The sequence below is a fragment of the Cajanus cajan genome, chromosome 2 (assembly GCF_000230855.2).
Source record: "Cajanus cajan strain Asha chromosome 2, NIPB_CcT2T_4, whole genome shotgun sequence".
Classification (NCBI taxonomy): domain Eukaryota; kingdom Viridiplantae; phylum Streptophyta; class Magnoliopsida; order Fabales; family Fabaceae; genus Cajanus; species Cajanus cajan.
The window spans coordinates 56,495,782-56,567,870 of record NC_138518.1 but is presented as its reverse complement, the minus strand read 5'-3'; the positions used below and the strand labels follow the sequence as shown (position 1 = coordinate 56,567,870).

At 35.6% G+C, this 72,089-nt stretch overlaps 2 protein-coding genes and 2 long non-coding RNA genes across 7 annotated transcripts; 1 reads left to right on the top strand and 3 right to left on the bottom strand.

Annotated features, from left to right (window-relative positions):
- The first annotated feature begins 2,794 nt into the window (after positions 1-2,794).
- Positions 2,795-10,086, top strand: LOC109791377 (uncharacterized). Its single transcript, XM_020350670.3, has 2 exons — positions 2,795-3,228; positions 7,432-10,086. The coding sequence occupies exons 1-2, from the start codon at positions 2,851-2,853 to the stop codon at positions 9,835-9,837; spliced, it is 2,784 nt and encodes a 927-aa protein (XP_020206259.1). The 5' UTR covers positions 2,795-2,850; the 3' UTR covers positions 9,838-10,086.
- An 18,674-nt stretch (positions 10,087-28,760) lies between these two features.
- LOC145949241 (uncharacterized) lies at positions 28,761-33,626 on the bottom strand. 3 transcript variants are annotated; one of them, XR_014431592.1, is made up of 9 exons: positions 31,056-33,626; positions 30,878-30,955; positions 30,604-30,683; positions 30,454-30,518; positions 30,332-30,363; positions 30,093-30,246; positions 29,946-30,016; positions 29,528-29,711; positions 28,761-29,084 (listed from the first exon to the last, which is right to left on the bottom strand). It is a non-coding gene; the product is annotated as an uncharacterized LOC145949241 (long non-coding RNA). The 3 variants fall into 3 exon arrangements; XR_014431591.1 differs by lacking the exon at positions 29,946-30,016 and having other exon boundaries at positions 28,789-29,084; positions 31,056-31,706; XR_014431593.1 differs by lacking the exon at positions 29,946-30,016 and having other exon boundaries at positions 28,789-29,084; positions 30,604-30,638; positions 31,056-31,648.
- Positions 33,627-33,905: 279 nt separating this feature from the next.
- LOC109791376 (uncharacterized) lies at positions 33,906-47,707 on the bottom strand. The gene is made up of 4 exons (XM_083068475.1): positions 47,355-47,707; positions 46,256-46,492; positions 36,188-36,532; positions 33,906-35,848 (listed from the first exon to the last, which is right to left on the bottom strand). The coding sequence occupies exons 1-4, from the start codon at positions 47,632-47,634 to the stop codon at positions 34,089-34,091; spliced, it is 2,622 nt and encodes an 873-aa protein (XP_082924601.1). The 5' UTR covers positions 47,635-47,707; the 3' UTR covers positions 33,906-34,088.
- Positions 47,708-50,566: 2,859 nt separating this feature from the next.
- On the bottom strand, positions 50,567-54,485 carry LOC145955311 (uncharacterized). 2 transcript variants are annotated; one of them, XR_014431938.1, is made up of 5 exons: positions 53,690-54,485; positions 53,439-53,569; positions 52,536-52,616; positions 51,142-51,285; positions 50,567-51,058 (listed from the first exon to the last, which is right to left on the bottom strand). It is a non-coding gene; the product is annotated as an uncharacterized LOC145955311 (long non-coding RNA). The 2 variants fall into 2 exon arrangements; XR_014431937.1 differs by having other exon boundaries at positions 51,142-52,616.
- Positions 54,486-72,089: the final 17,604 nt, after the last annotated feature.

The following is a 72,089-nucleotide window of genomic DNA, read 5'->3' as shown; positions in this document are numbered from 1 at the left end:
GAAAAGATGATCGTTGCAACAATGTCTAAGTTTAAACGTTCAATTTTTTTCACAAGTTGCTTCATTTTTCTTCCTTGTTGATTTTAAAGAGTACTGTTGATGCATAAATGCTCATTAGAGATGCATGTACTCTTATCGAATCTAAGCAACTACTTATCATAATTTCCTTCTACTTTTGAATGTAGCAGAAAGTGTCAACATAAAGCAGTTGGGACTAGTGCAAAGTAGTCTTTTTCAGTCCCTTTTCTGTGATATCCGAGATTGTGCTTTTTGGCTTTTCATGGAGATTTTATCTTTTTCCTCTTAAATACACTTCGAGACTTTTGAAGCTCCTTTTTGTTCAATCTGCTAAGAAATAACACATTAAATGAAATGCAATGTCAGTCTCATATAACAATGTTCATTTAATGTCGTTAGAAGGACTGTGTGCTTCATCTGATTTCTTTCATCTTACATATGATATGTATTTTCTTCACATTTCATCTGATTTGTTTTATCTTTGAAGAAAACTTTCATTTGCTTGAAGAAAATCTTTTTGTTTGTCAGCATTAAAACTTAAAGAATTGTTTGTTGTCTTAAAACAAGAATTTTGATTTAACAAACATATGCAAAGACTTTAATACTTAAGTCAACATTTTACTTAAGTGTTTACAATGGTTGGTTTATAATAGTTGCAACAATAAAATAAAATGATTCTTTTTATTCATAGACTTCAAAGTTTAAATTTTAGCAACTTTTAGTACTAACTAGACTTCCTCCCAATGAAAAATAAATAAATAAAATACAATTGCTTTAAAATAAGGAACCTATAAATAACTAGAGTTGAAAATGCACTAAAGCATATGAGTTATGCTATATATGTTATGCAACATATTCTAAAATAAGGAAGAGAATATAATATTAATATTTATTAATAAAAGAAAATTTATTTTATTTTAAAATAAAATCTATTAATATTTCATAAAATTTAGAACTTACAATAAAATATCTTGAAATTTAGTTTGTCTGTAGCTCGGGAAATTAATATATATATATATATATATATATATAATATTTTTAATTGTTATTAATGAAAGTGATATAATATATTATCTAAAATTCAATTGGTTTATTAATTAAGAAAACACCTCTAATTATTTACGCAAATATAGTGATATTCCAGACTTCTGGAATTTTTATACTTTTTTTCTCATACTTTTATCCTCTTTTTTAAACTATTTTCTCTTTTTCGCTGTATAATATGAAATTTTAAATTTATATTTTTTCACATCCAATTTTTTGTCATATATTTTTTTTCATAGATTTGAAATATTTTAATATTTCATAAAATAATTTGATTTCAGTATCTTATCAAATACTTAAAATATGTATTGATGTTAGATATGGACACCAAAAACATTACATTTTAAGAACTCAAACTGAATTTCAAAATATTAAGAACTAAAAATAATTTTATCCTAAAATTTAACGATAAGAAAAGTTCTATATTGACCAAGTTAACCGTAATAGGCAAGCTAGCCAGTGAGAGATTTTATTTGTATCTAAATTTTGTGTTATTAATATTATCATCGCTAATATTTCAATTCATAAGACGAATTAGATTTTCCAAAAAAATAAAATAAAATTGAAGTTTTCTTGAAAGATAACAATTAAGTTACGAACGCACAAAGTCATGTTCGTCTATTGTGCTTTCGCTGCCTGCTTTGATGTAACTTGTCTGCTGCCAAAGCAAAAAGAGAAGCATTTCCCTAACGAAGCAAGGGAACAATAAAGAGCAAAGCAAAAGAAACAAAGCAGGGAACAAACATATATAGTTTTCTCCATTCCTGGTTAATAGCCAACTTCATCATAAGGATAGAGAATGGAACGGAAGAGTATATAAGAGTTTTTTACCTTCAACTTTTGTCTCTTTATGATGAAGGAAGATCTACACTCTACATAACAACCACTCCAAGACTGAACTGTAGTTAAAAGGAAAAGCAATGAAGAATTTGTCAGCAAAAGCAAATTAAAGAGAAACTGGCACTCTTTTGTGCATGGCCTCCATGAATCTTTCTTTAAGAAAAGAAAAGCTACAACCAATTAACTTGTTGAATTGTAGGCTACGTAATGTGAAGAATGTTTGTGATATATATGGATCTACAATTTGTATGTTAATTAACTATTATAAGTTAAATAAGATTTAGATGTATTAATTATTTATTCTCTAAAATACACTTATTTAACTAATAATTCATTTAGATAAAAATTAATAAATATTTGAAATTAATTATAAAAATTTATTTCTTATTAGAATTTGAGAAGATAACCAGACGCATACATATTTTTAATACATTAATTAATTAAGTAGAAAATGATTAAGTAAAAAAAGAGAATGCTAATTTAAAAAAATGTTAAAGATAATTTTAAAAAGTAGTTTAAATTATTAACAAATTTAATAGACATAATTAAATTAACAAATCTTTTTCAAGGATGTAATTTAGTTAAAAAGTTCTTATAATTAGCAACAGATGTAGTAAATAGATGAAATAAAATATCAATTTTATAAAATTAATCTTATATGTCTAGTTTTTTTTATATTATAAATAATACAATATAATAATCACTTTTTAAGGAATATTATGAGAAATATAAGTGAAAAATATACATAACTCCTATTTTACGACTTATTTTTTCTGAGTATAACACTTATTAAGAGAGAGTGTGTATTTCCCTTTAAAAAAAAGAGAGAGAGAGAGAGAGAGTGTATTTATTACGTAAAATGAACATATCCTCCTATTTAAAGTGTTGAAACAAGTAGCATAGTAAAAGAAAGATATCTGGTTGGAGAGAGAAGAAAGAGAAGGGGAAATGGTTAACCCAATTCCAAAATTTGCAAAGAATGTATGGTCCAAGTGGAACATCAGGGGTGTTGTCCTCGTTAGTCTCTCCTTGCAGATAATTCTCATCGTACTAGCACCTTTCAGAAAACGTTCTAGAAAAAACATATTGGTTTTGCTGCTATGGTCAACGTACCTTCTTGCAGATTTTACTGCCAGCTTCTGTGTTGGACTCATCTCCAACAAATATGGCGATGAAGACACACCCATTTCCAGTGTCAATGACTTCTTGCTCGCCTTCTGGACACCCTTTCTGCTGCTTCACTTAGGTGGCCCTGACCCCATCACTGCTTTTGCTCTTGAGGACAATGAACTTTGGCTAAGGCACATGCTTGGACTCATTGTTCAGGTTTGCATAATAATCTCCTTATATAGTTAAATTTCTTTGAATTTTAATTTTCACTTTGTATATAATGTAGGTTTTGTCATTCTACTTCACTTTCTTTATCTGCTGATATTTTTCATGTTACACTTCTCCTGATTTTAAGGAAGTCAAATTTACATGGATAATGATATTTTCACAGCCCTAATTTTGTATGAAATCACCAAATTAATTTATCCATTCACAAGAGGAGAGGACTTCGAGGGAGAATAATAATTTTTAGATATCTCATTATTTTAACACTCATCAGCACCTCTTATTTCTCTTTATTTTTCGACTTCCTATCATATATATATATATCATGATTACTTAATTATTAAATCTAAATTTTTCTCTTTCTCTCTCGTTATGTGTTAAATAGGATCTGCATGTGGTCTCTAAATTTCATTTTTACAAGAAAGAGAGGAAAAAACAATATAAGAGTATGTGAGGATATATATATATAAGTGTACAAGTCTTTTTTTTTTTTTTTTTTTTTTTTTTTTTTTTTTAAGAATAACTCTTTATTTTCATTAGAAAAACTCTTTAAAAAATTTGTAAATTTGTAAACAAATATACAGAAAGTATTAGAAAGGAAGACTTTGCGATATTATAATAGCAATATATATATAAGTAGTGAATAAGCCAGGAAGAAGCTGAAAATTAAGTCTACTGGATAACACACTACTAATTAAATTTGTTTTACGATGCATATTTATTGTTAAATTTTGATAAAAATAAAAAGAACGATATATTAAAAATATCACATTATCAAATGACTAGTAAAAGAATGTTACACCCTCTATTCTACATTTCATAAGACATAAATAATAAAATAAACCGAATAATATGATCTTCACACATTAATCAAATGTGTTTAGGTAGAAAGTATCACATGTTTAACTTAACCAAATAATATAATCAATGAAATTGTAAGGAAATAAAACTAATATTTTTCAAAATAATTCAACAAAATAATATCCTAATCTAGTTTTAACTACGCTCCAATGTTATATGTCTTATTAGAGAAAAATCTAACGTTGAAACCTCAATCTCATCACCAACATCTTCAACATTATGCTGATGATTACTTACATATAATAACCTAGGAGAACAACACATAGTAAAGGGAGTAAGAAACATATCACTCTAGCTCATGTTACAAGAATGCAAACCATATATCCAAACACTAATCAGGAATATAAGATATAGCATACACAAATATACATTATAACCACAGCCATTTAGTCATAGATAACAAACAATAACAATTGCATTATTAATACAATGGACATGTACTACATGTTATCATGCATGTGATATCAATAAAATATCACGTACCATACTTGTGCATTGTTTGTCAACAATACACATAGAGTTTAGGAGTACATACAAGGTCACATCTTTTACGCACTCTCATTAGAAGGACATACTATCAGAGTCTGATCAGGATACTAAGCCGCACAAGAAGCATTCCATACTCATGAGAAAAAAACTAGGACTTTTAAATCAAAATATCTCCAAAGTTGGTTCTCAAACTTTTACATAAGGGGCCTTCCCTGATGGTGTATTTCATACACTACTAGAAAAATTAAAATTAGAGAGGGAACAAATCCGTCACTAAATTTGATAAAATCCTTCACAAATCAATTAGTGACGGAATTTGTGACGGAAATGATTCCGTCACAAAATTTGGCGTCACAAAATATTTAGTGACGGATTATTTTCTCCGTCACAAAATCCGTCAAAAATATTTTTTTTTTGATTCAGTGACGAAATTTGTGACAGATTTTTAGAGACGGAATATATTTCGTCACAAAATCCGTCACAAAAGTCAATAAAATCTTGTCCGTCACAAAACTTAAAATTCCCTCACAAAATGCGTCACTATTAGCGATGCTATTTTTTCCGTCACAAAATTCATCACAAATATTAATTTTTCTAGTAGTAATAGCATATCCTTTAAAAAATAACTTTTTATGCACAAGATGCATGTTAAATAGATTCAATACAATAACATACACATGATCTCACTTCACATATCATATGTTCCTCATATCACCTTGTATATCTCATGTGCATTCTCAAACACATCAACTAATCATTAATTAGTAAAAAGGTAGTATCAAGATCATAAGGATAAAATAAACATCTAATAGTCGTCGAGCGAGCTAAGCTCCCTAGAGCCCCTCCTTGAGCAAATAACATCTAACTAAGCCACCAACATCTGGCTGAGCCACCAATGTTTAGTTGAGCAACCAACATCTAGCTTAGAGAGTTAGGACTTCTTGTTAAGCGACCAACATCTAGTTGAGCGAGTTGAGTCCCTTAAGGCTTCTCGTTGAGTGACCAATATCTAGCTGAGATAGCTAAGATCCCTAGAGCTTCTCGCTAAGCAACCTTGTAGGTCTTGTTGAGTGAGAACGTGATCTTCCTTTGTGGAAATCACGTCTCCTCAACAACTACAAGTTATCCACATCAATTTCATCGCATAAACACATATATATAATCGATAAAATTGTTCTATAACGTGCAATTAATATTTCAAATCACTCAATTTACACATATCAATTAATAGTTTCACTAACTATTACAACAAGTTTGCTTAAGGTTTCCCAAAGGAACCCATAATTACCTCAGATCATACAATAACAATCCAAAACATACAATTGATCATACATTCTGACAATTCATGTCATTAATTATGAGTTAGAAGAAAAAAGTGCAAAATAGAAGCATTAGGGAAAATCCTTCATACATAGGCATACATCATACATAAGATTGGGGTCAATCTCACTACCTAGTATACAAACTTACACATAGAGCGAGGTTTCTCACTTTCTGCTCCCTATCTTATTGAACAGAAAAAGATGGATGATTGACTTCGGGGTGATTTTCATCTTGCTCTTAATCTCTGACCTTTAAGCATAAAAAAAAGAGAGTACAAGATAGGAAAATGCGTAAAAATTGATCAAAACTCTCCTTTCAAAAATTTAACCTTCCCTTAACCCCTCCTATAGTTAAAACACCAAACCTTAATTTCTAATTCTCTTCCCTATTAATTAATTAAAATAAAATATTTAATTAAAACCTTTAATAAAACACCTTATATTATATGTTAAAACATATCAAATAATTAAAATAAATATTAAACAACTCTTATTAAAAAAATAAAAATCAAAAATCAAAATAATTAATAAAATATTTCTATCATATTTTATGAAAAATGAAGTGTTACAAAGAATACTATGTATAATATAATAGAAGATGCTTTCTTTGTTAATTTAGCATGAATATTTTATTTTATTATATAATATTAACGAGATAATACTTCTGAAATTTAAAAATAATTAATCTGAATCAACTATTGAAATTATATGATAGGATACATTAACGGATGTAATATATATAGACATTTTTATCTTCACAATTGAATAAGTTAAAATTAATTCAATTAAAATAATTTCACTAAAAAAAATAAAATAAATAAAATATTAGATGCTAGCATGTTATTTATTGAGAAAGAAGTCTGAATTAGTTTTAAAAATGAAAATTAAATAAACTATAATACTATATATTTGTAAATAAAAATAAAATTATATATAATTTTTAGAAGGAATATTTGTTAAGAGTGGACTCAAGGACCTGGGGCCAGCTATCCCACCCTTTGAGGTGCCTCTAACGTAGCGAGGAGATTAGTCACTGCTATCGGCGGTGGATACTCCAGGGACGAACAAAAAAAAAAACTCAAGGACCTGGGCCACCTTACCTCTCACGTTTGAGTTCGTGACGATGACAAAATATTAAGGTGGGAATATTCTTTTTATCACACCCGTATTTTGATTTTTTTTAACATTACCCATAACATTATGGTAAAAAAGAAAAAAGAAAAAGAAGTAAAACGAGAAAAAAAAAAAAAAAAAGTCGGTTTAATATCTTCCTTTATTACACCGTAAGTAAAAGAAGAGTGGTCTGGATATTCCTTCGTTTAACTGTAAAAGTGTAAACGAGAAGTTTGTGGAAATATTGTAGGTGTAGTTTGATGAAATAATAGTTTTATTTTGATGTTTTTGTACTCTTCTTAGTTAAGTTGAATGTGCAGTTAGTAGATGTATTGTTATATGTACGAACATAGTTGAGTTTTGATATGTATTCTAACTAGTGATACCGAATATTTGAGTTTGAATGCAGGTATGTCTAACTGGTTACGTGTTCCTCTTGACACTTCCCGAAAACACGTTATGGCTCCCTACATCCCTTGTTTTCATGGCAGGGGTAATCAAGTTTGCAGAAAGAACTCGGTCTCTTCAGCGTGCAAGCGTTAGCAACTTCCGCCAATCTATGGTTCGGCAACCAGATCCAGGTCCCAATTACGCAAAGCTCATGGAGGAATTCAACTTTAGACGGGAAGCTGGACTTCCCACCAAAATAGATAAGATGCCAGAAATTTCTGATCTACCTGATGACATCAATGAGCTAGAACACACCACTTCCAACGCAGAAACGAAACCAGCTGAGATTGCTGAAGAGAATGATGATGGTCCTCCCCCAAATACTTCAACACCTAACATTGGCACCCCAGTAACGAACGTTGATGATGATCTATCCGATGTGCAGGTGGTGATAGAGGCTTATCGCTACTTCAATATATTCAAAGGGCTCGTTGTTGACATGATCTTCAGCTTCCATGAACGTAGTGAGAGTCGAAATTTCTTCATCAACCTAACAGCAGTAGATGCTTTGAGGATCATAGAGGTTGAACTCAACTTCATCTACCAAGCGTTCTACACCAAGGCAGAAGTCATATGCAGTATGGTAGGGTTCTTCTTTCGGTTTGTCTCTGTGGCTTCGGTCGTGGCAGCCCTAGTTATTTTTGTTTATGACCAAAAGCGTGGTTGCCACAAGTTTGATGTTAGGGTCACCTACACGTTGTTGTATGGTGCTGTGGCCTTGGATGGAGTATCATTGTTGATGCTCATTTTCTCTGACCATTCATTTGCATTACTCAACTCTCTTACCTCTCAGAAGGATGATTCTGAATCTGATGCTGGCACTGGAACACTCAAAAACTCTAGTGTTGTTAGAGGTTTCCTCAAGCTTAAGAGGTTTTGTATAGAACATACGCTTAAGAGCGAATCTTTTAGCAGTTTCCTCAAGCTTAAGAGACCGCTTTGGACAAAAGAAAAAGAGATTAGGAGACCAGCTTGGTTTAAAAGGAGGCGATATAGCAAATTGTGTAGGCGACTATTATTTCGAAGATGGTCTGAATCCATTTCGGGGTTCAATTTGGTAAGATATTGCCAACACAAGAGGAAAAATTGGGTGGATGATGTGATCAAATACATTGGAGCCAAAGAGGTGGTGGACCAATGGAAATATGAGGAGAAACAGCCATTGCTTCAAAAGCTTTGGATTTTTATATTTGAGGAGCTGGAAAGAAAATCTGGGGATGCAGAAGATGTTGAAACTATACAAAGAATGTGCTCTTCTAGGGGTGAGTGGGTTATCCAAGAAGGTGAATTAGAGAGAGATGATTTAAACAAATTGATGCCTTATGTTGAGCGCAACAATGTTACCTTTGATCAATGTCTCATTCTGTGGCACATTGCCACTGACCTCTTGTTCTATGAAGCTGAAGATGAAAGGAAAAATGAAAAGGAAAAAGAAAAAAAAGAAAAGGAAAAAAAAAAAGAAAAAGAAAAAGAAAAAGATCTAGATCTTGAGAAAGGAAATGATGGCATTGACAATAGAGATGGTGTCCAAGATGTTAGGCAAAAAAAGAATGGAAGTCATCCAGACCAAGAGAAAGGAAGTGGTGATGGCATTGAGATTGATGGTAAGGGGAAAAAGAATGGAAATGATCCAGATCGCAAGAAAGGAAGTGATCAATATAATGATGATGAGCTTCAGGATTTTAGTAAGCTTTTGTCTGATTACATGTTGTACCTTTTAATCATGCAACCTACCATGATGTCTGCTGTGAGGGGAATTGGGCAGATAAGGTTCCAAGACACGTGTGCTGAGGCCACTAACTTCTTTAGCAAGAGGGAAGGGATAGAAAATATTATTGCTAAACAAAGAACCATTAGACGCACACTAGATGCGATTATCGCTCTGGGAAACAAGATGCGCAACAAACTTGTTGATTTCATTAAGAAGTTGGCTAAGTTCACTACAAAATGTGAAGATCCAACAGAAAATGGTGAAGAACAGAAAGAAAGTGATGAACAAAAGGCGTGCAAGAAACTCAGAGATGTGAATGTTGAACACGATCCCTCTGATGTGAAGGGAGATAGGAGCAAATCTTTGTTGTTCGATGCTTGTAAACTGGCCTATGTTATAAATAATTTAAAAGGGTCGAGGAACAAATGGAAAGTCATAGCACAAGTATGGGTGGAGTTATTATCATATGCAGCTGCTAATTGCATACCCATTACCCATGTCCAACAACTTAGCAAAGGTGGAGAATTCCTTTCCCTTGTTTGGTTATTGATGACCCATTTAGGCCTTGCCAAGCAGTTTCAAATCAAGGAAGGCCATGCAAGGGCAAAATTGATCGTGGGTGAATTCGAAGAAAATCAGAACCAAGGTAGCTAAACACAATAACTTGTAATTTGTTATTAATATTCTTTAATTTTGTTGTTCTATAAGACTAGATGTAAAACTCCTTTTGTATTTTATACATGTATGTGACATCATAAATCGGTGTGTGTTTGCTGTTAGTAGGAAATATAGAGGTTACTCGTTTGTGGTTTTGCGCATGCATTTGATTTTTAGTTTCAACAAACAGATGTATATGATTTTCTATCAAGAAAATATATTAATATTAAAGGAGTTTTAAATGTATCTCTATCCATGTATAAATTAAGTAACCTTTGACAAATTATGTAATATATTGATGGAATCATGCTTTGGAGTGCAAGAGGTGACATACTCAAAGAACTAAGAGGAGTTGGCTAGACATGAAGATTTGGGCCAGTTAGGGCCCAATGGGCCTGATGGGCCTGGGAAGGCCCAAGTTGAACTTTTCATGGGCCATATTTTGTTATAGCTATTTTCATATGTTTTGTATACATCATGTTAGTATAGGTATCATATATTTTGGTCATGTATTTTGGATCACATAGAGTAGCATTTTAGGTTTTAGGCTAGTTATGCCTAGTTTTGGGCTTCATGAGCCTTTGGGCTTTTGGTACCCAATATTGGGCTCATTTTCATTCTTGTAATTTTTCCTTTCCATTGTATTTGTTTGACCATTGTATTTAGGTCATTAGATTAGGAAAATACAAGAAATACTAAAGTAGGTTAACTAGGTTAAATTAGGTTTAATTTGGAAGCCATTTAAGTTATATTTGAGTCACATGTTTTGCACCAATTGGTGGCTGAACATGTGACACTCAAATTAACCCTAAATGACTCTCAAATCAGACCTAGATGCACATTAGGTACCTAAACTCACGGCCACACCCATGTGCACCAAAATTTGAATTCAAATTTCCAATTTGAATTCAAATTTTAGGCGCCAACTTGTGTAGCTTAGTCTAGGCGCCAAAACCGTCCCTACTTAAGTGTTTCTCCTACACATTGTAATCACTTTTGATTATATGAGAATTTCTGAACAATTACTTCAGCTAATTCCCTCAAGAGTCACCGAAAATTCCAAGAGAGAAAACCTAAGAGAATGCCTTCAAAATCCCTAGGAAAACCTAGTTTTCCTTCCCTTTGAAGTGTGCAATCCTTTGAGTTCATGAGCTTGGATACTTCCTTCTTCCATTTCCGCAGATTGTTCTTCATCTTCACGAGTTCTTCAAGTGTGTTTTTATCTCCATTGAAGAAGATCCGAGCCTAGGAGGAGTTTAGGAAGAGTTTGAGCTTCACTCCTACTACTCACCTCCATCATATATTGACAAGATCATGGACACCATAGCTAATTACAAGTTTAAGAGGATCTTTTATCGTTGTCTTAATTTATGTGGACGATGTCATTATCACGGAAACATATTCAACTCGTATTAGTTAATTTCTTCAAACAAAATTTGGATAATAAATATCACATTGAAAGTGTTAGAAAAATTAAAATATTTTTTCGGCATTGAAGTTGCACGATTACCTATTGGCATTGCCTTAAGCCAATGGAACAATGTGTGGGCATTTAAAATAAAGTGGCATGATGGGTTGTAAATCAGCTTCATTCTTTTTGGACAAAAACATCACTTGACAGCAGGAGCTGGTCCAACTTGAGCATATCTAAGACAAGATCGGTGTCTTGTAGGTCACTTGATTTATCTTAATATCATTTAACCTGACATTAGCTATGTGGTGCTATCTTAATATCTTAATATCATTGAAAAAGTGTAACATCCTGATTTTTATAAAATATAATATAAATATATTATTAATAATTTTAGCATTTTTATTTTATTGATATTGGAACCGATTAATTAATTGTGTAACAGATTTTAGAATATATTATATGATATTTTATTAAAAGATATTATAATATTTATTAAATAAGATAAGAGATTTTTTAGATAATTGTGGTTAATATATTTTAACTAAAGGGTTAAAGGAAAGTTATGATTTTAAAAGAGGACACTAGTGCAAAATGTGGAATCTACGTCAGCCTTTTCTCGTCGGACATACAAATATCCAATGTAAAAAAAACGCGATTATAATTTTGAAAATAAAGTAAAAGTTTTTTACGTCGGGCTACACTTGGGCCAACGTAAAATACTTTTTTATTCCCCCCAGACACTTCATCTTCTTCGTGCGTGGCATTCGTTCACAACACAGCAAGCTCTTTAATCGTGGTGCGATTTTTGGCGTAGCTTCATCGACTCCATTTGGGCATTTCCGGCCACTATACTCTCTGGCGAACGGCTTCGCGACATCTGTGGTGTGTTTTCGACATTGTGACTGATTGCATTGGGCATTTGAGGTTAGTATATATATTTGAGGCTTTTGAATGAGCCATTTGTAGTTGCTTTTGTTTTGAGGATTTTGAACGAGTCATTTGTGGTTGCCTTTGTTTTGAGGGTTTTGAACGACCCATTTCTAGATGCCTTTGTTTTGAAGGTTTTGAACGACCCATTTCTAGTTGCCTTTGTTTTTCTTGATGCATTCGTCATCCACATGCTATATTCCTCATGCATTAAGTTTGTTGTTGTATATTTGGACTGTGCAAAACGTGAGGTTGTTTCGTGCGCGTAGAGGGCCAGGAGGATGACCTTGAAGCCGGCCTGAGGTTTCTAGTCGACGATGCCGGAGAGGTGGAAATCATTTTATGTCGGACATGGTGGATCTGACGTAAATTTACGTCTCCTGCATTAACGTCAGACTTATTTACGACGGAAAAACCCCAAAATAACCGACGTAAAATACCTCTTTTGCACTAGTGGGAGTTTTCTAATGAAACCCCTTTTACATCTCCATTTTCATGTACACACTTTAGAGTTCAAAGAATAGGAGTAGAAAGGAAATCTCACTAGAGTTTTATACTTGTCATCTAGAGTTTATCTAGGTATGGGGGGAGTGAGTAGTCTCGCTCTAGACGTGAGATATATGTTAGGTAGTGGGATTGATTCTCAATCCCTTCTTTGTTGCCTCTATTGTATGAAGGGGGTTCTCCTAATTAATTACTTAATGTGTTTTTTTTTTTTGCTTTCTATATGATTCTTTGTTATTCTATTTGATGTTGTATAGTTGTATATGTCTCCAACTTCATGATTGTACTTGTAATTGTGAAGTTTGGATAGCCTGTAGGCTCTTGCGTAAACCTTAAATGGTTGTTGTGTGAGTAGTTAAAAGGAATATGTAATTAGAATGTGAAATTGATGTTTGATTTGAATAATTGATGATATAATAAAGTAGTATTAAGTTTTAGTCATGATTTTTACCGATTGGATTGAAAAAGAGAGTTTGAATGTAAGTTATGTTAGATTTTGAAAATTTTAATATGAACATACCTTAGTATTTATCTGACTTTTCTATGTATGATTAATGAAATTGAGTTACAATTGTTAGGTTAGTAAGTAGACATTTATCGATATAATTTTGACTTAAGAATCACATAAGAACATTAAGGAATGACTGAATTATCAGTTAAAAGATAAATCTCATATTCTATGTGCGAAATGTAATATGTGTATGTTGTAAGCCTTTATATTAGACTTAAATGATAGAATTAGGTTTTGTAATCTTCATAGAAGTTGTACTCCTGGATGTTATCTTTCAAATATCGTTGAAATCACTTAAAAATGAGATCTAGAACTCAAGTTATGATCAAATTGGTGAGCAAAGGTTAAGCTGTCAGGTTTAGGATGAAACATTGCAATTTTGTATTTCTAAAAATAGTAGATGGCATAATTAGTTCTTAAGGTCAACACAAAAATTGGATATAATTATCTTATATTTCTAATAAAATTAAGATCAATTTGATATCATATATATAGCTTTAGATAGGCATTTTGAATCACATGGTGTCTTAGAAGGTTAATTTGTGGAAATGTAATTTGTGAATAAAGATGATGAATAGTTTTACCTTTAAGAGTTTGACCTTATGAATGGTTTAAGGTACTTATATTAATGTTTAGGAAGGATGAATTCTGGTAGAAAACAATTTTTAATAGGTTATGATGTAAGTTGATTGTTAATGACTTGATATATTTTAATGATAGCGATGTCTAAGAACTTCATATGTGATAGTGATAAAGTTGCTAGACTAGTTAAGCTATTGATTTAAATTCTTAGTGATAATGATATTAGTGATTATATGGTTGAGGTGCTAACATGTGATTAAATGATTTCATAATAATTCTTACTTGAGATGCAATGAATGATGTTATGTAATCATTGTATTACTTAATAATTGGTTGTAGTGTGTGAGTATGCCATTGATATGACATATTGCGTGCTATGTATGAGTTGATTGATGTGCTTTGACATTGATGTATTTGCTGTGTATGAATCCTGTAAGGGTCATACGATGAGAAGTCTAAGCGTGGCTTAGCCATATGATATGATATGATAAGATGTGTAATGTGTTATGGTATAAGACCATGTGAATATAATGCATAGAGTCTATTTGACATGCATCATATGTATAAAATATTTTTAAAGCTTAGGAACCAAACTTGGGGATAACTCAGTTTGGAAGTTTCAATCCTGCCTTCATAAGCATGTGATGTATCTTGAACAACTTATCTATTCTGAGTAAACACTGGTAGTATATCCTTCCAATGAGATTGCTCAAAGGGTGTGACTCGACATATAATTCTATACTACTTTACGTGTATTGATAGTAGTAATGCTCAAGTATGACATGTGATGTTTTTACTGGCACCACATGAATGTTAACATGTAATATGTGTGCATTGCATAATTCATCTTAATGTTATGTGGTATTTAGTTGTTATATTGTCAATGAATGGAATATGATATATATGATCAATATGTTTATGTTATGTTGATATAAGTTTTGTTTGTGTTTGCCTACCCAACTGCATTTTAGTCATGAGCTAGAGTGAGATGTTCATCACTTATCTTATTTTATATTGTTCTTCTTAGATGTTGTTGCAAGTGATCTTCAACAGGATGTTAAGGATGCTGGTGATAAGGCTTAGTCCTCATAAAAAGGTTATTCTTTGATAGGACATGTGACACCAAAAAGTTAGTTAGGATTTCATTTGTGTTATTTAATTTGAGTAGTTTAATTTTAATTCCTTTGTAATTTAATATTTTCACTAAGTCTAGTTTATGTTAAAATGTGATTCTCTCTACCTATATGATTTTGAGTTTATGTATTATATTTGAGGTTATTCAAATTCTCAATATATAATGTGTCATGACATGCGGGATAGAGGGTATCACAAAAAGTGCATCAGGTTAAGGTATATTACAAGGATTCAATAACTCACTCACCCATTATGCCTATAATGATGTTGATTGAGCAAGATGCCCCTTCACTCAACAATCCACCACTGGTTATATGGTGTTCTTTGGATCCTCACCCATTTCTTGAAAGACTAAGAAGAAAACTATGCCTTTCACTCTTAAACAAAAGTTGAGTATAGGATTATGACTACAATCATTTGTTAAGTATTTTGGTTGACCCAACTTTGTATCCTTAATTTTGCTATTTTGTGACAACCAAGCAACCATCTATATTGTTTCCAATCTAACATTTCAAGAATGTACAAAACACTTTAAAATAGATAGTCACTTTATTCGACATTATATAAGCCGAGGTCGAGTTCGAACCTCGATACAATTTATTCTATCCTAAGTCAAGGTCGAATTCGAACCTTGGTACCAATCGCTTCACTCTAAACTAAGGTCGAGTCCGAACCTCAGTACAACTTATTTAAATCTAAGTCAAGGTCGAATTCGAACCTTGGTGCGAATAGCTTTACTCTATGCTGAGGTCGAGTCTGAACCTTAGTGCAATTTATTTAACTCTAAGACGAGGTCAAATTCGAACCATGCCACGATTCATTAAGGCGAGGTCGAGTTCGAACCTGGGTATGAATCGCCCTATCCTACCCAAGGTCAAGATCGAACCACAGTGCGAATTATCATATCCTATGACGAGGTCGAATTCGAACCCCACTTCGCGCGCAAAAACAGAAGGTCAAAATAAAACCATCCACAAGCGCAAAGGTGAAAAATACAAGAAAATCGTATATACACATATAATGTTTACAGGATGAATCCAAAGGGAAAGCAGAATAAACTAAGCTATTACAAAATCAACCTACTCAGAGGCATTCTCACTTGAGCTGTCCTGGAGGTCGTCCTCTTTCATCAGCTTCCCAAAATGCACCTCCTTCTCCACGTGCATAGCGGAGAGGTCGACCCCCGGTGCAAGTAGCCTCGCCTGACGAGCTGCCTTCAGGAATCCCCTCTTGTGCTCGAACAGGACAGCTTGCTCAATTCCCTCAAGCTTCTTCTCCAACTCCGCCTTCTCCGCCGCATCTTCGCGAGGTCCACCCTAAGTGCGGTGACCTCCTCTTCTTTCCCACCGAGAAGCACCTCGTCACAAAGATGCTTCTCGTTCGCCGTCACCAGATCAGCCTTTAGGGAGGTCACCTCGTCTTTTAATGAGCGCACCCGACCTCAGGAAGTATTAGCAAGCTCCTACAGCTCACTCACCTGGGCAGCATGAGTCTCATTAGACCTCAAAGCAATCTCTAAAGACTTCTGAACTCTCTCCAGCTCCCTCATGGTGGCTTGAAGCTCAGCCTCATTCTACAGCTTGGCATCACCGATGGCGCCGACGTTGCAGGAGTAGACGTTAGGACTTCTGAGCTCGGCCCCTTTTCGCGGATCACGGCGGAGGCAGAAGCAGGCACCTCCTGCTCAGCAACAGGGGCGCCTACCCCTGGTGCCTCCGAGCTCGGAGGCACCAGGACCTCAGCAACATTCCCTGCCTGCAAAAGACAACTTTCTTCCTAAGACAAAGGTCAAGAAAAAGAGAGTATAAAAGAAAAATCAAAAAGCAAGGCACTCACCTTGGTGGCCTGGGCAGCCTGCTCAATAGCCTGAGCTCCTTCCTCAGCGGCCATTTGGGGAGCTCTCTCAGGCGGAGAACTCCCAGTAAGGTCGACCGCATCGATATCAGCAGCCTTTTGAGGTCACCTCTTCAGCACTTCGAGGGGCAAAGGTCCCCCCGACCTCCTTCTCTCTCCTCTTTCTTTTTCTTCGGGTCTCCAGGAGGGCCACCTCCTCCTCCTGAGGCTCGGGGACCTCAATCTCGACGACGTTGTAGCGCGACTTCAACTCGCGCCACTTGCTTTTGCCCATTATGCATGCAAATACAAGAAAAAGATACTTCAATAAAAGAAGTTTACGAACCCTAGCGACTAAAAAGGATAAGATACTCACTCTCTAGACCCCTCTCCTTGTACACCGAGTTTGAAAGCGACAAAACGAGCTTGCAGTCCAAGGGACGAGGGAGCGCCTCTAGGTCGGCAATGGTAGCAACCTCCGAGGCCATCAACTGAAGGTTGGTCGACCCGTGAAACTTGGCTAGAGCTTGCCGCCAGTAAAGGGGGAACCTCGGCAACCCACCGAAGTAAAATACCCCATCTTCCAGCGGGTTGACATCCACGAGCCGAACCCGGAAAAACTCTTGCTTGAAATTTTTATATGACTGGGAATAAAGGGAAAATAATCCCCCAGCCTTACTACTGTTCAAAGAAGCTCAACCGTAAGGGGGCACACCCACCTTTAGTTGGTAAAAATGAGGAAAGACAGGGAGAGTTACCTCTATCCCTAAGGTTGAACATAGAACCTGAAAGGCCCTCAAAAAACCCCAGCTATTGGGGTGCAACTGGCAAGGGGCCGAGTTGACAAAATTCAAAAAATCACATTCAAATTGGAAAAAAGGAAGACACACGCCCAGATCCCTAAAAAAGCACTGGTACATGTAGAAGAAAGGAGGGTTAGAGGGACCCCCCCATATAGACACGCTCACCAGGCTGACACAGTTCTAGCCGGATAAGCCGGGAAATGGAAGGGTCACAGATTCTAAGCGATTTCCGAATCGCATTTATCTCCATGAAAGACCTAACGACACTTTGGAATTCCCCTACCTCACTCCTGACCCATTCATAACCAGGGATGCCGGAAGGGGGTTCCTTGGGTTGGTTCCCCCCCTCTTCTTTTCGGCAACGGCCACCTCGACGGCCGCCGCCTTACCGCGTGCCTTGCCTTTGCCTTTGGCCAGCGCGGAAGATGCGGCGCCACTCTCTCCAGCCATCAAGAAAGCAAAAAGACTCGAAGAGGGAAAGATTGGAGAAGAAAGAGAGAACAGGGAAATCGAAGTACCTGGTACCCCTTTGACAAATGAAAGAGCAATAAAGAAGGAGGAGAACCCAGTTGCCAGAAGCGGCGACGGAAACAGAGAAGACGAAGATGGGAAGTGAACAGAAGCGAAGAAAATCGGCGTGCTCAAGAAGCCAGAGAGGAAAGAGAATGCAAAGAGTAAAGTGGAAGGAGAAGAGGCGCAAGAGAGAGAAAAAGGACTCTCCAAAATTCAAACAGCCACAACACGTGTCGGCTGGGGGACATACCTGACGACACATTTAATAAGGCCCATTATGATGAGGCACAATCATCATTGCATAATCATCACTCCCATTAACATGCCGCCTGCACATTCTCGAGAACGAGGCAACAGTTGCTACACATGGCATCTTGACAGGCAGGCGTACGCGAAAGGTCACGGCCCCTTGACGAGCTCGGTCTTAACTCCTCGACCTATGATCTTCGGAGCTCGGGAGGCTAGTGTACTATCTGTACCGCTATGCCGAGCTCGAGCTCGGCATCACAGCACAGGACGACCTCGGACACGCACTGAGAGACCTCGGCCGAGACGAGGTCTGTTATCTAATTAGGTCATAACCGATCTCTGGCCCAAAGCCCAACAAAACCTTAATCCACACAAAGGTACGTGCATTACTTATACGAGACTGATACTCCCACAAACACTAATTTTGGCATCGGAGTCTCTTTTGCAGGTACCACCCCCATCTTGGAGCAACAAGCTTACCAATGAAGAAGGCTCGCCGATCTTACCCAGCAGATCATCCCCTACGACCGATCTCCGGTAAGAACAATAATATTTTCACATCAAATTTAAAACCAGATATTAGTTATACAAAAATATTAAGATCATATAGTAAATTGTCAATAAGATTTTAGTTAAATAATTTAAAATAATTAATGTTTCAATTATATTGTTAATTATCAAATAATTTATTTCAAAGCTAATTAATTTTTTTTGTATTAATTATTAGTAAAATTTAATAACTTTAAATTTAACAATTGGATCGATGAAATTCAACAAACGTCATGAGTTATTTAGCATAATAACTTTACCAAGAGTTATTTCTTAAATTATTTGATTTCTCCACTCTCTCTTTCTCTCTCTCTTAGAGAGAGAGAGGAGAGTTATACTAACACCGGTATAACTTTTACTAAGTATTACACACCGCTCAATATTTATATTAAATGTCAATTTTGTAAATTCAATCGTTAGATTACTATAAAAATATAATCTATAACATTATATAAAGGGGATACAAACGTTTATAGCTACCATTTGGTCTCCACTTTTACTATGACCTTTTTACCCTTAGAAATATTACATATTAAATAATTAATACAAGTAATTATGTCATTTTATTTAAGTAACTACTCACTCTTATTTCTTTTAACCGCATATTATCGATCTAAGTAATTGCATTCATTGTTCGCACTTTCATATTCCTATCTTTCTTGCTTCCTCTTTTTTTTGTTAAAGTGACTTCATATCCATGCAAAATATATCCTCCATTTCATGGTACATCCTTTCTCATTGCAGTCGAGATTCGAGAGAACGGAAAATTTTCCTCCCCCACCAGCCACTTTATTTCATTATTTTCTTCTCGCAACAAACCCCTCACACACCTTTCTTCTTCTTCTTATTCTCTCTATCATATCCTGTTATCGTTTTTGTCCCCTTAAGCTCATTTCCTTCAAACCTTTCTACTTTTTTTTTCATTTTTCAATCCACTTAAATTGCTCACAATAAACATCTCATCAATTGTATACATTATGACCATCATTTTTCGTTAGTTTTGACGTAGAATGAGAACGAATAGATGGACTAACAACATGGGAAGGATTTCAAGGATTGGCAATTTCGCAATTGCTTCTAACGATTGAGAGTTTCTCACTTCCGCTTAGATTCCTCAGCCACGTTTTTTCTGGTTGATTCCCTTTTCTCAATTATATTTTCTCACGCTCATTAAAAAAGATTCTACATTAAATTATGTAAATTTAGTCATTTTTTACCATGATTTTTTTTTTGCATTATTTTTCCAGTAAATTTAAATTTATTCAACTTTTTAAAAATTCAAATTTAAGATATCTCTATTTTCCAAATTCATTTTTTTCCTTTTAAATTATAAAAATTCATTTTTAAACTTATTATCTTAATAGATTTAAAATTTTAAATATATAATCATATTTTATTAAAAATTCAAATTTAAAATATGCCTAATTTTGAATTTTGAATTTTATTTACTTTTTAATAGTTTTAAAATTACAAAAAAAAAATTAAAACTTATAAATATTTGGTGTCCACTTTCTTTTATCCAATTTTACCCCTTATTATTATTGACATTAATGGTTCCTTTCTTTCAAAATAATAATCGTAAGGTGGTTACTTTCTTTCAAAATAATAATCTTACGGTCGTTACTTTCTTTCAAAATAATAATCACACAAATAGCCGTAGTTAAGTATGTTATTTTCAAAAAAATTATAAACCAAATCCATTCTCACTCTATTATGAGTCCCAAATCCAACATTTTGTAAGATAGTGTTTTTTTTTCTCTCACCAAAATTTTCATTCAAAGCTATCACCAAATCACACAATTATTGTATTTAACTGGGTTGCACATGATTCTTCTGACAACATCACTCCCTACACTTTCAAGCAAGAAACAAAACATATTTTTTCTCCTAAAAAAAGTCAAAACGCGTTGTTGAAATTGACTTACCCGCTTGAATCCTAGTTCCATGACTCATTTCCAATGATATACATGTCTTCCATATATTGTGTTTTGATCGATGAAGGCCATTAGTACCTTTGATCTTATGCTTTCCCATTCATAGTTTCCAGGTTAGTATTCTCTTATAACTTCTATCTATAACTTCTATAACTTAAGATTTTACCCTTATTGATGATTACTTTCTTTTAAAATAATAACTACACAATATATCTATAATTTTATCCATTTTTATCTTCTCGCTCTTAAAAATTTTCTCTACCTCCTTAGTATAATCATTCTCCCTCTCTACATTTTTCTCATCCTAATCAATTCTCAACTTCTGCTTTATTCCAAACTCATCGCCACTCTATCCTGGTATGAATCACATTTGCAAGAAAGTTGTATTATATTTTAAGTCATCTTCTTTAATGTTGGATATAGTGACACACGGTGTTGAAGAATAATACTCTAATCCCGATAAGGACACCATTAAGAAGCATGGTTGTGGTTATGACGATTAGTACACCCTTGATGATCATGACTTATATGAGGATGAAGAAATGACTTAAGACTCACAAGTCCATCAAACAAAAAGTATGTTCTGTTTTTTTTAACATCATCTACAATTAGATATGCTAAAAATTAGAATAAAAGGAGTGTAATTTTGTTTTTCTTTTCTCAATGATGACATCGCATCAATGTTATTAGTTATACAAAAATGACATGTAACAGGTCTACAAGTTATTCGATTTAAAAGTAATAGTAATTGTTTTTCTTTTCTCAATGATGACATCACATCAATGTTATTAGTTATACAAAAATGACATGTAACAGGTCTACAAGTTATTCGATTTAAAAGTAATAGTAAAAATTACTTTTAAAAGTTTTAAAATTTACAAAGACATAAATAAATTTAACTATATTTAGGGGACATCCTTTGCATTGAATTCATTTCAAGTTTAGTCAATAGTAAATTTAAAAGTATTTTTCTTTCATTTTATGTCTAATCAATTTTTTAAATGTCCATATTTAAAATATGTTTGTTTCATATTTTGATTTTTATTTTCTAAGTTATAGATTTAATATTTTAAAATTTTATTTGAAAACTTATTATTTTAATATATTTAAAAATTAAAATATATTTATAAATATCTAATATAATTTCAGTAGATATTATAAATTAAAAAATGTTACAATTCAACCATGAAACATAAAATTTGATTTATGTTACCCAAATTGTGACACCCTTATTACCCCAACACATACATAAATAAATCTTGTAATTAACTAAAGAATAAAATATTCAACAATGGTAAAAAAGGTTCACATAAAACTTTCATAAATAACCAAAATAATTAAAAATGAAATTTAGAAAGTAAAACTTGAGAGTTTACAAATTATTTTCAAAATAGAAGGTATAACTCTAAATACATATAAAAATTTATCCTAGAATCCTCTGCCCCGATGTCACAATATCAGAGCACACCCATAACTCAATGGTTGGCATTCTAGATGCCACTCAAAGCCGGATCTTCCTCACTTAAAACATGCACAAATTATATGGTGAGAAAAGAAAACATCTATATGGAAAGCACACAAGGAAAAACATAACATAATCCATCATAACTCCTTACTGAATGAAATATTCACAAGCATTTATATATATCATAATTTAACAATCATTCATCATCTTCACATCTCAATTACATCAATCCATCACAATCTACATAAATCTTACAATTAACACTATGCCAAGGCCACGCCACATCTGACACAAGTGATACGGGTTAATTGCCTCACTCATCCCACACCATGTCAGGGGCACGCTCGTCCTTGTAGCATCACTTACTCAAGGTTCGTCTCATCCCTGGTCATTAGTGTGAGGAACCACAATCACATTACAATCCACACAATCTCTTGCAATTAACCCTATGTCAGGGCTGCCATATGTGACATAAGTGATGCGTGTTAATTGACTCACTCATCCCACACCATGCCAGGGGCACGCTTGTCCTTGAAGCATCACTACTCAAGGTTCGTCTCATCCCTGGTCATTAGTGTGAGCTACCACAATCACAATCATAATCATATCCACACAACATCTCATCTCATATTTCAATTCCATATTACATGCACAACAGATAAGTCGAACAAAATAAGGGTTTACACACCCCTCAAGCAATTCACATCTAGATCATCAATTCTTATCAATTAATATAACAATAACATTCATAAATTAATAAAATAATCAATAGAATTATCAATTTAATATAATTTTAACATAAACGGTAAAACCCCCAATTATTCCAAAACCTAGCTCATAGGCACTTTTCTACAATTTCGTTCTCTCTCCCAGATCATCATTCTTACAAATTAATTATATATTTCTAATCCTCAACACATACAGAATCTAATGGGATCATCAAAATAATCCAATTTTTCCAAAACCTAACTTACAGGCACTTTTCTATAATTTCGTTCTCTTTCCCAGAGGATCATTTTTACAAATAAAATATATATTCATAATCCTAAATTCATACAGAATCACATAAAACCAATAATTCTCCAAACAGAAATAATTATAAAATTACTCATAATCTTAAGGGCTCTTCCTCTACCCAATTCCCTCATGTAGCTCTACATATAAATAATTCCCTTTTCCCCCGTACCTGGATAAACAGCAGTTGAAACCAAAACAGAGATCTCTTGGTCTCCTCCTCTAAGTGTCCCTTAACCTGGATAAACAGCAGTTGAAACCAAAACAGAGATCTCTTGGTCTCCTCCTCTAAGTGCCCCTCAATCTTTAGAGAGTGTAGAAGGGAAAGAAGAGAATGTAGAAGAAAGAAGTCAGAACTAAAAGAAGTCAGAACTGAAAAATATGATTTTAGGAGTGCCAGAGCACTCAATTTATAGGCATCAGGATTCGCGGAACGGCCCGTTTCAAATCCGGAACGGCCCGTTCTAAAATCTCATGTCATGTGTAAAATTCATATACAGAACGGCCTGTTCTCAAACCAGAACGGCCCGTTCTGGGGTTTGCATTAAAACTCTCAACGGTCATATTTTGGAACGGCCCGTTCCGAAACCAGAACGACCCGTTCTCAAATAAGATTCAAAGGTCATTTCTGAAATCTGGAACGGCCCGTTCCAGCTAGGAACGTCCCATTCCTAACTAAGAATCATAGACAAATTTTATGGTTTGGAACGACCCGTTCCAAATCCAGAACGGCCCGTTCCGGGATCCCAAAAGTAGGTCTATTTAGTAATTTGGAACGGCCTGTTCCGGGCTACTAAACCACCTTAATTGGGCTCTTGGCCCAGTGAAAATTGGGTTGTTACACAAATAATATAATCAGTATGCTTGATTGAACTTAAATGTCTATCTTAAATTTATTCTATTTTTTTTCAATAAAATTGGGTTTACTAAATTAAATATGTTTCTCAACTTTAATCATTTTTTTCATGAAATTATGTTAGTTTCAAAAGTTATATTTTTAATATCACATATTTATTTTGTAGTGTTTAACTCTTTTGTATTAACTAAAATTTGGAAAATGGTGAAAAAATAATTGTTATCTAAAAAATTAGAAAGGTAATATAATAATATGGTTGTGAAAATATTTTATATGTGTCAATTTAATAGATATAAAAATATAATTTTAACATTTCTTCATTTAAATCAATTCTAACTCATATTTTTCTCAATATTAAGACACTTGAAAATGCAAGATTGAGTAATACATGTTATATTGACAACTTTCTTGCAAAATAAAATATCTCTATTTTTTAGGTTATGGTTATTTCTTTCATAAAATAAAATAAATTACATGAAATTTTAAATATCTCATATTGATACATGACATGTATTATTTATTTTTGTAGCTTTTTAAAGTCAAAGAATTTATGAATGATGTATTATATAAAGAATTGAAATTTATTATTGAAAGGTATGACATTATTTAATTTAATTATTTATTAATTCTGATATATGTTTTAGTTATGTTAATGTTAACTAAAAGTAATAGCAGAATGATATTTAATTTTTATCATAAATTGCAAGGAACCTAAAAGTCGTCCTGAAGTAGAATCTTTATTTGGTTTTCATATTAAGAAAATTTTATGATAGTAAAACATTATATTGTGTAAAATTATTTATATAATTATATGCCAACAAATGAATTCATTCCATATATGAGTTATTTTAAATTTTAAGATAATACACATATAGAGGCATGAAGTCCCTCGACCTCACTAGTAATATATAATAATTGTATTATGAATAATAATAATAATATATTTAATTAATCTTTATTTATATATACTTACTTTTATAAATAACAATATACTTCTTTCTATTTAAAATTATAGTTTAAATTATTTATTTTTATAATTTATAATGATAATATAATTTATAAAATTATAAATATTTATTTATTACATACTTTTAAATTAAATTTTAACATTTTAAATAAATTATTAAATAATTTAATTTATTTATTTATCTTAAATCAAAGATATAAATTTCAAAAAATGTATTTATCCTTGTTTTATTTTTTAATTATCAACCATTAATATAATACAAACTTAAAATCTTATCTAATTATATCATAATATTTTCACATCAAATTTAAAATTAGATATTAGTTATACAAAAATATTAAGATCATATAGTAAATTGTCAATAAGATTTTAGTTTAATAGTTTAAAATAATTAATGTTTCAATTATATTTTTAATTAGAAAATAATTTATTCCAAAGCTAATTAATTTTTTCTATATTAATTATTAGTAAAATTTAATAAATTTTAATTTAAAAATTAGATCGATAAAATTTAACATACACCATGAGTTATTGAGCAGAATAATTTTACCAAGAATTATTTTGTAAGTTATTTGATTCCTCCACTCTCTCTCTCTCTCTATATATATATATATGTATATATATATATATATGTATATATATATATATGTATATATATATATATGTATATATATATATATATGTATATATATATACATGTATATATATATATATATGTATATATATATATATAGAGAGAGAGAGAGATAGAGAGAGGAGGGTTATACTAATACCGGTGTAACTTTTACTAAGTATTACACATCGCTCAATAAATTTATATTAAATGTGAATTTTGTAAATCCAATCATTAGATTAAAAGTTCATATCACTTTATATGTTTATATCAAATTTTGTTAAATTTGAACAACAACGTGAAGGTAATCAAAATGTTCATATTTTAGTATATTTTGCAACGTATATATTACGTTAAGTTTGTTTTATAAGAATGAAATATCAAATCATCTTGGATTAATATAAATTTTTGTACATATGATTTAAGAGTAAAGAATTTTCAATTTATCGGTTAGATTTAGAAAATTTTTATTTAATATAAAGTTATTGAGTGGTGTAATACTTAGTAAAAGTTATGCCAATGTTATTATAACCCTCATCATATATATATATATATATATATATATATATATATATATATATATATATATATATATATATATAACTTTATGGACCTTTATTTATATATGATTGTCATATTTCGTAAAAAATTTGTTACATTTTTACAAATATAAATTTGTCGGACATATTCCATCAGTAATATAACTTTTCTTACGATTTTTTTTTCATCAAAAATATAAATTTTCTGACGAATTAATTTCTCATAATTTTTAAAATTTTTTTTAACAATATTCTTTAATTCTGCATAATTCTTACATATAAAATTTTCATAAATAAAATTTAATATTTTGAGAGGGATCAATAATTCCTCACAAATTTCGTTATAAAAAAATTTTAAGCTATTTGTGACGAAATTTGTGACAAAATACAAATATTGACAAAAATTCCGTCACAAAATCCGTCAGTGAGTTATTTATTATAGTATTGTGACGCGTTTTTGTGATGAATTAAATTTTGTCTATAAAAAATTCGTCATAAAATCCTTCACTAATTTTATTTTTTTGTTCAGTGATGGATTAAATTTTGTCTCTAAAAAATCTGTCACAAAAATCCGTCACTTATTTTTTTTTATTTAGTAACGGATTTTGTGACGGATTAAACTTTGTCTATAAAAAATTCGTTACTAATTTTATTTTTTTATTCAGTGACGGAATTTTTTACGGATTAAATTTTGTCTCTAAAAAATTCGTCACTAATTTTATTTTTTTATTCAGTGACGAAAATTGTGACGAATTTTTTAGAGACAAAATTTAACCCGTCACTAATTTTATTTTTTTATTCAGTAAAAAAAATTGTGACGGATCTTTTAGAGACAAAATTTAATCTGTCATAAACTTTAATAAATGGTAGTCCATCACAAAAATTAAAATTCTCTCACAAAATTTGTCACTATTAGTAATAATATTTTTTCCGTCACAAAAATTTGTCATAAATATTAATTTTTATAGTAGTGATAAACCAATGACAATTAATTTTGCAGTAAATACAAAAGTATTTTTTCTCTCTAAATATTATTATTTATACTAACTTTATTAGGTTTGAGTCATAGGACATACCCATTAATAATTATAATACCTTTAATAATCCTTTAGACTTTATTAATTATTTTAGAACATACTAAAGAGTCATCAACTTTTCCCTTCTGCCACACCTCTCTAGTATATAAAGTTTTCACATCTTCTTTATTATAAATCAATTAGTGTAGTTATTATCTTTATTATTCATTTTTAAATAAATTAATATAGGTTAATTTAGGCGTGACTCCTTGTTGATCCTATAATTTGAAGTAAAGACGTCTGAGTTGTGATAGCTCAAAGTTTTTGCATATTCATTATTATAAATCAACTAGTATAGTTATTATCTTTATTACTTTCTTATAAAATTAAATTAATATGGGTTAATTTAAGTGTGACACTTTATTAATCCTATATTTTGAAGTGGAAACATCTAAGTTGTGATATCTTGAAATTTTCGTATCTCTTTTATTAAAAAAATTAATATGATTATTATCTCTTTTATAAAATAAAATTGAAAATGGTTAACCTAGGTGTGAGGCCTTGTTAATCTTTTATAAAATAAAATTAAAAATGCATATTTATTTTTGTTAACAAAATACTATGTGACTCTAAGTTCCTTCTCATTATACACTACAAGAAAACTTGTCTTTAGAAACTAAATTTTTAATCTCTAAATTAACAAAATCAGTTACTAAACCAATAAGTGACTAAATTAAATACCAATTATAGAAAGTAGCTAAACAGCTGGTTGCTAATTTTAGCTACCAATCTAGAGTATGATTTAAAAACTAATTTAATGACCAATTTTTTATGACCAATTTTGTGACTAATTGTATAATGACTAACTTAGTAACTTATTTTACAATGACCAACTTATTGACCAATTTTTAATGACCATCTCATTGACCAATCTTATAGTGACTATTTTAATTATCAATATTACAGTAACCAATTTAGATACCAATTTTGGTAATAACTAATTTAGTAACCTATTTTATAACAACTAACTTAACAACTTATTTTGTAATAATCAATTTAGTGACTGTTATAATAACCGATTCTAAAGTAACCATTTTAGTGATCAAATTTTAAAATAACTAAATTAGTGACCCATTTTTCAATGACTCAAAGTGACTAATATAATATTAAAAAAAGTAGTCACTAAATTTTTTCCTTATTAATCTTTCTTATTTATGCCATTTTCTTTCATATTTATTATCTTCTTTATTTAAATTCACCACATACCTAACTTCAATTATTTTTCTGCTAAAATATAATAATTATTTAAGTATAGTATTAATTATTTATTTACTTAACAGATTTATTCTATGTTAAACTATTATGCAAAAGAATCACCATACGCTATATACTAATATGAAAATTAAGAAATTAAATTTTCTAATTTTTTAAAATTGCGCATAATATCCTCCAAACATACAATCCTCACTAGTTGTATTTATAATACTCAAACAATCATTTTCTATAAAATTTCGTTTGACAATAATTAGTTTTAATATAGCAACAAATTGTCTTTAACACTTCCAATGAACATCAATCAACCGGATGTCTTTCTTTCTCCAAAAAAAAAGAACAACTTAAGAAAAACACAAAAATTTGGAACATTTTCAACAACGAAGTGCATGAAGTTCTTAAAACTGTCTCAAGAAAAAAAAAACACCTGTGAAAAAAATGAGTGAATAAAAAACTTAACATATATCATGAATGTAACATGTCCTTTATCTTGTGCCTGGAACTCTTCTTGTTCATCACATTCTTTTGTTTCTTCTAAAACAGTCATCTCTACACAAAAAAGTACAAAATAAACAAATATATAATTAATCAAAACAAAAACATGCTATACAAAATTGGAATGAGTACAGAACTGAATCTTGATGAAATGAATTGAAAGTCCCTTATAGTGTTTCATTCCTATTTTATCATCTCTTATATATATATATATATATATATATATATATATATATATCCAAAGGTTGAGAGGTACCTTTCTTCAAGGTAAGGACATAATTATGAGAGATTAAATATATATTTAACCAAAGACATGAAAGCTTATTAGCATTTAGATTACAAAAGAATTATATGTGTGAATTCTCTATTAATTTTATCAAATCCTAAGTTTTATAACTTGCACGTATTTTATGAGCACACCAAATTCCCATAAACTCAATTGCACATATAACTTGGTTTAATATTTAAATACTAAAAGAAATAGGGTTGTATTATACCTGCTCCATTCGTGTTAACTAATTTCTCTTTAGGTAATAGTATCACATGATACAACTTAACTTTCCCATCCTTAGCAAGACAAATAGGATCTGCACCTTGTGTGATAACGGTAATCCTTTTGTGTGTTCCTGATGCCTTTGGCCACTAGGAAATCTTTAAAGCTATTTCCTCGACATTATCAATCTAGTCAATAGGAAAAGAGTCAAAATAGATAACAAATTAAAACTTGAAACCAAAACTACAACCCTACAAATCTGTTATGCAAAGATTTTGTCCCAGCCATGAACTTTAGAAAATGTTCTTGCTTCAATCTCATTTCCAAAAATGTAGTCCATATGTCTGAATCCCGGAATGGATATCGGTAAGATCAACATGTAAATTTTTCCTTATTTGAATTTAACAGAAAAGGATCCTTACGGCAAAAATTTCTCCTATTCATCCTTGAAGAACTCACAAATAAAAGGGGCAGAAAGGTTCATCATGAAGAACTGCATACAGGAATAAAATACTTGATCTCCAAAACTGCTAGTAAAATGGGAATGCCAAGTTCTATTGATATCAAACCTTGTTATTCTTGGCTGCATGTTCAGCAACTAATTGTATCGAATCAAGAGATACAGTAAGGAAAAAGCCAGAAACTCTTCTTCATCTCCTCCCCAAATTTGTCGTTTCCTATGGAACCTATGTAACTTGTGGCACCAGGTACTTGAAGCATCCACTGTTATGAGGAGGAGGCAAATGATTAGCTACTTTCACCACAACTACTCCAGACTCAGCTTACTTCATGTAAAGAAAGTACATACCTAAGCAACCCTGATTGAATTCTGAGTAGCACCTACCAATAAGGAAATTATAGAAATCATCATATAAAATATGCATTTCCAACTCTTTCATGTTTAAAGATTATCAATTAGACAAGACAAACTTGGAATTTCCTTGACGAGGCCTTTTGGGATCAGCAAACCGAACAATTAGTGGTTGCTCACAACCCTATGTAGAAAATACAAGATTAACCAAAATGCTTTCTTAAGGAGAATTATTAAAAGGAAAAAAAAAATACAGAATTTTTTCTTACTCTCATTGTTTTGGTTCCATTAAGTCCATTAATAACTGCAAGAACCATATCTCTGTGAGAGTATTTAAAAAAACCACATCCTTCAACCAAAATAAGAGAAAATATTATATATTCAATATTGACATCAAACACACATGTATAGAGACAAAAAAAATATTTTTATTTTCGTTTCTCAAGTCAATTTTTTCCTGATTAAAACATGACTCCATATTTTGATATTTGCTAACACTTCAAAAATCGACTTTGTATACATAAAGAACTAATTGAATCTCACTTATGTTAATCTCTTTATAAAGTCCTTGCAAGCCACAGCCACTGCCTGAATCCCTTCATCGCATATCGAATCAAGCACCTGTACAAGAACAACATCCAAACACCAATCAGCCCCAAATCGAAATTCAAATCCACAAGAATACAATCAAAACACACAATGGCATAATATAATCATTAACCAGTAAAGCTCAAATGCGGCGGCATAATCCAGCTCTTGATCGGAAACCAGCGCACCCTCCGTAGCACTGAATGAGCCGGTTCCAAGGTGAGTAAGCTACGGAGCCCGAACCATTAACTAGTAAAGCTGAGCCATGAAGACACATCGGTTCAAACAAAGCTTCTTCAAGGAAGGTGACCTAGCCACCAAAGCCTCCAAAGCCTCGAAATTAATAGGACACTCAACGCAATCGAACACAAGAGACTCCATATTGGTTTGGGTCTCGGGAAAACACGAAATCCAATTGACCTCCTCATCATCCTCTACCCCCACCACAGATTCCACAAGCTCAAGCACCCTTAGCGACCTAAACATGAGAGTCGAAATTAGAAGGTAAAGGTGAGGGTGAGGGTTTAAAGATGAACACTCCACACTTGGACAAGAAGAAATCGTGGATGCTCCTATATTCGACGCGTAGTTTCGTTTCTCGTGGAGGCTCTTCGTCTCGAAACGAAAATGTCTTGGTTCATTTTTTTTTTCAAAAGGTTTACCTTTGTTCATTATTATTAAATTATTCAGTAGCCCTTGAAGCCCATCTCTTACACTGCTAGATTTTTGATGCTTTAGGTTCTTAATTTGTTTTTTTGGTATATAATTAATTAGATAATAATGGTATCAATACATATTCATGCCATACACTTTAGAAAATTTTGAGTTTTGATAAGTTAGATAAAATATAAATTTAAAGATTAGGCTTTGATAGTTATAAAACAAAATATTATATAAATAATATTAATATTTTAATTTTATTAATTTTAATTATATACTTAAAAAAAACAGTTTCTAAAATGAGTTAACAATGACAAAAAAATATATCAATTTTTAGTGTATTTTAATTAGAGTCTAATTTATCTAAAATAAATTAACAATGAGTGAAAAATTAGTTGTATATTATATTTCTGTATTAGATACTAAAGAAAATCTAAAATGAGCTAATAGTGAATAAAAAATTAATTATTATTTACTAGTGTATTTTAATTAGAGATCAAATATTTTTGTGTCTAAAATAATTTAACAATGATTGAAATATTAGTTTCTTGTTATATTTTTATTAGAGACTAATACATTAGTTTCTAATATAGAACAATTAGATACTAAAAAATGGTATCTAAATTGAGTTAATAGTGACCAAAAAATCAATCTCTAGTAATATTTAAATTAGAAACTAGAAAATATAGTCTCTAATTTTAGTGCATCTTAAGACTAAAATATTGGTTTCTAAAGTGTTTTAATAGTGACCAAAATTTTTGTCTCAAATTATATTTTAATTAGAGACTAAAAAAGTTGTATCTAATTAAATAAATAATATTTTTTAAACTATTAACTACTAAAAGTTTGGTCTCTAATTACATTAAAAATATTAATAACAATAGAGATTGAATTAGGGACCAACTATAATCAATCTCTAAAATAGTATTTAAATAAGTGACTATATAAATTTGGTCTCTAAATCAGTCTCTATTTAATGAATTTCTTGTAGTGATACTGAATGATATGTAGGAGCAAGGGTCGTCCTTGACAATGTCAAAATTGATTTTCAAAAAATTCTCCTACAAAATAAACTTTTTCTAGTGTTCTTCTTTCTTAGTTAAAAAATATAATGTAGAACCTTCCTTCTAGTTGTCTATTCATTGTATTAATAAAAGGACTAAAACAAATTTTAAAACTCATTAATAATTTATGCAATTAATTATGAGGTAACCCTTTAAGAAATGTATTGGGGGTGTAGTGGAATTTAGTTTTCACCATTTCCTATACATAACCGACTCCCAAATCTAATCATATTCTTGTAAACATGTTTTTGTTTTCTTTTTTCTTGATAATAATATTTTTCCAAAATTTTCTATTTTAAGAAATTTGGTTACGACTTCATTGTTATTTTTTTCTATCTTTTTGTCCTCAATCATATGTTTCACATCTAAAATATTAAAATGAAAAAAGAAAAAGGATAAAAGTACAAATTAGGTGACCAAACCAAAATCCACCAACAAAATAGAAAGAGAATCCAGAAAAGGTAAAACAGAAAACAACAAAAATTCACAAGCATGCATCACCTATCTAAAGACATAAGACCAAACATAGCTAACAAGAATGGATCAAGTAGAATCCTCTCAAACACTCAAAACAATAGCAGCTGAAAGTGGACCATTAACAAAACAAGCCATACAGCAGCAAAATCCAGCAGCACGCAGTATAAGACAACAACTTTAACTCAGGAGAATTTAGAGGATTTTGCGGCCCTTGTTCTAGTTCTGGGTTAAGACACCGGAGATTTCTCTTGAGTATGAGCTTTAGCCTTTTGAGAGGGCTAACCCGCTTCATTCCAAGCAAAACCACTCTCAGCAAGGATTTTATAATCTTGCAGGACAGAGGGGGGAAAGCTGGATAATTCCAGTTAAATATAAGATATTTAATATTATATTATATGTAGCCTAACAAGAAAATCTGGAAGCCTACGTTTAGTTAAAAAAAGCTTTTTAAAAACTTGAGCTTGTCAATTTTTTTATAAGCCAAACATTAAATAAACCAGGTAAGAGATTCTTGACAAATTGTCCAACCTGTTAGTATCACTATCTTTTAATAACAAAGAAATATTACTATATTTAAATATGTAATTAAATTATTATAATTTTGAGATAAATAAAATAAAATAATATTGAATATATATATATATATATATATATATATATAAACATTAATAAAATATAAAATTGTTTCTACACTAATAATATAACAATAATCTAATAATAAAATATAATAGCAGACTAATATATACTACAATTTTAAGGAAAAATTGTTTCTAAACTAATAATATAACAAATAATAAATTTTAAAGTTAAATAAAAAATGTATTATAAATAAGGTGATAAGTAAATACATGTGTCCTAGTATATAATTAGACAATGACAAAGAATGTTGATACATAGAAGATTTGGAAACATGTGTGTAATAAATTCACCTACGTAAATTAAATTTCTCTTCAAATAACATATATTCAACACTTTATGACTTGGTCTTCAACACTATTCGGCCATTCAAAGGACTGTTTGGAGACTTGTTTCCCTTCTGCGTACTGCAGTGATGGAAATATTTGTGGCAAATCTTTGGGTTTAACGTCCATATCATTTAGGTACTTGAGACGCAGGATCTCAACTTTTCTAAACATATAGAAAGGGAAACTTGTGAGTTTTCCTCCCTTTATATATAGCTTCCTCAAAGTATGTAACGGTGGAATATTAATTTCTTTCCTAGGAAAGCATTGAAGGTCCAACTTTTCCAATCTTGGTGGAAGACTGATCACATTATGCATGGACCTCAAGTTAGACGACACACCCCATGATATTTTGAGACATTTAACTTCCTCCAAATCTTTTAAGCTGTCAAAATCCTCAGCTTGGACCACAGCTTCACTTCCAATATGTATGCTCAGTCGTTTTAATTTTTTTAATTTTGCAAGATCTGATATTCTAGGACTCTTGTTAGAATTGCCTACTACAAATCCCTTGAGTACTTGGAGCTCAGAGAGCTTCTCAATCCCTTTTGGCATGCTCTCCAACAAGTAACACTGAGATGCATCCAAGTGTGTGAGCTTTTTCAATAATGCAATTTCAACAGGAAGAGTTTCGAGGTTATGACAAGCCTTGAGATCAAGAATTTGTAGGCTGACAAGTTGAGCAATGGAGGGTGGCAGCTCGGTTATTCTTGATATACCACGAAGGCTTAGATACTTTAAATGTTTTTGACCCTTCAAGTCTTTCATGAAATTTATACTATCCACTTCAATGTGATGAAAAGGTGATTCGTGCCAACGACCAAGCTGAAGCACCACCATCTTCTTCATTTTAGTCATCCATTGAGGTTCAACACTAAGATAACTCGCACCAACATTAAAAACACTTCTCCAGTGGTCAAATTTGTCATCAAACTCACCACTTATTTTAACTTTTTTTTGGTCAAGTACTAAATAAGCAGGACTATTATTGTGATGCGAAGAGGTTATTACTTGTGAAATTTTTTCAAAAGGCTGATTATTTTCTCCTAGCAGTACTGATGATACCAACATGTGACGGATCCAAGGACTAATTTTAAATTTATTCACAATGGGACACTTGCTATTACCATGTGATACAATCAGATATGAATTCAGCAGCTCGTCAAAAACATCCTCACCTTCTTCTTCAGCTGTTTTCTCTGTTGTATCTTTTACAAAACCTTCTCCAATCCACCAGTTAATTATATGTCTTTTCCTTATAACAACATTTTCAGGGAAAACTGAAAGGGACAAGCAGCAAAGTTTTGAATGTAGATTAAGGGCATCATAACTAGCCTGGAACCTTTTCAAGACTAGATTCACGTCATTGTTTTGGCTTAATAAAGATAGTGTGGGGTGTTGCACTGGTTTAGATGCTTTGGCTTGGCTTGATGAGTTATCAACTACTTCATCACTTTGACTAACACCAAGCTTTTTAGTTGAGTCCTTAATCCTTTTATGAATGGCGTTCACGACACTATCCAGCAACTCCTCCTTAGAAACTTTATGCTTGTCATCTTCATCCAAACTTTTTGTGTTGGAGATTTGAAGAACATCTTCCAGCTGGGCACCTAACATGTTCCAGAGTCCTTCATTTTTCTTCCATGAGGAAAACTTTGCCTTCATGTTATCGATCTCAGACTTCAATCTCTCCAACTTTTCATCAACGGGTTCATCTTTTTCCACAACCTTGTCTGGTGCCTCTTGGCTTGGAGATGGCTTATCTTTTAGCACAAATAAAATGTGTTGAATGAGACGCATGAATTTGATGTGAGAATTAATTACAATTTAATGATTATTCCTATGGAAATTAATGATACTTGTGCAACAAATTATGTAATAAATTTTATAATTAAGAGATAAAAAGAGAAAGAAATTTGAAATATAATAAATTATGAAGTAAAGCGAGATAAACACAAAAATATATATATATATATATATATATATATATATATAATAATAATAATAATCTTGTATGAATTATTATATGAACAGTTATACATATATCATCATTCTTATTAGAAATATGTAAGACATTGATGTGTTTAGTAGGGATAAAATACCTGAGGCTTTTTGCAGACCCACCAACTCCTCCCTTGATTTTTGGTTTTGTAGCTCTAAACCTTTTGTTTCACTTTTATTTGTATCTGCCTCAGCCAAAATTCTTTCGTTGAAGTTTCGAAGAAGATCTTCCACGGCTCTTAAAGTGTTGTGGAGTTCTTCATTTTGCTTCACTGTGGAAAACTTGGTCTTCATGTTGTCTAGCTCAAACTTCAAACTCTCAAACATTTCATCAATTGATACATTTTCTTCCACACTTTCCTTGTCTTGTGCCTTCTGGCTTGATACATCTTCTTCCACACGTTCCTCGTCTGGTGCCTTCTGGCTTGGAGATGGCTTATCAACAACTATGAACACATAAATATGGGTATCAAATGAGGTACAAATATTCGATATGTGGTTGCTGATGATTACTATTATTAAAAAAAAATGTTAGTAAGATTGTCTCAAACATTATTATCTGAACTTATTTTTTATTAGTGGTTGAAATTTATTATAAAAAAAAAAAAAAAAGATCCCACTTCACATTTTGTGTGATTCACTCATAATTATGTAATTTCTAACAAATTAATTTTAATCAACAATCTCTTGTCTTTTATAAAAGAAAAAAGCACATGCTCAATTTTGTTCTATATTTTTTTTAACCTCATAATATTTTATCTATCATTGTTATTTAAAAATTAATTTTTCATATTTTGAAATAAAAGTATAAAAAATTAAATAAATTTTATATTATAATATAAATTAAATATGATATATCTAAAATATAATTTATATGATATAAATACTTATTTATTATAATTTTTTAGTTATAAAAAATAAAAAACTTTAGTTTGAATATCACACTATTATAAAATACTTATATATATATATATATATATATATATATATATATATATATATATATATATATATATATATATATATATATCAAAGACACTATTGACCTTTTGTGTCATTTTCTTTAGAATCTTGTGCAGGCTCGACAATCAGCAGAACCTTTTGCATTGAAGTTTTGAAGAAGATCTTTCGTGGCTCTTAACATGTCCAAGACTTCCTCATTTTTCTTAACTGCAGAAAACTTCGCCTTCGTGATATCTATCTCAGACTTCAAGCTATCCAACTTTTCATCAATGGGTACGTCTTCTTCCTCACTTTTCTTCTCTTGTGTTGTCTCTTGGCTTGAAGGTGGCTTATCAATACCTACGAGCATTGATAATGTAAGACCCACTTTCTCTCTTTCTCCTCTTTTTCTTTTTCCCCCCAAACCCTCTCGCTCTCATTCTTCCCATTTACGCTTCTCCTCCATTTGCTGTCTCTAGGTGGTGGTGCGGAGTAGCTTCTTGGGGGGTGCTAATCACAGAGAGCAAGAGGTAGGAGAGCTGATTTCTTGTCCGAGAGCTGAGTCCCCAAGCTTGTTCTTCCTCTTTGTTCAAGCTCTCTTTCGTCCCTCTCTTCCGTTCTTCTTGTCCCGAAGCTCCAATTTCTGGATTCCAGGTAAGGGAAGCTAGTCCTTGGGGTTTTGTGTGGTTGAAAATGAGTTATATGAACTCTCGTGGCTGATGATGAGTGATTATAATTGCTGTGTTGCTGGAAACTTGGGGTTCTTGGTGTTTTGAGGGTTTAAGTCAAAAATTTGGATTTTTGCTTTGATTTGTTGTTGCATGCACATAAAGTTGGTATCTTTGAACTCCTTGGTGAAAATGTGACATTTTGGCTGGATTGCATGCTTGTTTGCTGTTAAGATTTGCAGGTTTTGAGCAACTTTTCGAACTTGGGGAAGTTACTGATGAGTTCGCGCTGAGCGCTGTTCTTCGCGCCGGGCGCGCGACCACCAGGAGACTCTGTTTAGGCAAGCCCGCTGGGTGCAAGGCTGTGTGCGCTGGGCGAGCTTGCAAATGGGGGTCTCTGGTTGGCCCGCGCCGGGCGTGACTCGAGCTGCGCTGGGCGCGATGTTAAGAGTAACAGGTTTTTGGGATACTTGGACTGCGCTAGGCCCACTTTTGGACTCGCGGGGCGCGGAGGCTCCTTGGGAGTCTCTGCCAAGGGCAAGCCGGGCGCAATTGTGAATTGCGCTGGGCGCGAGACCCTGGTAGGTCTCTGCCTTCCCCACGCTGGGCGCGGGTTAGGCTCCGCTGGGCGCACGAGACTCCTTGAGTCTCTGCCAGACAGGCACTAGGCGCAATTTGGAATTGCGCCAGGCGCGGGAGAGCCTTGGTGCTCTCGGGTTGAGTCGCGCTGGGCGCAACCTCGAGTGCGCTGGGCGCGCAAGGAGATGATGATCTATAGGATGTTGACAGTTGAGTTGTGCCGAAATTGTTAATCAATGATGTTATATGCTGAACCAAGCGAATTTGATGAATATGTTGTGATGATTAGGGGATAAAGCTGAGATAAATATGTTAGTTGTATTAGAGGTGTATTGTTGAGCTGGAATCAATGGATTAATAAAAGAAATTATATAGTATAGCGGAATTATAGACCGTTGGGCTGAATCGTAGAAAGTAATAATTTTGTTGAATTGCTGTGCTGTGCTGTGCTGTACTGTGCTGAGATATGCTGGGCTGGGTGATATTATAGCCGCTAAGTCGGTGCTGTTGTTAGCCACACATGTGGTGCTGATTCTAACCGCTAAGGCGGTGCTGTTGTTGCCGTTTTGCGGTGCCGTTATAGCCACTAGAGTGGTGCTGTTGTTGCTGCTAAGCAGTGCTGATATTGCCGCATTGCGGTGCTGATATTGTTGAGTGGTATAAGCTGTACAAGTGTGCTGATAACTGTATCTGTTGTTATTTATATTGACAATTATATAATTGTATGCTGAATTTTAATTTCACTAGCTTACCCTTTTGTTGTTTTCCATGTTTTTGGACTGCGATGATCATACTATGTATGGGAGCAGGGCAGGAATAGAGGTGCGTCTTGTGGTGAGGTTGGTGGACCTTGCAGCTGTTTTGCTTGGCGATGTTGTTTTGCTTGTGGCTACGTGGGATAGTAGCATTTGGTTGTATTTTTCTTTAGTACATTTTAACTCTAGTCAGACTGGAACCTTGTATATCTATATATTCTAGATCCTATATTCATATACTTGTTCTATCTGTCTGGTGTTTCTAGTGTGCTATGCCGGGCGTAGTGACCAGTCGGGTCGTTACACTTTAGTGGTATCAGAGCAGTTCGAGTCTAGTGGACACTCTTTGGGGGTGGTCCCTTTAGGCTTTTTGCTGTGTTAGCTCTGTGCTGTGTTGTTTTGCTGTGATGTTTGCTGTGCTGAAATTGTTGTGGTGATTTGTTGTGCTGTTGTTTTTGTGTGGTTTAGTTATTGTTTACTAAAGATGTTGTTACCTTTGTAGAAGATGACTAGGACAAATGAGCAGATAGCCCGTGCCCTAGAGATGTTGGCCATGGCTATGCAACAGCAAAATGCCTATTTTGCTAGGATGGAGGCTGAGAGAGCTGCAGCTGGTGCAGCAAGACCTGCAGGGTCACAGGAGAGCCGGGATCTTGCTGAGTTCCGGAAGTGTAATCCTCCACAGTTTGCAGGAGATGCGGATCCAGAAGTGGCTGACCGCTGGATCCGTGAATTAGAGAAGATCTTTACCGTACTGGGATGTCCTCCAGAGAGGAGGTTAGCATACGCTGTATACATGCTTGTTGGGGAGGCTGAACATTGGTGGAGAGGCACCTATCAGATGCTTGCTGCTAGGGGAGTTACAGTTGATTGGGAGTGCTTCCGGACAGTGTTTATGGAGAAGTTCTTCCCGGAAAGCGTCAGGCATGCCAAGGAGGCAGAGTTTATGCGATTGCATCAGGGTGGGATGACAGTATCAGAGTATGCGATAAAATTCGAGCACCTAGCCCGTTTTTATTCGCAGGGTATGCCTGAGGCTTGGAAATGCAGGAAATTTGCAGATGGATTGAAATATGAGCTGAAGAGGATGGTGGTGCCTATGGCCATCACGGAGTTCCCAGCCTTAGTGGAGAAGGCGAAGGTAGTTGAGCAGTTGGAAGGTGGCAACCGTGCGGTGAGGACTATTGGGGGACCATCTGGGTCCAAGAAGGGTGAGAGTCAGAGGAAACCTTATGACAGGCCCCAACCACAGCAAGGGGGTTCTGTTTCTAGGCGATCTTCCAGTGCTGCTAGTGGAGGTAGACAGAGTGGAGGTGCTACTCTGAGATGTTTTAGGTGTGCTGGGCCCCACTTTATCAAGGACTGTCTGCACACGGAGAGCCGTTGCTTCAGATGTCATCAGATGGGCCACGAATCGGCAAACTGTCCTACGAGGGATAGACCAGAGAGGAGCACTCAGAGGAGTAATGTACAGAGGGCTGATACTCAGAGGAGTAGTGCACAGAGAGCTGATACACAGAGGGGTGACAGACCTTCTACTGCTGGTAGGGTATTTGCTTTGACGGGTGCTGAGGCTTCGACTTCTTCTGATCTTGTGAAGGGGAAGGGCAAGGCCGCTGGTAAGGATGTGATGATTCTATTTGACTCTGGTGCTACGCATTCATTTATATCATATGCATGTGCTGCTTTGTTGGGTGTGCCTGTGTGTGAGTTGGGGTTGAGACTACTTGTGTCGACGCCCGCTTCTACTTCTGTGATCGCTTCTGAATTATGCGTGGGTTGTCCAGTTGTGGTGAATGAGAAGAAGTACAAGGTGAACTTGATTTGTTTACCTTTGGTGGATATTGACATAATCTTAGGGATGGATTGGTTGTCTGCCAATCGCATCCTTATAGACTGTGCCAATAGGCGGTTAATCTTTCCTCAAGAAGAGGATGAGCTGTTGATCTCAGCTGTCCAAGCTGAGTCCTTGCTGAGGGATGGGGCAGAGTGCTGTCTTCTGCTTGCTACCACGAGTGTGGAGACCGAGAGGATCTTAGCTGGTATCGATGTGGTGAGGGAGTATGCCGAGGTGTTCCCTGACGAGGTGCCTGGGTTGCCTCCTGTTAGGGAGATGGAGTTCAGCATTGACCTGGTTCCAAGTGCGGGACCAGTGTCAGTAGCTCCCTATAGGATGGCTCCTGCTGAGCTGGCTGAGCTGAAAGATCAGTTGGAGGACTTATTGGAAAAGCAATTGGTGCGACCGAGTGTTTCACCGTGGGGTGCCCCTGTGTTGTTGGTAAAGAAGAAGGATGGGGGTAGTCGACTGTGTGTTGATTACCGGCAGCTGAACAAATTGACCATTAAGAACAAATATCCACTTCCCCGGATAGATGACTTAATGGATCAGCTGAGGGGCGCGTCGGTGTTTTCTAAGATTGACTTGAGGTCAGGATATCACCAGATTAGGGTGAAGGAGGGTGACATACCGAAGACTGCTTTCAGGACTAGGTATGGTCACTATGAATATGTTGTGATGCCGTTCGGTGTGACCAACGCCCCCGTAGTGTTCATGGACTACATGAACAGGATCTTCCGGCCGTTATTGGATAAATTCGTAGTAGTGTTTATTGATGATATCTTAATCTATTCAAGGACCTCGGAGGAACATGGAGAGCACTTGAGGACAGTGTTGGAGATTTTGAAAGCGAAGCAATTGTATGCTAAGCTTTCAAAATGTGAGTTCTAGTTGGACGAGGTGAAGTTCTTGGGCCACGTGATTTCAGTTAAGGGGATTGCTGTTGATCCGGCTAAGGTGGAGTCGGTATTGCAGTGGGAGCGCCCGAGGACTGTCACGGATATACGGAGCTTTGTGGGCTTAGCGGGTTACTATCGGAGGTTCATTGAAGGGTTCTCTAGGATAGTAGCGCCTCTGACCCAGTTGACGAGGAAGGAGCAGCCGTTTATTTGGACAGATGCCTGTGAGCGGAGCTTTGAGGAGTTGAAGAGAAGGTTGACTACTTCTCCTGTGTTGGTGTTACCGGATTCTGGTGAGCCTTTTGACGTGTACTGTGATGCTTCTCATCAGGGTCTGGGGTGTGTGCTGATGCAAAACGGGAGAGTGGTGGCATATGCTTCAAGGCAACTGAAGATTCATGAGAGGAACTACCCCACTCATGACTTAGAGTTAGCAGCTGTGGTGTTTGCCTTGAAAATTTGGAGGCATTATTTATATGGTGCTCGGTTCAACGTTTTTAGTGATCACAAGAGTCTGAAGTACTTATTTGATCAGAAAGAGCTGAACATGAGGCAGAGGCGGTGGATGGAGTTTCTGAAGGATTATGATTTTCAGTTGATGTATCATCCGGGCAAGGCCAATGTGGTGGCAGATGCACTAAGTAGGAAATCCATCCACATGTCGAACACGATGGTGAGAGAGCTGGAGCTGGTTGAGAAGTTCAGAGATTTGAATCTCTGTGTGAAGTTAGCTCAGGATCACATTAGTTGTGGGGCAGTTACCATAACTAATGAGTTCTTGAGGCAGGTTGGACTCAAGCAGTTGCAGGATGAGGAATTGGTGAGACTTCTTGGTTTATTGGGCACCGAGAAAGCTGCTGGTTTTGAGCTGGGAGAAGATGGGATCTTGAGGTTTAGGGGCAGGATTTGCCTACCTCAGGATGCTGAGCTGAAGAGAGCTGTGCTGGAGGAGGGCCACAAAAGTAGACTTAGCATACACCCAGGTATGACTAAGATGTACCAAGACCTCAAGAAGACTTTCTGGTGGTCTGGTATGAAGAGAGAGATAGCTGAGTATGTGGCGGTCTGTTTGACCTGTCAGAAGGCAAAGGTTGAGCATCAGAAGCCGAGTGGGTTAATGCAGCTGATGGAAATTCCGGAATGGAAGTGGGATAGCATTACTATGGATTTCATTGTGGGGTTGCCTAGGTCCGCTAGGAATAGTGATGCTATCTGGGTAATTGTTGATCGGTTGACCAAGTGTGCGCATTTCTTGCCTGTCAACATGAAGTGGTCCTTAGAGAAGCTGACACAGTTGTATGTGAGGGAGATAGTACGGTTGCACGGGGTGCCTTCCAGTATTATTTTCAACCGAGATCCGAGGTTCACTTCCAGATTCTGGCAGAGTCTACACCAGGCTTTAGGCACAAAGCTGAAGCTGAGTTCTGCTTATCATCCGCAGACGGATGGTCAGTCGGAGAGGACGATTCAGTCTTTGGAGGATCTGCTGAGGGCTTGTGTATTAGACCATTTGGGTAGCTGGGAGGAAGTCCTACCGCTGGTGGAGTTTACTTACAACAACAGCTTTCATGCTAGTATTGGTATGGCGCCATTTGAAGCCTTGTATGGTAGGAGATGTAGGACTCCTCTGTGCTGGTATCAGGATGGTGAGTCAGTGGTTGTGGGACCGGAGTTGATCCTACAGACTACTGAGAAGGTGAAGATGATTCAGGAGAAAATGAGGACTGCCCAGAGTAGGCAGAAATCATATGCTGACAAAAGGCGTAAGCCTTTGGAGTTTGCTGAGGGAGAACATGTGTTTCTGAAGGTGACTCCGACTTCTGGTGTGGGTAGAGCGCTGAAGGCTCGGAAGTTAACACCAAGATTCGTGGGTCCCTATCAGATAATACAGCGTGTGGGTCCGGTTGCTTATCGGTTGGCTTTGCCACCGTCTCTTTCAAACCTACACGATGTATTTCATGTGTCTCAACTGAGGAAGTACATTCATGACCCGAGTCATGTGGTGGAGCTAGATGATGTACAGGTGAAAGAAAATTTGACGTATGAGAAGTTGTCAGTAGCTGTGGTTGATCATAAGCTGAAAGAGTTGAGAGGCAAGTCCATTCCTCTTGTAAAGGTGCTGTGGGATGCAGCTACTGGTGAGGCTACTTGGGAAGTTGAGCAGCAGTGCCGAGTGCAGTATCCGTTTCTTTTCCCAAGTAAGTCTGTTTTCGGGGGCGAAAACTCTTGTTGTTGGGGAGGTTGTAAGACCCACTTTCTCTCTTTCTCCTCTTTTTCTTTTTCCCCCCAAACCCTCTCGCTCTCATTCTTCCCATTTACGCTTCTCCTCCATTTGCTGTCTCTAGGTGGTGGTGCGGAGTAGCTTCTTGGGGGGTGCTAATCACAGAGAGCAAGAGGTAGGAGAGCTGATTTCTTGTCCGAGAGCTGAGTCCCCAAGCTTGTTCTTCCTCTTTGTTCAAGCTCTCTTTCGTCCCTCTCTTCCGTTCTTCTTGTCCCGAAGCTCCAATTTCTGGATTCCAGGTAAGGGAAGCTAGTCCTTGGGGTTTTGTGTGGTTGAAAATGAGTTATATGAACTCTCGTGGCTGATGATGAGTGATTATAATTGCTGTGTTGCTGGAAACTTGGGGTTCTTGGTGTTTTGAGGGTTTAAGTCAAAAATTTGGATTTTTGCTTTGATTTGTTGTTGCATGCACATAAAGTTGGTATCTTTGAACTCCTTGGTGAAAATGTGACATTTTGGCTGGATTGCATGCTTGTTTGCTGTTAAGATTTGCAGGTTTTGAGCAACTTTTCGAACTTGGGGAAGTTACTGATGAGTTCGCGCTGAGCGCTGTTCTTCGCGCCGGGCGCGCGACCACCAGGAGACTCTGTTTAGGCAAGCCCGCTGGGTGCAAGGCTGTGTGCGCTGGGCGAGCTTGCAAATGGGGGTCTCTGGTTGGCCCGCGCCGGGCGTGACTCGAGCTGCGCTGGGCGCGATGGTTTTTGGGATACTTGGACTGCGCTAGGCCCACTTTTGGACTCGCGGGGCGCGAAGGCTCCTTGGGAGTCTCTGCCAAGGGCACGCCGGGCGCAATTGTGAATTGCGCTGGGCGCGAGACCCTGGTAGGTCTCTGCCTTCCCCACGCTGGGCGCGGGTTAGGCTCCGCTGGGCGCACGAGACTCCTTGAGTCTCTGCCAGACAGGCGCTAGGCGCAATTTGGAATTGCGCCAGGCGCGAGAGAGCCTTGGTGCTCTCGGGTTGAGTCGCGCTGGGCGCAACCTCGAGTGCGCCGGGCGCGCAAGGAGATGATGATCTATAGGATGTTGACAGTTGAGTTGTGCCGAAATTGTTAATCAATGATGTTATATGCTGAACCAAGCGAATTTGATGAATATGTTGTGATGATTAGGGGATAAAGCTGAGATAAATATGTTAGTTGTATTAGAGGTGTATTGTTGAGCTGGAATCAATGGATTAATAAAAGAAATTATATAGTATAGCGGAATTATAGACCGTTGGGCTGAATCGTAGAAAATAATAATTTTGTTGAATTGCTGTGCTGTGTTGTGCTGTACTGTGCTGAGATATGCTGGGCTGGGTGATATTATAGCCGCTAAGTCGGTGCTGTTGTTAGCCACACATGTGGTGCTGATTCTAACCGCTAAGGCGGTGCTGTTGTTGCCGTTTTGCGGTGCCGTTATAGCCACTAGAGTGGTGCTGTTGTTGCCGTTTTGCGGTGCCGTTATAGCCACTAGAGTGGTGCTGTTGTTGCTGCTAAGCAGTGCTGATATTGCCGCATTGCGGTGCTGATATTGTTGAGTGGTATAAGCTGTACAAGTGTGCTGATAACTGTATCTGTTGTTATTTATATTGACAATTATATAATTGTATGCTGAATTTTAATTTCACTAGCTTACCCTTTTGTTGTTTTCCATGTTTTTGGACTGCGATGATCATACTATGTATGGGAGCAGGGCAGGAATAGAGGTGCGTCTTGTGGTGAGGTTGGTGGACCTTGCAGCTGTTTTGCTTGGCGATGTTGTTTTGCTTGTGGCTACGTGGGATAGTAGCATTTGGTTGTATTTTTCTTTAGTACACTTTAACTCTAGTCAGACTGGAACCTTGTATATCTATATATTCTAGATCCTATATTCATATACTTGTTCTATCTGTCTGGTGTTTCTAGTGTGCTATGCCGGGCGTAGTGACCAGTCGGGTCGTTACAGATAAAATATGGGTACTACATATATTTGATATGATAATATAAGATTTAATGATTATTATTACTCTAAATTGCAGTTACAGTGGCAATCACAATTGCATTGTAGTATTTAAAATTGTGTAAAAACTTATAGGAAAATGTAGGTGATGTGATCGCAATTGCACTTAAATTCTCTTGTCATGAGCGAAAACTTTAATGTTGTGACAGCAATTGTTGTTGTCTATCGCAATTTAAAACCATATTAAAATACTGACTATAATATGATGTTGATTTTACATATAAAATACCAGTGGCTTTGAGTTGATCCACCAACTTCTCCCCAGATGTTTGACTTTGATTAGCATCTCCTGCGGGATCGAAATGCTCTGTGAAACTTTTTTCCTTGAAGTTTTGAAGAAGATCTTCCACATCTTTTAATTTTTCCCTGAGTTTTAATTCGTTTTTCTTTTCGATGGGAAACTTCTTCATTTTGTCTAGCTCGGACTTCAAACTCTCCAACTTTTTATCAATGGCTACATCAGTACCTATGAGCATGGATAGAATACAATTATCAAATGAGATACATATATTAATTTGACGTGATGATATATATATATATATATATATATATATATATATATATATATATATATATTATAACTTATAAAAAAAATATCCTTTAGGTGTATAAACTATTGTCAATTTTCATTTTTAAAGCGTGCATAAAAAAACTAGATAAAAGTAAGCATAAAATAAAATTTGTATATAAAGCGTGCATAAAAATAATGCATAAAACTTCTTAATATATATATATATATATATATATATATATATATATATATATAATTTAAAGAAAAATTACATTAATTAAGTAATTTAATATCAATATGTATCTCGGTTCTGTTAACATACAAATATAAAAAATAGTCACAAGTATTCATTAACGATATTTATTTTTTTATGTGTGACGGATATTATATGCAAATATCTACAGATAGAGGGTTTTTTTTTATATTTTTTTTACATCCTAATTCGAAATATATTTTTGGATCTCATTAAAATCAAAATAGAAAGAAATTTTATGATATCCTCAGAAATTTTAAGATTAAGCATGTTATTGAGAAAAAACTAGCGCCCCTTTTTTATGTGTCTAATGTTCAACTATATATTAACCCCTATTAACCCAAAAAATAATAATTTGTACTAAAACCTTTAAATTTTTCTGAAAACAATCGCAAATCTGAAAAATTAGGAAATAGAAAAAATGAAAATAAAAAAGATGTGAAGAGTATTCATTTTTCTCATTCCCTGCTTGAACATCATATTGGTGAAGAAGATGAAGCAATAATAAGCATGATATACTAAAAGTAAATGCTAGTATTGGTGTTTCAAATTAAAACTTCTCACCCTTTTCTAGATTGGCTTTAATTGCATCATGAAAGCGACTTGTAATTTCGATGATTTTTGGAGGTTTGAAGTCGCGAAGAAGGTCATCCACTAATTTTAACGTGTCAAGGAGTTCTTCTTTGTTCCTTTTCACTGTGGAAAACAAATCCTTTATGTTTTCTAGCTCTGACATCAAATTCTCCAGCTTTTCAGCAATACTTGGAGTTTCCTTGCTCTTAACTGATGTCAAACGTCTTTTCAGTGAAGGCACTGCCTTCATGGGGTTCGTTCTGATAGACATTATTCCTAAGTTAGATTTGGTGATCGAGTGGTGACAAGTTTTGTGGTTTTGTGAATAATTGAAGACAGGAAGCAAGATATTTTTATATACAAAAGATTTAGATGACTATGGCATCTAATTAAATATACTCACAAGCAAGGAATTGAAGGAATCAAATTATAAAAGTTTCACGTTATTCTTTATCCCTTAATTAGTTAACACTTTACTAATTATCCTTAATTACTTCTCTTTACATTTCAGGAAAATACAACAAGTGCTTTTAGTGTATTGGTTAAAAAATCAAAAGTAAAATTCTTTTATTAAAAAATGTATCTAATATTCTTTTGTGTAACTTTATTTTAATTTTTCATGAAAACCTTCTGCATAGAAATTGACTCTTTAGCCAGTATTCATAAGACACTAGCTGGTTAGTAGAAGCTACATTTTATAATAATTTGCACTCTAATATTTTATTTTTAATTATTGGTTGATTAAACACTGTACTTAAAAATATTTGAAATAAAAGAAATACAAGCAATTATGAAACAAATTTATTTTAAATTAAATTTTATCTATTAAACTGATAAAAAAAATAATGAGGATCAATTATTTTTTATTTAATGAAATTTTATAAACATAATTTACTTTAAATTTAATGATTGAATCAATTAATTTTGTATTTTACATAAAAATATTAAATGATGTACACACCAAAGTTATATATACACAACACACAGAAAAAACAATTGATATTTATTTGTTGTCAAGTTTAACAAATTTACAGCTTAACAATATTTTTAAAAATATTATATTTCAACAATCCTAGAATTATATGAGAGTTTAGGGTTTAGGGTTTAAGGATTAAGGTTCGAACCTATCTCGATCAATTTGAACGGGAGAACCCGTCTTTATCAGGTTCAGGTTCAAGTTCAGGTTTTTTCCAATTGATAAAATTGAGAGTCCCGCCCCGCTTAATAATATAATTAAAAAATTATTTATATATATAAACAAAAATTAGAAATATTTATATATAAAAATTTGTATTATTTTATTTTTCTTTTATTTTTTTTAAATTTGTGCATATTTATTTAAAAAATAAAAATAAATAAAATAAAAAAAGGTAAGAATGAGGTCGGAGACAAGAATGAATACCCAAATTTTACTCCCAACAAGTATCAGGAACGGGAGCGGTTTAAATTTGTGGGGGTAGGAGCAAGAACGTAAAACCCACCTCTTTCCCCGTTCCCATGCCTATTGACAATGTGCATGATTATTGGGATAATTTAACATAATCAAATAATTAAATAAGTGAAAGTTAACATTTATTAAAAAATATTAAAAGTGAACACATACACGCATTAAAATTTCTTCTCTGTTTACACTTTATCTTGTAGTTCAACTTGGAGCAAAAATGAAAAAATGGCAAGAATATTTGTCGGCAATTTGAATCCTTACTGTGCGTGTATACTCTATAGTTTGTGCCTTTTGAACTATTTGAAGTTATCTAAAACCTCGAAGATAAACTCATGAATCGGTATTTTTCAACTGATAATTTTCTGCAAACCTCTAAACGGGTGGCAACTGTATATTGTAAATTTAGTGAAAGAGACCCTTCATATATTCGGTTCTACGGGGATCAAATATGATACTAATTAAGCCCTGTGAATAAATACAATTTTGTCCTCGATTGTAACATAAAATTTACTAGATAATACTAATAGTAACTACAAGCAATAAAAAATGTACTCTACTTTATTTTTAATGGGAGATAGTTGTTCTGATAAGATACGTAACATTGAAAAATTAATTAAAATTTGATTTATATTATTTAATTTAAATAGTTTAAATATTTTAATTTTTTTAATTTAATATTTTCATTAAATCTAGTTTATATTAAAATGTGATATTTTTTATCGGTATAATTTTGAGTTTATCTATTATATGTGAAGTTATTCAATGTTTTAGTATATTATGTGTCATAGCATGCAAGGTAGAGGGTATCACAAAAAATGTACTAGTTTATGTCTATTATGATATTGATTAAACAAGATGCTCTTTCACTTAACAATCCACCATTAGTTATATATGATGTTCTTTGGATCCTCGCCCATTTCTTGAATGACTAATTAAAAAGAAAACTATGTCTCTCACTCTTCAACAAAAGTCGAGTATAGGATTATGGCTTCGGTCATTAGTGAAGTGTTTTGGTTGACCCAATTTTGTATCCTTAATTTCACTATTTTGTGACAATCAAGAAGTCATCTATATTGTTTCCAATCCAACATTTCAAGAATGTACAAAACACGTTAAAATAGATACTCACTTTATTCAACATTATGTTCCATTTCAGTTACTTCTACCACATTACACAACATATCCACAAAGTATTATTTGACATATATTTTTTACAAAGGTTCTTGAAAAAGAACATTTTTATTTTAAATTACTTAGCAAGTTGGACATTTCAACCCTTCATGCCCCAACTTGAGGGAGAATATTCATATTATCTTATATTCTCTTTTAATCACTTACCTATTTCTTACCTACATTATTAATTGCTATTTTAATAATTGGTTCCCTAATTATTTGTACAAATTGTAATTACTTAATTAGAAATATTGTAATTAGCTATTCTCTTGAATTAGCAAAAGTTTAGGAAAATAATGTCACGTATCACTACAAGAAAAAATAGAGTTAACGTGGGTTATTTTTGGCATTACCCGCGGTTAAAACCTCCGGAAAATGTATTTCCTGCGGTTGTGATTTTCGCCGGGAAAGCATCCGTGGCAAGCGATTTACCAACGGTTTTTGACAACCCCCGGAAATGCATAGCATACCCACGGTTTTGTAACCCCCGTTAACGACATAGTCTACCAGGGGTTATAAACCCCCGTTAACACCATCATTAATTTCGGCTGTTTGTGATAACCCCGTAATTTACTACGGGCTTTAAACCCCCGTTAATGTCATCACATAATTTGCTGTTTATATAATCCGGTAATTTACCAGGGGTTGTAAACCCTCGTTAACGCCACACTATATTTTTTTTATGTTATTTGTACTTGTAATTTTTAAATCCCTGTAGCTTATAAATGGTTTTTAACCATGTATAATATTTCAATCTATATATAAATTTTGAAATACACAAGTTATATAAATATTAAAAAATAAAATGAACAAACAATCCACAAATTTAATATATTAATAAGCAAATGTACATAAACAAGTCATCCAAAAAAATTCCTAACAAGCAACATCCATAGTTTAGTAATATCCAAAATGACTTTTAAGAAGTAATAAAAACATATCCAACAAAATATTGATTTTCCTAAAACAAAAAGGTCAACATCTTTCCCTAACAAATATAGCCCTATTATCTATCTTGAGAATTTGTTGGAGAATGATTAGGGACATTAATTGGTTGTGCACTTCCTTGGTCAGATACCTACAATTAAATATAAAACTTAGTTAGAAATATAAAGTATATTTTAAAATATTTATAAAACTAATTTAAATTTAAAATATTACCGGTGAAGATTGAAATACAGGCAAGTCAGGAAGCCTTTGACCTTGATAATTCTGTGCAAAAAAATTCATCATAGTCTCAAATCTTTTATTTTGTTCTTCTATTTTCTGATTTTGTTCAGCCATTTGAGATTTCAATTCAATAACCTGTTTCAAAAGAAAAATCAACACAAATAAAAACATAAATAGAAATGAAAATCATACCAATATTAAACGTGACATTTTATTTGTTTTCTTCAAAACTTTAAACCACAATAAGGTTTTAATTATACAGATAATTGACAACAATTATATTAGCTTTGATGATATAATTAGAAAGAATAAGGAAGGAATACATAAACAATAAAATAGAAAGATTAACATATGCAACTAAATATAGTATTTTAGAGCCCTGAATAGTACAAGCTGGTGTGAAAATGACTTGATGGTTCAGATTCAGAACATGCAAAAGTACCGAAAGGCGTGGGATTTTATCTTGTACAAGATGATAAATCAAATTTATTGATGCAGGACCACACTGAGACATATATACACTATGCACCATCAGGGGTCACATATCTACCGGTCTGTATCTGTTATGACTAGCATTTTTACTATTACCATAAATGTATGTAACTATCTAAATCAAAGATACTATAAATATAAACATATAAAGTCTTGGTAAGCTTTATTTAATTTATGAATTTTTAAATTTAAAAATATTTCGAGTTCTTCCAACACAAACAGAAAAATATATATTTAGACTCCAAATCTAGACTTTTTCTGTGATAAAACTGTAATATTAAATTCACAGAATAGTAAAGATTACTCAAAAAAAAACTTATTAAGTACAATGATGACAACAAATATAATATTGATAACTGATGGGAACCAAAAGACCTCTTCTAATTAGCTATTTTGGTGTATAATAAGTACAACCGAATGACATTAGATATTTGCTGTAAATCTTAGTATCCCCATTATTACTGAAATGGTTATGTTGGTTCTGGTGGTGTTGAACACAACCTTTTATATTTCCAATCCTCTAGTATCCTACTTATCTATTCATCAGAATTAGACTCATTCATTATATATGTTACCCACCTGCCCTACAAAATTCAACCACTCCACTCTCATGTGTGTTGATTTTTTCATCAATTGACTACTATACTTTATAAAGTCAATAAACACCATTGGAATCATGATTCATGAATAACATCATGTATACATACAACTAATATCATAACAACAAAAGTCAAATGCCTCGCTCCTTTTGTAAAAACGTCAACCTTATGTCTCAGAAACACAACCCCCTTCAACGTTAGCTGCCACTAATGCTTCTAAAAGATGGCAAGTGAAGCTGAATAAACCATGACAAAATTATAAACCAATGAGCACTGGTTCTGTAAAATTCTTACATGGGAATATGAATCTTTTTATTCGGAAATTAACATCCAATCTGACATCAAATATGGTGGGGTTGTCAACATAGCCATTACCTGAAATTTTCGTTAGCCATGTTAGCTTGTTTAAAAAAAAAAAAAAAAGAGGTTAAAATAACAAGAGGGATTAAAGTGTAACCATAAGATATTCTTAGAGAATAAAATTTATATATTTTGTCATATGACACTAATTTGTCCAGTATAGAGAACAAATTATTATTTTAACCTTTAAAATAATAAGAAAACAGTAAGATTTTTAGACAAGGTCCACAATAGGGTCTAAAAAGAAAAAAGAAAAAATAGAGTACCCCTGTTCTCACTCCCCTGCATCCAGTCGTATATAAATGCATGTTGTGTTGCCCTTTAGGCTTATCTTCCTGGAAGCTACTCACTCATCACTTTCCACTTCTCAGGACCCAAAAAAAGTTTTCTTTTCTTTTTACATATTCTTTGGTAGTATTTAAGAAGGGTTATCAAATAATGGACACAAAGGTACTTTCTTCTGGAATCCACTACCCAAATCTGCCAGACTCTATGGCAACAAATCGGTAATTAATCGGTGAAGCCTGCAGACTCTATGACTTTTTCCAGGCATGTTTCAACATTTTTCTCCATTTTTTTATTATCAATTTGATATATATAAGTTGAAAACACCTATTGATAAATATCTTGGAAAGTTACGTATTCTAGAATGATAATATAACTTGGAAATAATTAAATAGGTAATTAATCATGGGGTGGGTCTAGAAGCAGTGAAGGAAACGGAAGAAGTGGCACATGGATTCTTTAATGCATATCATCGAGACCAACTAATGGAAAGTGTAGTAAACAATAAGCACAAGACCAACTAATGCCAACATACGCAAAATAGTAGCTAACCTGAGACTTGGACCAACAAAGGTCAAGCACATCATCGAGATGGCCCTTAAAGGAACAAACGGGTTTTTCAGTGAGTGCAAACACAGTTTCCGGTACCACTGGTCCAAGCTCAAGGATTTTCTGCTAACAATCTGAAAAAACCCCAAATGAACAACAATGAAGGAATTTTTCCAATGTTAAATCTCAACAATGTGAGTAATACAAGAGATAAATACAGTCTTCAAATGATAAAAGATGAGTGGAAAACATACCTTGGTCAGTGCTATAGAAATCGTAGGCAGTCGGAGAGCGTCGGAGAGAGAGGCTAGGTCATTTGCATTTTTCTGATGGAGTGTTCTTAGTTAGTTCGTGAGAGAGGGAAACCAAAAATAAGTGAGAGGGAAATGAAAAAAAAAATAATTATCATTAGAAAGATAAAAAAAAAAAAACAATATATTATTAAAATATACCAACGGTTTTAAATTTTAACCCCTGTAACTTAATAATACTTAACGGGGGTTATTGAAACCCCAGTTACTTACTTATATTCCCGAGGGTTAGAATAACCCCCATTAAAAAACCCCAGTTAAATATATATTTTTTTGTAGTGTATTATTCAATAATAGATAAAATTGTGACAATCCCCTTATGCACATATTTCTACTTTACTATACAAATATATATACTTAAATTCATGTTGGAAATTATAGATTATCGTAGATGTGTAATAAACTCTCTTTCTCTATATATATTGAGAAAAGAGAAAAGTAAGCATTCTACCTCTATACATAAAGAGACAAAGAAGAAAACAACTTTTCTACACTTAATATTAAGAAGGTTTGGTGAATACTTATGTGACAAACAATATGACCACATTTGTATTATGGATTCACTGTCTTTAAAAAAGAGATATGGAGGATATGGTCTAAGATTCACCAGAACAAGAAATTTCATGCCATTGAACAATCACTAGTACAAAAGACCCCTTTTACGTCGGGTATTTGAAGCCTTTTACGTCGGAAAAGCATTAGACGTCAATACGGGAGACGTAAAATTTACGTCGGGGGTCAAAAACCGACGTAAATTTACGTCGGACATGCCAAGGTCCGACGTAAAAAAGTCATGAAATTTAAAAAAAAAAACGAGTGCAAGCAGAACGGCCCGTTCTCCTTGGAGAACGGCCCGTTCTACTTGGAGAACGGCCCGTGCTCCTTGGAGAACGACCCGTTCTGCTTGGAGAACGGTTTGTTCTCCATGGAGAACGGGCCGTTCTGCTAGCAGAACAGGCCGTTCTCCAAGCAGAATGGCCCGTTCTGCTTGATAGACCCAGGCAGTGGTCACTTCCTTCTGCAGCTTCACAAACACGAAATGCAACACAAACATTATTACGAAAAATACATCCCAGAAAACACAAACATCGGTTAAGGAGTGGTCACTACCTCATAGAAAAACAGATGGATGTATGGTTAAGCCATTTCCATCAACACGCGAAGAAGAAACAACGCAACTCCGAAGAAGAAAAACAGAAAAACGTGAAGATGAGGAAGACAACCATGATTTGAGGAGGAGGCGGAGGGATGAGGAAGAATCCACAACGCGCGGGAGAACGTGAAGATGAAGAAGAATGCCATGATTTGAAATCTGTAGTGCGCGCTCTTGATTTAAGGAGTTATTTACGTCGGACGAAGATGGGTCCGACGTAAATGAGATAATTTACGTCGGCTGCTTTAGCTGTCCGACGTAAATTATCTCATTTACGTCGAACCCATCGATGTCCGACGTAAATTTCCTCCTTTTATTTACGGAAATGCCACCGCGTTTTTACAACGTCGAGTGTGCTAGTTTCCGACGTAAATGAAGAGACGTAGTAGCTCCTTTTTCCACTAGTGAATTCAAATAATTTGATTTTTGTGATTGATCACTCTCTAGGCTATTCAACATAACAAATTGGAACTTATTTAATAAATAGGAAGGATAAACAAATAATCAAAAAATATGTACCAAAAGTTGAAATGAAGTCATTCTTTGCCCTTCGAGAAAAAATTATGCTTCAATTTTATCTTTCCCTAGCCTTCTTCAAGAAAAGAATCTAATTCCAAACTTATGGTCCCTTGTTATTTGTAACGACCCAGCAGGTCACTACACTTACAACCACAGCACACCGGAAACACTTGACAGAATAGAACGAGTATATAAATATAGGATCTAGAATATAAATATATACAAATGTCCCAATCTGACTAGAGTTAGAGCGTACAATACAAAAATTTCATCAAAAGCCACTATGCCAAGTGACTGAAACAAACAAGGCATCAAAAGGAGTCAGTTCCACCTGCCAGCTACAGATACACCATCTATCCCTGCTCTGCTCCCATACATACATAGTATGATCATTGCAGTCCAACCACATGGGAACAACAAAAGGGTAAGCTAGCATAAAAAGAAACATCATATAGAAAGATTTAAGAACTATAAACAACTACAACTATCAACACTTCATCAACATACATCCCATCGGTTTCTCAACATGATCATCAATAAGCATACAATGCGTCGTCACGCATATCAACTCGGAGATCTCCTACAACAACTCAACCTTTCGGCCTACAACAACTCAGCCTTTCGGCCTACAACAACTCAGCCTTTCGGCCTACAACAACTCAGCCAACATACAACATATCACACCACATCATCTTACAACACATCAACACATCTTACAACAATATTCATCTGATACATCTCAACATCATCAACTTCATTATCTACTAGTCACCACATCCTATTCATTCATTTCAACTCAACTTAGCATAAAACAACATTAACTAGCATATAGTAAAATCCCATCTCTACGCCCGGCGCACTCGTGGTTGCGCCCAGCGTAGTGCAACCAGAGAGCACCAGGGGGCTAGCGCGCCTAGTGCAAACATGCCCGCGCCCGGCAGGACACAACCAGAGAGCCCAAGGCTCGCACGGGCCTGGCACAATACCAATTGCGCCCAGTGCAGGCCAGGCAGAGACTCCAAGGAGTCCCATGCGCCCAACGCCCACAAGGCAGAGACTCCCAAGGAGTCTCACGCCCAGCGCAACAAGGATCGCGCCCAGCGCCATACCAGAAGTACAAAAACAAGTCACAACCAAAATCGCGCCTGGCGCGGTTCAAGTCCCGCCCGGCGTGGGCCATCTAGAGGCTAACATCCTCAAGCCTGCTCGGTGCACAGATCTTTGCGCCCGGCAACTTGCCCAAATGCTGCCCTTTGGTGGCCACGCACCTGGCGCGAACAACTGCGCTAAGCGCGAGCTCAACAGCAGACCCCCTATTTTTGAAAAATCTCTTCAAAACCTGCAAAACAACCAGGAATCTCCACATGCAATCCATTCCAGATATCACATTTTCATCAAACATCTCAAAAATACCACCTTTTTCAACATGCAACAACAAATCAAGGATTTCCCCAAATTTTCTCAAAAACCCCGAGACCCCAAAAACAAGTTCTCTTTCAACACAGCCACGAATCAGCCATCAACAAGCATCTAATGAGTTTTTAGAACTCATCCACAGCCAAAAATAGCAAAGAAAATACTAGCTTCCCTTACCTCGGTTCAAAGGCTCCGAGCTTCGGGAAGGAAGACGACAATGAAGGAGAAGTGGAGAAGAGAAAGCTTGAGAATAGGAGAGTCCCACACGGATCAACTAGTTCCCTTCAATTGGATCAGCACCTATCCACCCAGAGTGTTCAGAGAATTTGAGTCCCAAGCAAGAAAGTGATGGTGAATAATATAAGGAGTCAGCAAGGTGAATGAGAAGAAAAGGAGAGAGTGTCTGGGGAAGAAAGAAAAAGGGAAAAAAAAGGGATCTCACAACCTCCCCAACAACAAGAGTTTTGGTCCCCGAAAACAGACTTACTTGGGAAGAGAAATGGATAACGCTCCCTGAACTGCTGCTCTACCTCCCAAGTAGCCTCACCAGTAGCTGCATCCTACAATACTTTTACTAGAGCAATTGACTTGCCCCTCAGCTCCTTCAATTTACGATCAGTTACAGCTACCGGCAACTTCTCAAAAGTCAGGTTCTCCTTCACCTGCACATCATCTAACTCCATCACATGACTCGGGTCATGGACGTACTTTCTCAACTGGGAGACAAGAAACACATCGTGCAGGTTTGAAAGAGACGGTGGCAAGGCCAACTGATAAGTAACAGACCCACACGCTGCATGATCTGATAGGGACCCACAAACCTCGGTGTCAACTTCCTTGCCTTTAGTGCCCTACGCACACCAGAAGTCGGAGTCACCTTCAGAAACACATGCTCCCCTTCGGCAAACTCCAAAGGCTTTCTCCTCTTGTCAGCATACGACTTCTGCCTACTCTGAGTAGTCTTCATCCTTTCCTGAATCATCTTCACTTTCTCAGTGGTCTGTAGGATTAGCTCCGGACTTACCACCACTGACTCACCATCCTGGTACCAGCACAGAGGAGTCCTACATCTTCTACCATACAGCGCTTCAAATGGTGCCATCCCAATGCTTGCATGAAAACTGTTGTTGTAGGTGAACTCAACCAACGGTAGGACCTCCTCCCAGCTACCCAAGTGGTCTAACACACAAGCCCTAAGTAGATCCTCCAAGGACTGAAGCCTTTCTGACTGGCCATCCGTCTGTGGATGATAAGCAGAGCTCAACTTCAACTTCGTGCCTAAGGCTTGGTGTAGACTCTGCCAAAATCTGGAAGTAAACCTCGGATCTCTATCTGAAATAATACTGGAAGGCACCCCATGCAACCGTACTATTTCCTTTACATACAATTGCGTCAGCTTCTCCAAGGACCACTTGATGTTGACAGGCAAGAAATGTGCACACTTGGTCAACAGATCTACAATCACCCAGATAGCATCACTATTCCTAGCTGACCTAGGCAACCTAACAATGAAATTCATAGTAATGCTATCTCACTTCCACTTTGGAATCTCTATCTGTTGCATCAACCCACTCGGCTTATGATGCTCCACCTTCGCCTTCTAACAAGTCAGACAGGCCACCACATACTCAGTTATCTCCCTCTTCATGCCAGGCCACCAGAAATTCTTCCTGAGGTCCTGGTACATCTTAGTCATACTCAGATGTATGCTAAGTCTACTCTTGTGGCCTTCTTCTAACACAGTTTTCTTCAACTCAACATCCTAAGGTAGGCAGACTCTACCCTTGAACCTCAAAATTCCATCTTCTCCCAGTTCAAAGCCAACAGCCTTTTCGGTACCCAGCAACCCAAGAAGCTTCACCAACTCAGCATCTTGCAACTGCTTAAGTCCAACCTGCCTCAAGAACTCATTAGTTATGGTGATCGTCCCACAACCAATGTGATCCTGAGCTAACTCCACAATGAGGTTCAAACATCTGAATTTCTCAATCAGTTCCAACTTCCTTACCATCATACTTGACATGTGGATGGATTTCCTACTCAACGCGTCCGCCACAACATTGGCCTTACCAGGATGATACATCAACTGGAAGTCATAGTCCTTCAGGAATTCCATCCACCGTCTCTGCCTCATGTTCAGCTCCTTCTGGTCAAACAGATACTTCAGACTCTTATGATCACTAAAGAAGCTGAACCGAGCACCATACAGATAGTGTCGCCATATCTTCAAGGCAAAAACAACAGCTGCCAACTCCAAGTCATGAGTGGGATAATTCCTCTCATGGTTCTTCAGTTGCCTTGAAGCATAGGCCACCACTTTCCCGTGTTGCATCAGCACACACCCAAGACCCTGGTGAGAAGCATCACAATACACATCAAAGGGCTCACCAGAATTCGGTAACACCAACACAGGAGAAGTAGTCAACCTCCTCTTCAACTCCTCAAAACTCCGTTCACAAGCATCTGTCTAAATGAACGACTGCTCCTTCCTCGTCAGCTGGGTCAGAGGCGCTACTATCATAGAGAATCCTTCAATGAACCGACGATAATAGCCCGCCAAACCCACAAAGCTCTGAATATCAGTGACAGTCCTCGAACGCTCCCACTGCAACACCGACTCCACCTTAGCGGATCAACAGCAATCCCCTCAACTGAAATCACGTGGCCCAAGAACTTCACTTCATCCAACCAGAACTCACATTTTGAAAGCTTAGCGTATAGTTGCTTCGCCTTCAAAATCTCCAGCACCATCTTCAAGTGCTCTCCATGCTCTTCCTGGGTTCTTGAATAAATCAAGATATCATCAATGAACACCACCACGAATTTATCCAAGAACGGCCGGAAGATCCTGTTCATGTAATCCATGAACACTGCAGGGGCGTTGGTCACACCAAACGGCATCACGACGTACTCATAGTGACCATACCAAGTCCTGAAAGCAGTCTTCGGTATGTCACTCTCCTTCACCCTAATCTAGTGATAGCCTGACCTCAAATCGATCTTAGAAAACACTGATGCTCCCCTTAGCTGATCCATCAAGTCATCTATTCGGGGAAGAGAATATTTGTTCTTAATGGTCAACTTATTCAACTGACGGTAATCAACGCATAATCGATTACCTCCGTCTTTCTTCTTCACCAATAGCACAAGAGCTAGCACCCCATGGCGAAACACTCGACCACACCAACTGCTTCTCCAATAGGTCCTCCAACTGACCCTTCAACTCAATCAGCTCGGCAGGAGCCATCCTGTAGAGAGCCACTGACACTGGCCCCGCACCTGGAACCAGATCAATGCTAAACTCCATCTCCCTAACAGGAGGCAACCCAGGCACCTCATCAGAAAATACTTCAGCAAAGTCTCTCACGACATCTATCTCAGAAATGACTCTCTCAGTCTCCACACTCATCATAACAAGCAGAAGACAACACTCTGCTCCATCCCTCAACCATGATTCAGCTTGACCAGCTGAAATCAACAACTCATCCTCTTCCTGTGGGAAGATCAACCGTCTATTGGCACAATCTATAAGGATATGATTGGAAGATAACCAATTCATCCCTAAGATTATGTCAATATCAACCAGAGGCAAACAAATCAAGTTTACCTTGTACTTCTTCCCATTCACAACAATAGGGCAACCAACACACAGTTCAGAAGCAACTATTGAAACAGAAGCGGGCGTCGACACTAGCAGTCTCAACCCCAAATCACACACAGGCACTCCCAACATAGCAACGCAGGCATAGGAAATAAAAGAATGGGAAGCCCCATAATCAAACAAAAGCATCACATTCTTACCAGCAGCCTTGCCCTCCCCCTTCACTAGGTCAAAAGAAGTCGAAGCCTCAACATCTGTCAAAGCAAACACCCTACCAGCTGTAGTGGGTCTGTCACCCCTCTAAGTCTTAGTCCTTTGCACACTACTCCTCTGAGTATCAGCTCTTTGGGCATCACTCCTCTAAGTACTCCTCTCCGGTCTACTCCTGGTGGGACAGTTGAAAGACACATGGCCCATCTGCTGACATCTGAAACATCTACTCTCAGTGTGTGGACAATCCCTGATCAAATGGGATCCACCACACCTATAACACCTAAGGGCAGCACCTCTACCCTGTCCTCCTCCTCTGGTAGTCTCAGCAGGTTGCCAAATGACAGGATCCCCTTGTTGTGGCTGGGGCCTATCATACGGCTTCCTCTGACTTCCACTTCCTCTCTTGGACCCAGCTGGTCCCTCAGCAACTCTGATCACACGGTTACCCCCTTCTAACCTCTCTACAATCTTCGCCTTCTCTACTAAGGCAGGAAACTCGGTGATGGCCATAAGCACCACCACCTTCTTCAGCTCATACTTCAGACCCTCAGTAAACTTTCTGCACTTCCAGGCCTTAGAAATAGCCTGTGAATAAAAATGAGCCAAGTGCTCGAACCTCATCGCATACTCCGATACCGACAGCCCTCCCTGATGCAACCGCATGAACTCAGCCTCCTTGGCGTGCCTCACACTCTCCGGGAAATACTTCTCCATGAACACTGTCCAGAAGCAATCCCAGTCAACTGTAACTCCTCTCGCCACAATCATCTGATATGTGCCCCTCCACCAATGCTCGGCCTCCCCCACAAGCATATACACCGCATATGCCAACCTCTTCTCTGGGGAACATCCCAGAACGGAAAAAATCTTCTCCAACTCACATATCCAGCGGTCAGCTGCCTCTGGATCTGCATCTCCCGCAAACTGTGGAGGATGACATTTCTGGAACTTAACTAGGTCCCAGCTCTCCTGTGACCCCGTGGGCCTTGCTGCACCAGCTGCAGCTCTCTCAGCCTCCATCCTAGCAAAATAAGCATTTTGCTGCTGCATAGCCATAGCCATCATCTCTATGGCACGGGCTATCTGCTCGTTGGTTCTAGTCATCGTCTACAAAAATAACAGCATCTTCAGTATACTACCACTCAACCAAGCAACAATTAACAACTCAGTAATTCATCACATCAATCAGCACAGCAATCAACACAACAAGACAACACAACACAGAGTTAACACAACAAAAGCCTAAAGGAACCACCCCCAAAGAGTGTCCACTAGACTCGACCTGCTCTGATACCACTAAAGTATAACGACCCGGCAGGTCACTACACTTACAACCACAGCACACCGGAAACACTAGATAGAATAGAACGAGTATATAAATATAGGATCTAGAATATAAATATATACAAATGTCCCAATCCGACTAGAGTTAGGGCGTACAATACAAAAATTTCATCAAAAGCCACTATGCCAAGTGACTGAAACAAACAAGGCATCAAAAGGAGTTAGCTCCACCTGCCAGCTACAAATACACCATCTATCCCTGCTTTGCTCCCATACATAGTATGATCATTGCAGTCCAACCATATGGAAACAACAAAAGGGTAAGCTAGCATAAAAAGAAACATCATATAGAAAGATTTAAGAACTATAAATAACTACAACTATCAACACTTCATCAACATACATCCCATCGGTTTCTCAACATGATCATCAATAAGCATATAATGCGTCGTCACGCATATCAACTCGGAGATCTCCTACAACAAATCATCCTTTCGGCCTACAACAACTCAGCCTTTCGGCCTATAACAACTCAACCTTTCGGCCTACAACAACTCAGCCTTTCGGCCTACAACAACTCAGCCAACATACAACACATCACACCACATCATCTTACAACACACCAACACATCTTACAACAATATTCATCTGATACATCTCAACATCATCAACTTCATTATCTACTAGTCACCACATCCTATTCATTCATTTCAACTCAACTTAGCATAAAACAACATTAACTAGCATATAGTAAAATCCCATCTCTACGCTCGGCACACTCGTGGTTGCGCCCAGCGTGGTGCAACCAGAGAGCACCAGGGGGCTAGCGCACCCAGCGCAAACATGCGCGCGCCCGGCGGGACTCAGCCAGAGAGCCCAAGGCTCGCACGCGCCTGGCGCAATACCAATTGCGCCCAACGCAGGCCAGGCAGAGACTCCAAGGAGTCCCATGCGCCCAGCGCCCACAAGGCAGAGACTCCCAAGGAGTCTCACGCCCAGCGCGACAAGGATCCGCCCAGCGCCATACCAGAAGTACAAAAACAAGTCACAACCAAAATCGTGCCTGGCGCGGTTCAAGTCCTGCCTGGCGTGGGCCATCCAGAGGCTAACATCCTCAAGCCCGCCCGGCGCACACATCTTTGTGCCCGGCGGCTTGCCCAAATGCTGCCCTCGGGTGGCCACGCGCCCGGTGCGAACAATTGCGCTAAGCGCGAGCTCAGCAGCAGACCCCCTATTTTTGAAAAATCTCTTCAAAATCTGCAAAACAACCAGGAAACTCCACATGCAATCCATTCCAGATATCACATTTTCATCAAACATCTAAAAAATACCACTTTTTTCAACATGCAACAACAAATCAAGGATTTCCCCAAATTTTCTAAAAAACCCCGAGACCCCAAAAACAAGTTATCTTTCAACACAGCCACGAATCAGCCATCAACAAGCATCTAATGAGTTTTTAGAACTCACCCACAGCCAAAAACAGCAAAGAAAATACTAGCTTCCCTTACCTCGGTTCAAAGGCTCTGAGCTTCGGGAAGGAAGACGACAATGAAGGAGAAGTGGAGAAGAGAAAGCTTGAGAATAGGAGAGTCCCACACGGATCAGCTAGTTCCCTTCAACTGGATCAGCACCTATCCACCTAGAGAGTTCAGAGAATTTGAGTCCCAAGCAAGAAAGTGATGGTGAATAATATAAGGAGTCAGCAAGGTGAGTGAGAAGAAAAGGAGATAGTGTCCGGGGAAGAAAGAGAAAGGGAAAAAAAAGGGGATCTCGCATTATTGAACACCTAATAAATTTTATTTTGTATCACTTGGCCTTTCAAAATAAGAAATTGGAAACAAAAGTGAAAGAGTAGTCATATTGAAAAAAAAATTATTGAAGTTTTAATTTCAATCGATTTACAATACATTTATTTCATCTCTTCATAACATTTTTTATCTTAATAATGGTGGTGGTGTGTTGTAACTATGATGACATGAAAGAAAATCACTACTAGAAAAGTGTCATTTTCTTGTAAAAAAATATTCGCAGAAATTTTTTGCAAATTTATTTGCGAAAAATAATTTACAGATATTTCTTACTGTAGACCCCTAAAATTGTCCGGGTCGGAAATAAGACTCGAAGACTCTCAAAGATCGAAAGAAAGTCAGCCAGAAGGACTCCTAGAAGACCATAGGATGGCTATCTGTAGGTTTAGAGGTCTTAGAGTAGCCAAAAATAAGAAAGTGGGAGGTTTGGAGCTCAATACGGCCTCCTTGGAGTTCAGTACGGCCGTACTGCACATTTTGTACTACAATACGGCCGTACTGAAACCAATACGGCCGTATTGAAGTTTCTGTATTTCAATACGGCCGTACTGAATTCAATACGGCCGTATTGAAGTACAAAAACTCAATACGGGCCGTATTGAACCCAGGGGCCGTACTGCGCCTCATCCCTATAAATAGGACGTCATTTGGACGTCATTCCACACTTTTCCACACAGTTTTGACTCCCTCCTTGAGTATTCTGGGGTTTTTGAGCAGTGTTCTGCCCTAGAAATCTCTCTGGGAGTCGATCCGACGAAGTTCTGGAATTCCGAGCATTTAGCTTGGAGATTCGGACTTAGTCGAAGGGAAATCTTTTGGATTTCCATAGTCAAAAATTATTTTTTAGGAAGGAGCGAGCGAGCTTGTAGAGGGAGGGAGTGCCAAAAAGCCTCCTAGACTTCATTGATATATAAAAAGCACGCTTCAAGAGGTTTCTTCTCTAAAAATCCCTTCTTTTACCGCTTTCTGATTGTTGCATATTTAAATTTATCATCATGTAGATATTTAATTTATAATCGCTTATAATAAATAGGGGTAATTTAGTAATTTTGCGCTATTATTTAATAAATAATCCGTCATAGGGAACCCGAAAGGGGCGTTGTGGGGTGCTAACACCTTCCCCACACGTAACCGACTCCCTTACCCAACTCTGGTTGTAATGGCCAAAGTTGATTTATAAAATCAATTGCCTTAAATCTTTTTCCAATGTTTTGAGTAAAATATTGGTGGCGACTCCAAGAACCCTAATTTTTGCGAAAACCACTAATCCATAGAGGGTCCCGCTTGGGATTAATATGGATTGGTGAATCATTTAATAAAAATTGGTAGCTCGACAAGGTCTCAGTTTGAGAATAAGTCGTTCTATCAATCCACCACTTTTTAAAACTTTAAAAAGAGTCCAACCATCGTCGCGATTGCCAAGGTCCGTTTCGGCTGGTGGCGACACTTACAAATTTTGCTACAATTTTAATAATCATAGAAATTTTTTTCCATGGTAAAAATTTGCAGAAAATATTGTAAGAATTTTATTTTGTTTCTTGCAGATTTTCTTGCAAAAATAAATTCGCAAGTAATATTTAGTAAATGGTAGAAAAAATTTGCAGATAACTTTTCCTGCAAATTTTAATCTGTAGGAAAAATAAAAAAAAAATTAAATTTATAAGTTTAATATTTTAAAATTAAAAAACTTCAAGTCCCACATCGATTGAAAATAAAGCAATTAAAGAGTATATAAGTTGGGGCAACACTTACCTTACAAGTTGATTTATATGGTTGAGTGTTACGCTTAAAATCTACACTTTTAGAATTTAAAAGATTATGTATCACATGTTGGAGGCATGGAAACAAATATTTCGGATGAATTCATTGTGAGCATTTGAAAGTTAAAAAATTATTGATAGAATTTATAGTAATTTCTTTAATTTTTTTTGTAAACAATATTCCTGCAAAATTTCTTGTGAAAAAATTCGCAGGAAACTTTCTTGCGAATTTTTTTTGTAGAAAACTTTCCTACAAAAAAAATTTGCAGGAAAATTTTCTACGAATTTTAAAATTCGCAAAAAAATATTATCCACGAAGGTATTACCTGCAGATAAAATTTCGCAGGAAAATTTGTAAGAACAACGTTTCCTGCGAATTTTTGTGAAAAATTCACAGGAAAAATCGCATGTAATAAGTGTTGATAATGCTATTAGTAACACAATGGTAATAATAATGATAATTATAACAATAAATGTATCACTAATAATAATAATGTCAAACTACAACAACAAAAGTAACAATAGTGATAATAGACAATGGTCAATGTTATGGGAATAATGTAGTTGTTGTGACAACATTACTATGTTAGTATTGGTAGCCACAATAGTAGTAATTATTGTAACAATGGTAAAAAAAAATATAGTTATTAAATGAGGAATAACATATGGATAATTTTATCTTTAGAATATTTTGTAGTTAAGATAAAATTATCTTGTTATCTATTATACGTGAATAACAAAATGTTGAGTTTTTTTTTTCTCATTCTTTCTAGGTAATTGTTCCTTCTTATTATTTGATATTTGTTAAAATATTAAGTATGAAATAACTGTATTTTTACTATTTATAATTAAAATTAATTGAAATATAATTTAACAAAAATTATATTATGATTTAATATACTATTTAGTATCAAATATCAAATTTTTTTAGTAAATCCAATGATTCCATAATTTTTATTCAAGTATTTATCTAATATTAGAATCAAGAGAGATGATCTCTTTATTGTTACCCTAATAACTTCAAACACTTCATTAATAATCCTTAATTTTTCTCCTTTCCGTTGAAATCTTATATCAACCAATAATAAGATCATAATAATAATAATAATAATGTGTATAAGTTGAAAGTAGTCATCATCTTATTATAAGATCATATTTAGACTCTTATAATTCATTTCTTAATATGTTATCAAAGTTTATGTTCTAATAATTATTAATTGTTATTGGACCTATCGTTCTACTCAAGATCAGACTGTTATCAAATCACTTATAAATATTTAGTCTTGTAAATTACTCTCTTAATATACTCTTAATATATGGATGTTTCATATCAACTTATAATAAAATTATAATAATATATGTAAGTGAGAAATATTTTTCTTACACCTTGATATTATAAAATTGAAATAAGTTATTAATCCTCTTCTCAATCCAACATATCACATTCAGTTTTCACTTTTCTCTTTCTCTCCTCTCTTGATATTTGGTATTCACCATTTATTTTCCAACTATCTCTGAGGGTGTCATCATTGCTTGCATTCTCAATCATCACCACCACTTGGTCCTCTCTCCCACCCTCCCTCCATATCCCTCCATCATGGCCTCAGACATTGTCGAAATGCTTAAACAAAACTTCTTGGAATGTGTCCGAGATAGTGAGCTTAACCTATCATCTACTATCACTCCCCTATTGACTGACATCGCAAACAAATTCACAAATAACAAGGTATTCTGGTCACCTCCCCCGGTTGAATCCCTCTCTTACTTGTACCAACTTGACCATACACTTGCCGAGTGTCGAGCAAACAAGAGAACCTTCTTGTTCTCTCGTCTCGATCCAAATTAGAAGACATTGACCGACATCAAGAAAAATCTCATCCATATGAGGGGGAATAACACAGAGAATGCAAGCTCAACCTCCATCTTATTCACTTCAAGCATGTACCCTACAAGAAAGGACGCACCAAAAATCACCGTATTCGAAAAAGAAATCGAAAATATTGTAACTTGGCTTGAATCGAAAATATTGTAACTTAACTAAAACAACCACTTTGAGTCAACCGTTTCGAGTCACTATCGAGAGTACAGCTCTTTAGGGGTGATATTCTTCCTCGGTTTATACTTTACCAATCGATTATTCTGAGTAAGAAACTCTTTCGAGTAATTTAATATTTCGATCAGCCCTAACAAATGGCCCCCTAGGAATTCAATTTTTATGAACACTAGTGATAGAAAACATAATTCCTATCGAGAGTTTTTTTCTCGATTATTGATCAAATTTTGACTTGTCAATTGTGACTTATATCCCTTCGATGAAAACCTACTTCTGACCATTCATTTAATGTAGTGACCGTTAGATGTGACATTGATTAGTCTGACGGCGCATGCTCACGTTTCTCCATAAGTCAGTTTCTTGAGTAAAACGTTTTGGCGGCTGTTATGAATTTAAAATTAAAATTTGAATTGATTTGGTAAACCCGTTTTACCCCAGGCTCATTAACGCGTGAAACCTCTCTTTTTACCCTAGAGTGGATTTATTTTTTACCATTCTGCTTCATTCTTCCTTCGCGCTCAAGCTTCCTTGCCTTTCTTTGCTCTGTTTCTTGGCTTCTTTCTTCTCCGGCACCTTGCATACTCTTTCAATCCTTCATCCACCATCTTTCTTTTGCTCTTTATCATGGGCTCTTCTGCTGCATCAACCTCCGCTGCCGTGGCGTTAGCCTCTTCACCTACCATGGCTTCTGCATCATCTCCAATGTTGGCTACTACAACGCCCCCTGTGATGACCACCGCAACCTCCACTCAGGCTATTCCCTTGTTGATGAGCAACGCGCAAGTTTGCACTATTCCTGAAGGTAATGAGACCTTCGTACCCATTCCTAGCATGGAGGAGGCCAGCCTAAAAATCTTTCAATCCCAGGTACTACTTCCCTTCTCTCTTGAGAATGGTAATGTGCATGCTTTCTTAGGGTCGTTCATAGGTCAGAATAAGAAAAAATTTGCCAATACTTTGTTACCTGAAGATACCTCTACTCTCACCTTCATCCATTCTACCGAAATAGACCTAGCACTGTTTGGAGATACCACTAAGATTTTTCGAGCTTTTCCCCCTATTAAGGATAGGCACCTCCAGTGGTTACTTCATGTAGAAGAAGCAATGAAATCCTCTTGGGCAGAAACTAGTATACTCGAGTTTATTCAACTCGCAAAGTTGGATCTACACCTCTTCGACCCTCATATGCTGCTTTCGGCGATTTTCTTTTGGAATAGAGAGACTAGGGCCTTTGAGTTCCCCTGTGGAATTTTGTTTGCCCTACTCTATTGGACATAGCAGCAATAACTGGTCTTCCCCTTGTAGGAGATAGGTTTTACCCTGATGCCTTTGAAGAAGAAATTTCGATCAAGGAGCTCTCTATCACTTGGGATAAGAAGACCTATTTAGCTTTTATCAACGCTCATGTAGGACAACCTAGCACTATTATTTTGATTTCTGAACATATAACTTTCTTAATGTACTGGTTATCTGCTTGCGTTTTCTGTACCCCTACACTTCAGGTTCCAAAATACTATTATAGCCTCGCTCAAGCCTTACATCTAAAGAAGAAAATTTGTTTGAGTAAACTGTTATTGGCATCTTTATATACCTGTCTTGATGAAGCTTCCGAAAGCCTTTCCCGTGAAGAAGCTGATCAATTCTCCTCTTTCTTCTTCGCAGGGTCCCAAACAATCAGGTACTTTCAAGAACCGAATTATTATTTATCAATTCGAGCAGTTTTTTAAAGTCTGTTGTCGACCTGACAATGTTGGTCTAACCATCTTCGATGCATCTGTCTCTCTGTCAAAAATGGTACAGAGGAACATCCGCTCGAAAAAGGTAATCAATCCACAAGGAAAAATTGATTTCGAAAAATTTTGTCCTAAAAATATACCTCCTCTTCCAAATGCTCTTTTTGGTTTAGCTAAGTACATATCTTACCCCTCTTAGGTAAAAACACTCGACCCATTTTACCTCGAGCATAAAGCGATCCCTGTAAAGAATCGAGTTACTTATGCGAGATGTTCCCTATACGATTTTTCTCGAAGAAGATGGTGGCCACTATGTTGGGTCAATAACACTAATCCCCCACCTAGTAAATGACTATAACCAACAAAATTTCTCAACTTCTTGATTGTCCTTATCTTATTCTCTTTCTATGTTGATATATAGCTGCTATTTCCCAGCGTGTTCCACAACACGTTGAACAAACTCCCGATTGGGAGAGTGATGATGATAATGATTTGAAAGGGTCATCACTCAAAGGTCGAAAAAGAAAGACCGTTTCTGACAAGGCTTCTTTGCTTTCTAAAGTAAAGCTTCTTTCGATACTTAATTCGACTCCCAAATTTATTCTATACCTCTTGTTTCTTTAATCTTCCTTTTTTTTCTTTTAGACCCTCGAGGCCTTGAAAAAACAAAAGACGGACTCGACTAGCACCAAGACGGTGACCAATCTGTTACCCTAACATGTTTTTCTTACTCTATTTCGAGCTTTAATCATTTCGATTTTCTTGTAGGTCTCGACCACTAAGAAGCCTGATAAAGGCAAGGGACAGCTAGTAGCTCCCCTCTCTAAGAAGGTACAAAAACCTCCTGTTCAGAAACTTTTAAAAGATGCAATGAAGTCCGTTCCTAAGGTACTCCCAGTTTTTTATTTCAATTAACTTTCCTTAGTGCTTCACTACGATTTTTGTAACACCTTGGTTTATCACAGGATGTTGAAATCATCCACATTGACTCTTCTCGGGAAATGTCAAGAGACATTCCTCCCGTCACCGGGGTGTCTCAACAGGTCTGCACTTTTCTCTTTTCTCTTCTTGGTCCTTCTTTGTAATCTCTCTCTAAATCTTATCACCTGTTTGCATAATGTCACACCTCAAATAAATGTTGCTGAGATTGCTTCAGTCGTGGCTTCGATAGAAATCCCTCCTCAGGTCGAAGAAGATAGGGTTCCCCAATCTGAACCCTTGGTGAATGTGGAGACTTCTCAACAATCTGCTCAAGGTGAAGCCTCCTTCGAGCTTCAACCTCTCTTGAGTCCAAACAAGGGTATATCTTGTTTACTCTTTAAACTTTTATTATCTCATGAATCTTATCAAAATATATCTTACCCTTTGTGTTTGTCCATAACAGGTTCAACTGAATCCCCCAAGCCTTTCACTACTTCCCCTTCGACCCAAGGTGGCGTCGAATCTTCGATACAAGGACTTTCTTCAATCCCTTCTACTGACTTGGACTTGATAAGCTTCTTTAATGAAGAGGACGAGAATATCAACAGTATTTTCGATGTCCTCGACAATTGGGCAAGTGGTCCATCTGAGTCAGAAAAAGAGAAGGAGAAGATTGACCAAGTGTCTAAGACGGCTCCCTCCTTCCAACCTGTGCTCGAATCTTTTAGGTCGAAGGCCTATGTAGCTAACTTGGATGAAGCCCTCCTCGACCCATCCTTCAAAGTAGAAGTTGAACAGATAGTCGAAGATTTGCTTGCTTTCTATGATCTCCCTCTTGCAATCCATATTGAGCCAAGAGTTTACCCAGTCTTTCACTCTTGCCTCTGACCTTCGATCAAAGTGGTCTTCCACTTTCCAGGAAGTAGCTCAGATCGAAGTTGAGAGTGAGAGCGACCAAGCTAAACTCGAGAAGCTTCGCGAGGATTTGATCTCTATCCAGAAATCCACTGAGGAGATGATCCCTGTGCTGAAGCAGTTGCAACAGGAGGAAGAAGATTGCACAAAGTCTATTGAAGTTCTACAGCAAGAGTTGAATACTCTTCACTCGAAACAGGCTACGTTGAAGGCTCAAAGCCAAGACGTTGTGCAATGTCAGAAGAGTTTAAAAGAAAAGGGCAAAGTAATTTCCTCGAGACTGGCCAAAACCTTGGAGCACAAGAAGCATTTGGAGGGTCAGTGCGTTGCTCAGAGGCAAAGCTTGGATGATGCTTATAAGGCTTTCAATGACTTTAAATCCAAGTTTTGTAATAATTAGATCTTTACTTTTTTTTTTGTTTTCGCTTTTTCTTTAGCTTGTATGGAACAATTATTATTTTGCTCTATTATGAAAGTGCTTCAAGTATTTCCCATTCATTACTTTGCTTATATTCAAATTTATCTCTTTAATTACATATGCATTTTTCGAATATACTTGTTGGACTATAAAGGGACCCTCCCAATTATAAGACCATTTTCCTAAGTATCGAGATTTCTGATCCATGGGAAGGATCACTTTTAACACCAAGTCCCCTACTCGAAATCATTGTGCCTTAACTCTCTTATTGTACGATTTCTCAATCCTTTGTTTTTGTTGAACAAGATTCTGCAATGCTATTAACCTTTCTTCGTCTAAAGATATTAATTCATCATACATTAAATTCTAATAATCTTCAGAGGGCAACTCATTCTGTTTTTGTATGTGAATTGATTGTAAATTAATATCTAAAGGAAGAATAGCATCATGCCCATATACCAGTTTATAAGGGGTAGTCTTCGTGGCATCTCTAGGGAAATTCCTATAAGCCCATAAAATTTGAACAAGTGTTTCATGCCAATTTCG

Coding starts and splice junctions, on each gene's coding strand:
- LOC109791377 (XM_020350670.3), top strand. CDS start 2,851: ATGGTTAACCCAATTCCAAAATTTGCAAAGAATGTATGGTCCAAGTGG. Junction 3,229..7,431: donor TGCTTGGACTCATTGTTCAG/GTTTGCATAATA, acceptor GTTTGAATGCAG/GTATGTCTAACTGGTTACGT.
- LOC109791376 (XM_083068475.1), bottom strand. CDS start 47,634: ATGTCTATCAGAACGAACCCCATGAAGGCAGTGCCTTCACTGAAAAGA. Junction 46,493..47,354: donor TAAAGCCAATCTAGAAAAGG/GTGAGAAGTTTT, acceptor CCATGCTCATAG/GTACTGATGTAGCCATTGAT. Junction 36,533..46,255: donor GGATCAACTCAAAGCCACTG/GTATTTTATATG, acceptor ATGTGTTCATAG/TTGTTGATAAGCCATCTCCA.